Below are 70657 nucleotides of genomic sequence, written 5' to 3' on the forward strand. Positions count from 1 at the left end.
TTCACTGGGAAATCAATGTCAGTTCTGTGGCCAAGCCAGGCTTGTCTCTGCATAGTCTCCACCGTCTGGAGGGTGAAACCCGCATACAGCGAAACCCTCTTTACCCAGACTTTCCTTCTGCTTGAGAGATAAGCATGGTTGTGCTTATGGAAAGAGCAATAAGGAGAGGGACTCATCCGTTCACACGCTCCCAAGGAGAAGGTATGGGGAAGGCGCAATACCCGCTTCGGGAGTAGAGAGAATACGTTGGCTTTGGTGTTGGAAAACACAAGTGATGCTGGAACGTATGCGCTCTGAGGAACACCCCTTGTGGAAGACTAGTGTCATCGACTCCCTCTGAGGTGACACAGAACCCTGGCTTCTTAAGGGTCCAGGACGGGACAACTAGGACAAGGGTGCTGCTCCACTCTGAGAAAGGAGTCTAGGCACAAGGCTCTTGTGTTCTGTGTACACCTGAACGCCAGAGCAAAAGGACAGACCCTGGTTATGCCAGGTGTTGGTAGTCTACACAGAGTGCATTCCTGTGCGACGCACGCTGCTACAGGGTCGTGGCTGTGTCTGCTGTCATTTGAAAGGCACTGTGAACCCAGGACGCGAGTCTTGTGCCACGGAATGCAAGGCCCAAGAGGCAGCAACTCTCTTGCAAGTCTTCTTCCCTCATGCAGGAGAGCAAACTTCTAAAGCTTTGCTGTGGATGCAGCAGCAAAGTGATGTTCGCCCCAAGCAGAAAACCTCTGGAAAAGCTCAGCATTCACTGGGAAATCAATGTCAGTTCTGTGGCCAAGCCAGGCTTGTCTCAGCATAGTCTCCACAGTCTGGAGGGTGAAACCCGCATAGAGCGAAACCCTCTTTACCCAGACTTTCCTTCTGCTCGATAGATAAGCATGGTTGTGCTTATGGAAAGAGCAATAAGGAGAGGGACTCACCCGTTCACACGCTCCCAAGGAGAAGGTATGGGGAAGGCGCAATACCCGCTTCGGGAGTAGAGATGAGACTTTGGCTTTGGTGTTGGCTAACAGAAGTGATGCTGGAAAGTATGCGCTCTGAGGAACACCCCTTGTGGAAGACTAGTGTCAACGACTACCTCTGAGGTGACACAGAACCCTGGCTTCTAAAGGGTACAGGAGGGGACAACTAGGACAAGGGTGCTGCTCCACTCTGAGAAAGGAGTCTTGGCACAAGGCTCTTTTGTTCTGTGTACACCTGAACGCCAGAGCAAAAGCACAGACCCTGGTTATGCCAGGTGTTGGTAGTCTACACAGAGTGCATTCCTGTGCGACGCACGCTGCTACAGGGTCGTGGCTGTGTCTGCTGTCATTTGAAAGGCACTGTGAACCCAGGACGCGAGTCTTGTGCCCCGGAATGCAAGGCCCAAGAGGCAGCAACTCTCTTGCATGTCTTCTTCCCTCATGCAGGAGAGCAAACTTCTAAAGCTTTGCTGTGGATGCAGCAACAAAGTGCTGTTCGCCCCAAGCAGAAAACCTCTGGAAAAGCTCAGCATTCACAGGGAAATCAATGTCAGTTCTGTGGCCAAGCCAGGCTTGTCTCAGCATAGTCTCCACCGTCTGGAGGGTGAAACCCGCATACAGCGAAACCCTCTTTACCCAGACTTTCCTTCTGCTCGAGAGATAAGCATGGTTGTGCTTATGGAAAGAGCAATAAGGAGAGGGACTCACCCGTTCACACGCTCCACGGGAGAGAGTATGGGGAAGTCGCAATAACCGCTTCGGGAGTAGAGAGGAGACGGTGGCTTTGGTGTTGGCAAACAGAAGTTATGCGGGAAAGTATGCGCTCTGAGGAACACCCCTTGTGGAAGACTAGTGTCATCGACTCCCTCTGAGGTGACACAGAACCCTGGCTTCTAAAGGGTACATGACGAGACAACTAGGACAAGGGTGCTGCTCCACTCTGAGAAAGGTCTCTTGGCACAAGGCTCTTGTGTTCTGTGTACACCTGAACGCCAGAGCAAAAGGACAGACCCTGGTTATGCCAGGTGTTGGTAGTCTACACAGAGTGCATTCCTGTGCGACGCATGCTGCTTCAGGGTCGTGGCTGGGTCTGCTTTCATTTGAAAGGCACTGTGATCGCAGGACGCGAGTCTTGTGCCCCGGAATGCAAGGCCCAAGAGGCAGCAACTCTCTTGCAAGTCTTCTTCCCTCATGCAGGAGAGCAAACTTCTAAAGCTTTGCTGTGGATGCAGCAACAAAGTGCTGTTCGCCCCAAGCAGAAAACCTCTGGAAAAGCTCAGCATTCACTGGGAAATCAATGTCAGTTCTGTGGCCAAGCCAGGCTTGTCTCAGCATAGTCTCCACAGTCTGGAGGGTGAAACCCGCATACAGCGAAACCCTCTTTACCCAGACTTTCCTTCTGCTCGAGAGATAAGCATGGTTGTGCTTATGGAAAGAGCAATAAGGAGAGGGACTCATCCGTTCACACGCTCCCAAGGAGAAGGTATGGGGAAGGCGCAATACACGCTTCTGGAGTAGAGAGGAGACGGTGGCTTTGGTGTTGGCAAACAGAAGTGATGCTGGAAAGTATGCGCTCTGAGGAACACCCCTTGTGGAAGACTAGTGTCAACGACTCCCTCTGAGGTGACACAGAACCCTGGCTTCTAAAGGGTACAGGAGGGGACAACTAGGACAAGGGAGCTGCTCCACTATGAATAAGGTGTCTTCGCACAAGGCTCTTGTGTTCTGTGTGCACCTGAACGCCAGAGAAAAAGGACAGACCCTGGTTATGCCAGGTGTTGTTAGTCTACACAGAGTGCATTCTTGTGCGACGCACGCTGCTACAGGGTCGTGGCTGTGTCTGCTGTCATTTGAAAGGCACTGTGAACCCAGGACGCGTCTCTTCTGCCCCGGAATGCAAGGCCCAAGAGGCAGCAACTCTCTTGCAAGTCTTCTTCCCTCATGCAGGAGAGCAAACTTCTAAAGCTTTGCTGTGGATGCAGCAGCAAAGTGCTGTTCGCCCCAAGCAGAAAACCTCTGGAAAAGCTCAGCATTCACTGGGAAATCATGTCAGTTCTATGGCCAAGCCAGGCTTGTCTCAGCATAGTCTCCACAGGCTGGAGGGTGAAACCCGCACACAGCGAAACCCTCTTTACCCAGACTTTCCTTCTGCTCGAGAGATAAGCATGGTTGTGCTTATGGAAAGAGCAATAAGGAGAGGGACTCACCCGTTCACACGTTCCCAAGAAGAAGGTATGGGAAAGGCGCAATACCCGCATCGGGAGTAGAGAGGAGACGGTGGCTTTGGTGTTGGCAAACAGAAGTGAAGCTGGAAAGTATGCGCTCTGAGGAACACCCCTTGTGGAAGTCTAGTGTCAACGACTCCCTCTGAGGTGACACAGAACCCTGGCTTCTAAATGGTACAGGAGGGGACAACTAGGACAAGGGTGTTGCTCCACTCTGAGAAAGGAGTCTTGGCACAAGGCTCTTGTGTTCTGTGTACACCTGAACGCCAGAGGATAAGGAAAGTCCCTGGTTATGCCAGGTGTTGGTAGTCGACACAGAGTGCATTCCTGTGCGACGCACGCTGCTACAGGGTAGTGGCTCTGTCTGCTCTCATTTGAAAGGCACTGTGAACCCAGGACGCGAGTCTTGTGCCCCGGAATGCAAGGCCCAAGAGGCAGCAACTCTCTTGCAAGTCTTCTTCCCTCATGCAGGAGAGCAAACTTCTAAAGCTTTGCTGTGGATGCAGCAGCAAAGTGCTGTTCGCCCAAAGCAGAAAACCTCTGGAAAAGCTCAGCATTCACTGGGAAATCAAAGTCGGTTCGGTGGCCAAGCCAGGCTTGTCTCAGCATAGTCTCCACAGTCTGGAGGGTGAAACCCGCATACAGCGAAACCCTCTTTGCCCAGACATTCCTTCTGCTCGAGAGATAAGCATGGTTGTGCTTATGGAAAGAGCAATAACGAGAGGGACTCACCCGTTCACACGCTCCCAAGGAGAAGGTATGGGGAAGGCGCAATACCCACTTCGGGAGTAGAGAGGAGACGGTGGCTTTGGTGTTGGCAAACAGAAGTGATGCTGGAAAGTATGCGCTCTGAGGAACACCCCTTGTGGAAGACTAGTGTCAACGACTCCCTCTGAGGTGACACAGAACCCTGGCTTCTAAAGGGTACAGGAGGGGACAACTAGGACAAGGGGCTGCTCCACTCTGAGAAAGGTGTCTTGGCACAAGGCTCTTGTGTTCTGTGTACACCTGAACGCCAGAGCAAAAGGACAGACCCTGGTTATGCCAGGTGTTGGTAGTCTACACAGAGTGCATTCCTGTGCGACGCATGCTGCTACAGGGTCGTGGCTGTGTCTGCTGTCATTTGAAAGGCACTGTGAACCCAGGACGCGAGTCTTGTGCCCCGGAATGCAAGGCCCAAGAGGCAGCAACTCTCTTGCAAGTCTTCTTCCCTCATGCAGGAGAGCAAATCTAAAGCTTTGCTGTGGATGCAGCAGCAAAGTGCTGTTCGCCCCAAGTAGAAAACCTCTGGAAAAGCTCAGCATTCAATGGGAAATCAATGTCAGTTCTGTGGACAAGCCAGGCTTGTCTCAGCATAGTCTCCACAGTCTGGAGGGTGAAACCCGCATACAGCGAAACCCTCTTTACCCAGACTTTCCTTCTGCTCGAGAGATAAGCATGGTTGTGCTTATGGAAAGAGCAATAAGGAGAGGGACTCATCCGTTCACACGCTCCCAAGGAGAAGGTATGGGGAAGGCGCAATACACGCTTCTGGAGTAGAGAGGAGACGGTGGCTTTGGTGTTGGCAAACAGAAGTGATGCTGGAAAGTATGCGCTCTGAGGAACACCCCTTGTGGAAGACTAGTGTCAACGACTCCCTCTGAGGTGACACAGAACCCTGGCTTCTAAAGGGTACAGGAGGGGACAACTAGGACAAGGGAGCTGCTCCACTCTGAATAAGGTGTCTTCGCACAAGGCTCTTGTGTTCTGTGTGCACCTGAACGCCAGAGAAAAAGGACAGACCCTGGTTATGCCAGGTGTTGTTAGTCTACACAGAGTGCATTCTTGTGCGACGCACGCTGCTACAGGGTCGTGGCTGTGTCTGCTGTCATTTGAAAGGCACTGTGAACCCAGGACGCGTCTCTTCTGCCCCGGAATGCAAGGCCCAAGAGGCAGCAACTCTCTTGCAAGTCTTCTTCCCTCATGCAGGAGAGCAAACTTCTAAAGCTTTGCTGTGGATGCAGCAGCAAAGTGCTGTTCGCCCCAAGCAGAAAACCTCTGGAAAAGCTCAGCATTCACTGGGAAATCATTTCAGTTCTATGGCCAAGCCAGGCTTGTCTCAGCATAGTCTCCACAGTCTGGAGGGTGAAACCCGCACACAGCGAAACCCTCTTTACCCAGACTTTCCTTCTGCTCGAGAGATAAGCATGGTTGTGCTTATGGAAAGAGCAATAAGGAGAGGGACTCACCCGTTCACACGTTCCCAAGGAGAAGGTATGGGAAAGGCGCAATACCCGCATCGGGAGTAGAGAGGAGACGGTGGCTTTGGTGTTGGCAAACAGAAGTGAAGCTGGAAAGTATGCGCTCTGAGGAACACCCCTTGTGGAAGTCTAGTGTCAACGACTCCCTCTGAGGTGACACAGAACCCTGGCTTCTAAATGGTACAGGAGGGGACAACTAGGACAAGGGTGTTGCTCCACTCTGAGAAAGGAGTCTTGGCACAAGGCTCTTGTGTTCTGTGTACACCTGAACGCCAGAGGATAAGGAAAGTCCCTGGTTATGCCAGGTGTTGGTAGTCGACACAGAGTGCATTCCTGTGCGACGCACGCTGCTACAGGGTCGTGGCTCTGTCTGCTCTCATTTGAAAGGCACTGTGAACCCAGGACGCGAGTCTTGTGCCCCGGAATGCAAGGCCCAAGAGGCAGCAACTCTCTTGCAAGTCTTCTTCCCTCATGCAGGAGAGCAAACTTCTAAAGCTTTGCTGTGGATGCAGCAGCAAAGTGCTGTTCGCCCCAAGCAGAAAACCTCTGGAAAAGCTCAGCATTCACTGGGAAATCAAAGTCGGTTCGGTGGCCAAGCCAGGCTTGTCTCAGCATAGTCTCCACAGTCTGGAGGGTGAAACCCGCATACAGCGAAACCCTCTTTGCCCAGACATTCCTTCTGCTCGAGAGATAAGCATGGTTGTGCTTATGGAAAGAGCAATAACGAGAGGGACTCACCCGTTCACACGCTCCCAAGGAGAAGGTATGGGGAAGGCGCAATACCCGCTTCGGGAGTAGAGAGGAGACGGTGGCTTTGGTGTTGGCAAACAGAAGTGATGCTGGAAAGTATGCGCTCTGAGGAACACCCCTTGTGGAAGACTAGTGTCAACGACTCCCTCTGAGGTGACACAGAACCCTGGCTTCTAAAGGGTACAGGAGGGGACAACTAGGACAAGGGGCTGCTCCACTCTGAGAAAGGTGTCTTGGCACAAGGCTCTTGTGTTCTGTGTACACCTGAACGCCAGAGCAAAAGGACAGACCCTGGTTATGCCAGGTGTTGGTAGTCTACACAGAGTGCATTCCTGTGCGACGCATGCTGCTACAGGGTCGTGGCTGTGTCTGCTGTCATTTGAAAGGCACTGTGAACCCAGGACGCGAGTCTTGTGCCCCGGAATGCAAGGCCCAAGAGGCAGCAACTCTCTTGCAAGTCTTCTTCCCTCATGCAGGAGAGCAAATCTAAAGCTTTGCTGTGGATGCAGCAGCAAAGTGCTGTTCGCCCCAAGTAGAAAACCTCTGGAAAAGCTCAGCATTCACTGGGAAATCAATGTCAGTTCTGTGGACAAGCCCGGCTTGTCTCAGCATAGTCTCCACAGTCTGGAGGGTGAAACCCGCATACAGCGAAACCCTCTTTACCCAGACTTTCCTTCTGCTCGAGAGATAAGCATGGTTGTGCTTATGGAAAGAGCAATAAGGAGAGGGACTCACCCGTTCACACGCTCCCAAGGAGAAGGTATGGGGAAGGCGCAATACCCGCTTCGGGAGAAGAGAGGAGACGTTGGCTTTGGTGTTGGCAAACAGAAGTGATGCTGGAAAGTATGCGCTCTGAGGAACACCCCTTGTGGGAATACTAGTGTCATCGACTCCCTCTGAGGTGACACAGAACCCTGGCTTCTTAAGGGTACATGACGGGACAACTAGGACAAGGGTGCTGCTCCACTCTGAGAAAGGAGTCTTGGCACAAGGCTCTTGTGTTCTGTGTACACCTGAACGCCAGAGCAAAAGGACAGACCCTGGTTAAGCCAGGTGTTGGTAGTCTACACAGAGTGCATTCCTGTGCGACGCACGCTGCTACAGGGTCGTGGCTGTGTCTTCTGTCATTTGAAAGGCACTGTGAACCCAGGACGCGAGTCTTGTGCCCCGGAAAGCAGGGCCCAAGAGGCAGCAACTCTCTTGCAATTCTTCTTCCCTCATGCAGGAGAGCAAACTTCTAAAGCTTTGCTGTGGATGCAGCAGCAAAGTGCTGTTCGCCCCAAGCAGAAAACCTCTGGAAAAGCTCAGCATTCACTGGGAAATCAATGTCAGTTCTGTGTCCAAGCCAGGCTTGTCTCAGCATAGTCTCCACAGGCTGGAGGGTGAAACCCGCACACAGCGAAACCCTCTTTACCCAGACTTTCCTTCTGCTCGAGAGATAAGCATGGTTGTGCTTATGGAAAGAGCAATAAGGAGAGGGACTCACCCGTTCACACGTTCCCAAGGAGAAGGTATGGGAAAGGCGCAATACCCGCTTCGGGAGTAGAGAGGAGACGGTGGCTTTGGTGTTGGCAAACAGAAGTGATGCTGGAAAGTATGCGCTCTGAGGAACACCCCTTGTGGAAGTCTAGTGTCAACGACTCCCTCTGAGGTGACACAGAACCCTGGCTTCTAAATGGTACAGGAGGGGACAACTAGGACAAGGGTGTTGCTCCACTCTGAGAAAGGAGTCTTGGCACAAGGCTCTTGTGTTCTGTGTACACCTGAACGCCAGAGGATAAGGAAAGTCCCTGGTTATGCCAGGTGTTGGTAGTCGACACAGAGTGCATTCCTGTGCGACGCACGCTGCTACAGGGTCGTGGCTCTGTCTGCTCTCATTTGAAAGGCACTGTGAACCCAGGACGCGAGTCTTGTGCCCCGGAATGCAAGGCCCAAGAGGCAGCAACTCTCTTGCAAGTCTTCTTCCCTCATGCAGGAGAGCAAACTTCTAAAGCTTTGCTGTGGATGCAGCAGCAAAGTGCTGTTCGCCCCAAGCAGAAAACCTCTGGAAAAGCTCAGCATTCACTGGGAAATCAAAGTCGGTTCGGTGGCCAAGCCAGGCTTGTCTCAGCATAGTCTCCACAGTCTGGAGGGTGAAACCCGCATACAGCGAAACCCTCTTTGCCCAGACATTCCTTCTGCTCGAGAGATAAGCATGGTTGTGCTTATGGAAAGAGCAATAAGGAGAGGGACTCACCCGTTCACACGCTCCCAAGGAGAAGGTATGGGGAAGGCGCAATACCCGCTTCGCGAGTAGATTGGAGACGGTGGCTTTGGTGTTGGCAAACAGAAGTGATGCTGGAAAGTATGCGCTCTGAGGAACACCCCTTGTGGAAGACTAGTGTCAACGACTCCCTCTGAGGTGACACAGAACCCTGGCTTATAAAGGGTACAGGAGGGGACAACTAGGACAAGGGTGTTGCTCCACTCTGAGAAAGGAGTCTTGGCACAAGGCTCTTGTGTTCTGTGTACACCTGAACGCCAGAGCAAAAGGACAGACCCTGGTTATGCCAGGTGTTGGTAGTCTACACAGAGTGCATTCCTGTGCGACGCACGCTGCTACAGGGTCGTGGATGTGTCTGCTGTCATTTGAAAGGCACTCTGAACCCAGTACGCGAGTCTTGTGCCCCGGAATGCAAGGCCCAAGAGGCAGCAACTCTCTTGCAAGATTTCTTCCCTCATGCAGGAGAGCAAACTTCTAAAGCTTTGCTGTGGATGCAGCAACAAAGTGCTGTTCGCCCCAAGCAGAAAACCTCTGGAAAAGCTCAGCATTCACTGGGAAATCAATGTCAGTTCTGTGGCCAAGCCGGGCATGTCTCAGCATAGTCTCCACAGTCTGGAGGGTGAAACCCGCATACAGCGAAACCCTCTTTACCCAGACTTTCCTTCTGCTCGAGAGATAAGCATGGTTGAGCTTATGGAAAGAGCAATAAGGAGAGGGACTCACCCATTCACACGCTCCACGGGAGATGTATGGGGAATTCGCAATACCCGCTTCGGGAGTAGAGAGGAGACGGCTTTGGTGTTGGCAAAAACAAGTGATGCTGGAAAGTATGCGCTCTGAGGAACACCCCTTGTGGAAGACTAGTGTCATCGACTCCCTCTGAGGTGACACAGAACCCTGGCTTCTAAAGGGTACATGACGAGATAACTAGGACAAGGGTGCTACTCCACTCTGAGAAAGGTCTCTTGGCACAAGGCCCTTGTGTTCTCTGTACACCTGAACGCCAGAGCAAAAGGACAGACCCTTGTTATGCCAGGTGTTGGTAGTCTACACAGAGTGCATTCCTGTGCGACGCATGCTGCTACAGGGTCTTGGCTGGGTCTGCTGTCATTTGAAAGGCACTGTGAACCCAGGACGCGAGTCGTGTGCCCCGGAATGCAAGGCCCAAGAGGCAGCAACTCTCTTGCAAGGCTTCTTCCCTCATGCAGGAGAGCAAACTTCTAAAGCTTTGCTGTGGATGCAGCAGCAAAGTGCTGTTCGCCCCAAGCAGAAAACCTCTGGAAAAGCTCAGCATTCACTGGGAAATCAATGTCAGTTCTGTGGCCAAGCCAGGCTTGTCTCAGCATAGTCTCCACCGTCTGGAGGGTGAAACCCGCATACAGCGAAACCCTCTTTACCCAGACTTTCCTTCTGCTTGAGAGATAAGCATGGTTGTGCTTATGGAAAGAGCAATAAGGAGAGGGACTCATCCGTTCACACGCTCCCAAGGAGAAGGTATGGGGAAGGCGCAATACCCGCTTCGGGAGTAGAGAGAATACGTTGGCTTTGGTGTTGGAAAACAGAAGTGATGCTGGAAAGTATGCGCTCTGAGGAACACCCCTTGTGGAAGACTAGTGTCATCGACTCCCTCTGAGGTGACACAGAACCCTGGCTTCTTAAGGGTACAGGACGGGACAACTAGGACAAGGGTGCTGCTCCACTCTGAGAAAGGAGTCTAGGCACAAGGCTCTTGTGTTCTGTGTACACCTGAACGCCAGAGCAAAAGGACAGACCCTGGTTATGCCAGGTGTTGGTAGTCTACACAGAGTGCATTCCTGTGCTACGCACGCTGCTACAGGGTCGTGGCTGTGTCTGCTGTCATTTGAAAGGCACTGTGAACCCAGGACGCGAGTCTTGTGCCACGGAATGCAAGGCCCAAGAGGCAGCAACTCTCTTGCAAGTCTTCTTCCCTCATGCAGGAGAGCAAACTTCTAAAGCTTTGCTGTGGATGCAGCAGCAAAGTGATGTTCGCCCCAAGCAGAAAACCTCTGGAAAAGCTCAGCATTCACTGGGAAATCAATGTCAGTTCTGTGGCCAAGCCAGGCTTGTCTCAGCATAGTCTCCACAGTCTGGAGGGTGAAACCCGCATAGAGCGAAACCCTCTTTACCCAGACTTTCCTTCTGCTCGATAGATAAGCATGGTTGTGCTTATGGAAAGAGCAATAAGGAGAGGGACTCACCCGTTCACACGCTCCCAAGGAGAAGGTATGGGGAAGGCGCAATACCCGCTTCGGGAGTAGAGATGAGACTTTGGCTTTGGTGTTGGCTAACAGAAGTGATGCTGGAAAGTATGCGCTCTGAGGAACACACCTTGTGGAAGACTAGTGTCAACGACTACCTCTGAGGTGACACAGAACCCTGGCTTCTAAAGGGTACAGGAGGGGACAACTAGGACAAGGGTGCTGCTCCACTCTGAGAAAGGAGTCTTGGCACAAGGCTCTTGTGTTCTGTGTACACCTGAACGCCAGAGCAAAAGCACAGACCCTGGTTATGCCAGGTGTTGGTAGTCTACACAGAGTGCATTCCTGTGCGACGCACGCTGCTACAGGGTCGTGGCTGTGTCTGCTGTCATTTGAAAGGCACTGTGAACCCAGGACGCGAGTCTTGTGCCCCGGAATGCAAGGCCCAAGAGGCAGCAACTCTCTTGCATGTCTTCTTCCCTCATGCAGGAGAGCAAACTTCTAAAGCTTTGCTGTGGATGCAGCAACAAAGTGCTGTTCGCCCCAAGCAGAAAACCTCTGGAAAAGCTCAGCATTCACAGGGAAATCAATGTCAGTTCTGTGGCCAAGCCAGGCTTGTCTCAGCATAGTCTCCACAGTCTGGAGGGTGAAACCCGCATACAGCGAAACCCTCTTTACCCAGACTTTCCTTCTGCTCGAGAGATAAGCATGGTTGTGCTTATGGAAAGAGCAATAAGGAGAGGGACTCACCCGTTCACACGCTCCACGGGAGAGAGTATGGGGAAGTCGCAATAACCGCTTCGGGAGTAGAGAGGAGACGGTGGCTTTGGTGTTGGCAAACAGAAGTTATGCGGGAAAGTATGCGCTCTGAGGAACACCCCTTGTGGAAGACTAGTGTCATCGACTCCCTCTGAGGTGACACAGAACCCTGGCTTCTAAAGGGTACATGACGAGACAACTAGGACAAGGGTGCTGCTCCACTCTGAGAAAGGTCTCTTGGCACAAGGCTCTTGTGTTCTGTGTACACCTGAACGCCAGAGCAAAAGGACAGACCCTGGTTATGCCAGGTGTTGGTAGTCTACACAGAGTGCATTCCTGTGCGACGCATGCTGCTTCAGGGTCGTGGCTGGGTCTGCTTTCATTTGAAAGGCACTGTGATCGCAGGACGCGAGTCTTGTGCCCCGGAATGCAAGGCCCAAGAGGCAGCAACTCTCTTGCAAGTCTTCTTCCCTCATGCAGGAGAGCAAACTTCTAAAGCTTTGCTGTGGATGCAGCAACAAAGTGCTGTTCGCCCCAAGCAGAAAACCTCTGGAAAAGCTCAGCATTCACTGGGAAATCAATGTCAGTTCTGTGGCCAAGCCAGGCTTGTCTCAGCATAGTCTCCACAGTCTGGAGGGTGAAACCCGCATACAGCGAAACCCTCTTTACCCAGACTTTCCTTCTGCTCGAGAGATAAGCATGGTTGTGCTTATGGAAAGAGCAATAAGGAGAGGGACTCATCCGTTCACACGCTCCCAAGGAGAAGGTATGGGGAAGGCGCAATACACGCTTCTGGAGTAGAGAGGAGACGGTGGCTTTGGTGTTGGCAAACAGAAGTGATGCTGGAAAGTATGCGCTCTGAGGAACACCCCTTGTGGAAGACTAGTGTCAACGACTCCCTCTGAGGTGACACAGAACCCTGGCTTCTAAAGGGTACAGGAGGGGACAACTAGGACAAGGGAGCTGCTCCACTCTGAATAAGGTGTCTTCGCACAAGGCTCTTGTGTTCTGTGTGCACCTGAACGCCAGAGAAAAAGGACAGACCCTGGTTATGCCAGGTGTTGTTAGTCTACACAGAGTGCATTCTTGTGCGACGCACGCTGCTACAGGGTCGTGGCTGTGTCTGCTGTCATTTGAAAGGCACTGTGAACCCAGGACGCGTCTCTTCTGCCCCGGAATGCAAGGCCCAAGAGGCAGCAACTCTCTTGCAAGTCTTCTTCCCTCATGCAGGAGAGCAAACTTCTAAAGCTTTGCTGTGGATGCAGCAGCAAAGTGCTGTTCGCCCCAAGCAGAAAACCTCTGGAAAAGCTCAGCATTCACTGGGAAATCATGTCAGTTCTATGGCCAAGCCAGGCTTGTCTCAGCATAGTCTCCACAGGCTGGAGGGTGAAACCCGCACACAGCGAAACCCTCTTTACCCAGACTTTCCTTCTGCTCGAGAGATAAGCATGGTTGTGCTTATGGAAAGAGCAATAAGGAGAGGGACTCACCCGTTCACACGTTCCCAAGAAGAAGGTATGGGAAAGGCGCAATACCCGCATCGGGAGTAGAGAGGAGACGGTGGCTTTGGTGTTGGAAAACAGAAGTGAAGCTGGAAAGTATGCGCTCTGAGGAACACCCCTTGTGGAAGTCTAGTGTCAACGACTCCCTCTGAGGTGACACAGAACCCTGGCTTCTAAATGGTACAGGAGGGGACAACTAGGACAAGGGTGTTGCTCCACTCTGAGAAAGGAGTCTTGGCACAAGGCTCTTGTGTTCTGTGTACACCTGAACGCCAGAGGATAAGGAAAGTCCCTGGTTATGCCAGGTGTTGGTAGTCGACACAGAGTGCATTCCTGTGCGACGCACGCTGCTACAGGGTCGTGGCTCTGTCTGCTCTCATTTGAAAGGCACTGTGAACCCAGGACGCGAGTCTTGTGCCCCGGAATGCAAGGCCCAAGAGGCAGCAACTCTCTTGCAAGTCTTCTTCCCTCATGCAGGAGAGCAAACTTCTAAAGCTTTGCTGTGGATGCAGCAGCAAAGTGCTGTTCGCCCCAAGCAGAAAACCTCTGGAAAAGCTCAGCATTCACTGGGAAATCAAAGTCGGTTCGGTGGCCAAGCCAGGCTTGTCTCAGCATAGTCTCCACAGTCTGGAGGGTGAAACCCGCATACAGCGAAACCCTCTTTGCCCAGACATTCCTTCTGCTCGAGAGATAAGCATGGTTGTGCTTATGGAAAGAGCAATAACGAGAGGGACTCACCCGTTCACACGCTCCCAAGGAGAAGGTATGGGGAAGGCGCAATACCCGCTTCGGGAGTAGAGAGGAGACGGTGGCTTTGGTGTTGGCAAACAGAAGTGATGCTGGAAAGGATGCGCTCGGAGGAACACCCCTTGTGGAAGACTAGTGTCAACGACTCCCTCTGAGGTGACACAGAACCCTGGCTTCTAAAGGGTACAGGAGGGTACAACTAGGACAAGGGGCTGCTCCACTCTGAGAAAGGTGTCTTGGCACAAGGCTCTTGTGTTCTGTGTACACCTGAACGCCAGAGCAAAAGGACAGACCCTGGTTATGCCAGGTGTTGGTAGTCTACACAGAGTGCATTCCTGTGCGACGCATGCTGCTACAGGGTCGTGGCTGTGTCTGCTGTCATTTGAAAGGCACTGTGAACCCAGGACGCGAGTCTTGTGCCCCGGAATGCAAGGCCCAAGAGGCAGCAACTCTCTTGCAAGTCTTCTTCCCTTATGCAGGAGAGCAAATCTAAAGCTTTGCTGTGGATGCAGCAGCAAAGTGCTGTTCGCCCCAAGTAGAAAACCTCTGGAAAAGCTCAGCATTCACTGGGAAATCAATGTCAGTTCTGTGGACAAGCCAGGCTTGTCTCAGCATAGTCTCCACAGTCTGGAGGGTGAAACCCGAATACAGCGAAACCCTCTTTACCCAGACTTTCCTTCTGCTCGAGAGATAAGCATGGTTGTGCTTATGGAAAGAGCAATAAGGAGAGGGACTCACCCGTTCACACGCTCCCAAGGAGAAGGTATGGGGAAGGCGCAATACCCGCTTCGGGAGAAGAGAGGAGACGTTGGCTTTGGTGTTGGCAAACAGAAGTGATGCTGGAAAGTATGCGCTCTGAGCAACACCCCTTGTGGGAATACTAGTGTCATCGACTCCCTCTGAGGTGACACAGAACCCTGGCTTCTTAAGGGTACATGACGGGACAACTAGGACAAGGGTGCTGCTCCACTCTGAGAAAGGAGTCTTGGCACAAGGCTCTTGTGTTCTGTGTACACCTGAACGCCAGAGCAAAAGGACAGACCCTGGTTAAGCCAGGTGTTGGTAGTCTACACAGAGTGCATTCCTGTGCGACGCACGCTGCTACAGGGTCGTGGCTGTGTCTGCTGTCATTTGAAAGGCACTGTGAACCCAGGACGCGAGTCTTGTGCCCCGGAAAGCAGGGCCCAAGAGGCAGCAACTCTCTTGCAATTCTTCTTCCCTCATGCAGGAGAGCAAACTTCTAAAGCTTTGCTGTGGATGCAGCAGCAAAGTGCTGTTCGCCCCAAGCAGAAAACCTCTGGAAAAGCTCAGCATTCACTGGGAAATCAATGTCAGTTCTGTGTCCAAGCCAGGCTTGTCTCAGCATAGTCTCCACAGGCTGGAGGGTGAAACCCGCACACAGCGAAACCCTCTTTACCCAGACTTTCCTTCTGCTCGAGAGATAAGCATGGTTGTGCTTATGGAAAGAGCAATAAGGAGAGGGACTCACCCGTTCACACGTTCCCAAGGAGAAGGTATGGGAAAGGCGCAATACCCGCTTCGGGAGTAGAGAGGAGACGGTGGCTTTGGTGTTGGCAAACAGAAGTGATGCTGGAAAGTATGCGCTCTGAGGAACACCCCTTGTGGAAGTCTAGTGTCAACGACTCCCTCTGAGGTGACACAGAACCTTGGCTTCTAAATGGTACAGGAGGGGACAACTAGGACAAGGGTGTTGCTCCACTCTGAGAAAGGAGTCTTGGCACAAGGCTCTTGTGTTCTGTGTACACCTGAACGCCAGAGGATAAGGAAAGTCCCTGGTTATGCCAGGTGTTGGTAGTCGACACAGAGTGCATTCCTGTGCGACGCACGCTGCTACAGGGTCGTGGCTCTGTCTGCTCTCATTTGAAAGGCACTGTGAAGCCAGGACGCGAGTCTTGTGCCCCGGAATGCAAGACCCAAGAGGCAGCAACTCTCTTGCAAGTCTTCTTCCCTCATGCAGGAGAGCAAACTTCTAAAGCTTTGCTGTAGATGCAGCAGCAAAGTGCTGTTCGCCCCAAGCAGAAAACCTCTGGAAAAGCTCAGCATTCACTGGGAAATCAAAGTCGGTTCGGTGGCCAAGCCAGGCTTGTCTCAGCATAGTCTCCACAGTCTGGAGGGTGAAACCCGCATACAGCGAAACCCTCTTTGCCCAGACATTCCTTCTGCTCGAGAGATAAGCATGGTTGTGCTTATGGAAAGAGCAATAAGGAGAGGGACTCACCCGTTCACACGCTCCCAAGGAGAAGGTATGGGGAAGGCGCAATACCCGCTTCGCGAGTAGATTGGAGACGGTGGCTTTGGTGTTGGCAAACAGAAGTGATGCTGGAAAGTATGCGCTCTGAGGAACACCCCTTGTGGAAGACTAGTGTCAACGACTCCCTCTGAGGTGACACAGAACCCTGGCTTATAAAGGGTACAGGAGGGGACAACTAGGACAAGGGTGTTGCTCCACTCTGAGAAAGGAGTCTTGGCACAAGGCTCTTGTGTTCTGTGTACACCTGAACGCCAGAGCAAAAGGACAGACCCTGGTTATGCCAGGTGTTGGTAGTCTACACAGAGTGCATTCCTGTGCGACGCACGCTGCTACAGGGTCGTGGATGTGTCTGCTGTCATTTGAAAGGCACTCTGAACCCAGTACGCGAGTCTTGTGCCCCGGAATGCAAGGCCCAAGAGGCAGCAACTCTCTTGCAAGATTTCTTCCCTCATGCAGGAGAGCAAACTTCTAAAGCTTTGCTGTGGATGCAGCAACAAAGTGCTGTTCGCCCCAAGCAGAAAACCTCTGGAAAAGCTCAGCATTCACTGGGAAATCAATGTCAGTTCTGTGGCCAAGCCGGGCATGTCTCAGCATAGTCTCCACAGTCTGGAGGGTGAAACCCGCATACAGCGAAACCCTCTTTACCCAGACTTTCCTTCTGCTCGAGAGATAAGCATGGTTGAGCTTATGGAAAGAGCAATAAGGAGAGGGACTCACCCATTCACACGCTCCACGGGAGATGTATGGGGAATTCGCAATACCCGCTTCGGGAGTAGAGAGGAGACGGCTTTGGTGTTGGCAAAAACAAGTGATGCTGGAAAGTATGCGCTCTGAGGAACACCCCTTGTGGAAGACTAGTGTCATCGACTCCCTCTGAGGTGACACAGAACCCTGGCTTCTAAAGGGTACATGACGAGATAACTAGGACAAGGGTGCTGCTCCACTCTGAGAAAGGTCTCTTGGCACAAGGCCCTTGTGTTCTCTGTACACCTGAACGCCAGAGCAAAAGGACAGACCCTTGTTATGCCAGGTGTTGGTAGTCTACACAGAGTGCATTCCTGTGCGACGCATGCTGCTACAGGGTCTTGGCTGGGTCTGCTGTCATTTGAAAGGCACTGTGAACCCAGGACGCGAGTCGTGTGCCCCGGAATGCAAGGCCCAAGAGGCAGCAACTCTCTTGCAAGGCTTCTTCCCTCATGCAGGAGAGCAAACTTCTAAAGCTTTGCTGTGGATGCAGCAGCAAAGTGCTGTTCGCCCCAAGCAGAAAACCTCTGGAAAAGCTCAGCATTCACTGGGAAATCAATGTCAGTTCTGTGGCCAAGCCAGGCTTGTCTCAGCATAGTCTCCACCGTCTGGAGGGTGAAACCCGCATACAGCGAAACCCTCTTTACCCAGACTTTCCTTCTGCTCGAGAGATAAGCATGGTTGTGCTTATGGAAAGAGCAATAAGGAGAGGGACTCATCCGTTCACACGCTCCCAAGGAGAAGGTATGGGGAAGGCGCAATACCCGCTTCGGGAGTAGAGAGAATACGTTGGCTTTGGTGTTGGAAAACACAAGTGATGCTGGAACGTATGCGCTCTGAGGAACACCCCTTGTGGAAGACTAGTGTCATCGACTCCCTCTGAGGTGACACAGAACCCTGGCTTCTTAAGGGTACAGGACGGGACAACTAGGACAAGGGTGCTGCTCCACTCTGAGAAAGGAGTCTAGGCACAAGGCTCTTGTGTTCTGTGTACACCTGAACGCCAGAGCAAAAGGACAGACCCTGGTTATGCCAGGTGTTGGTAGTCTACACAGAGTGCATTCCTGTGCGACGCACGCTGCTACAGGGTCGTGGCTGTGTCTGCTGTCATTTGAAAGGCACTGTGAACCCAGGACGAGAGTCTTGTGCCACGGAATGCAAGGCCCAAGAGGCAGCAACTCTCTTGCAAGTCTTCTTCCCTCATGCAGGGAGGAAACTTCTAAAGCTTTGCTGTGGATGCAGCAGCAAAGTGATGTTCGCCCCAAGCAGAAAACCTCTGGAAAAGCTCAGCATTCACTGGGAAATCAATGTCAGTTCTGTGGCCAAGCCAGGCTTGTCTCAGCATAGTCTCCACAGTCTGGAGGGTGAAACCCGCATAGAGCGAAACCCTCTTTACCCAGACTTTCCTTCTGCTCGATAGATAAGCATGGTTGTGCTTATGGAAAGAGCAATAAGGAGAGGGACTCACCCGTTCACACGCTCCCAAGGAGAAGGTATGGGGAAGGCGCAATACCCGCTTCGGGAGTAGAGATGAGACTTTGGCTTTGGTGTTGGCTAACAGAAGTGATGCTGGAAAGTATGCGCTCTGAGGAACACCCCTTGTGGAAGACTAGTGTCAACGACTACCTCTGAGGTGACACAGAACCCTGGCTTCTAAAGGGTACAGGAGGGGACAACTAGGACAAGGGTGCTGCTCCACTCTGAGAAAGGAGTCTTGGCACAAGGCTCTTGTGTTCTGTGTACACCTGAACGCCAGAGCAAAAGCACAGACCCTGGTTATGCCAGGTGTTGGTAGTCTACACAGAGTGCATTCCTGTGCGACGCACGCTGCTACAGGGTCGTGGCTGTGTCTGCTGTCATTTGAAAGGCACTGTGAACCCAGGACGCGAGTCTTGTGCCCCGGAATGCAAGGCCCAAGAGGCAGCAACTCTCTTGCATGTCTTCTTCCCTCATGCAGGAGAGCAAACTTCTAAAGCTTTGCTGTGGATGCAGCAACAAAGTGCTGTTCGCCCCAAGCAGAAAACCTCTGGAAAAGCTCAGCATTCACAGGGAAATCAATGTCAGTTCTGTGGCCAAGCCAGGCTTGTCTCAGCATAGTCTCCACAGTCTGGAGGGTGAAACCCGCATACAGCGAAACCCTCTTTACCCGGACTTTCCTTCTGCTCGAGAGATAAGCATGGTTGTGCTTATGGAAAGAGCAATAAGGAGAGGGACTCACCCGTTCACACGCTCCACGGGAGAGAGTATGGGGAAGTCGCAATAACCGCTTCGGGAGTAGAGAGGAGACGGTGGCTTTGGTGTTGGCAAACAGAAGTTATGCGGGAAAGTATGCGCTCTGAGGAACACCCCTTGTGGAAGACTAGTGTCATCGACTCCCTCTGAGGTGACACAGAACCCTGGCTTCTAAAGGGTACATGACGAGACAACTAGGACAAGGGTGCTGCTCCACTCTGAGAAAGGTCTCTTGGCACAAGGCTCTTGTGTTCTGTGTACACCTGAACGCCAGAGCAAAAGGACAGACCCTGGTTATGCCAGGTGTTGGTAGTCTACACAGAGTGCATTCCTGTGCGACGCATGCTGCTTCAGGGTCGTGGCTGGGTCTGCTTTCATTTGAAAGGCACTGTGATCGCAGGACGCGAGTCTTGTGCCCCGGAATGCAAGGCCCAAGAGGCAGCAACTCTCTTGCAAGTCTTCTTCCCTCATGCAGGAGAGCAAACTTCTAAAGCTTTGCTGTGGATGCAGCAACAAAGTGCTGTTCGCCCCAAGCAGAAAACCTCTGGAAAAGCTCAGCATTCACTGGGAAATCAATGTCAGTTCTGTGGCCAAGCCAGGCTTGTCTCAGCATAGTCTCCACAGTCTGGAGGGTGAAACCCGCATACAGCGAAACCCTCTTTACCCAGACTTTCCTTCTGCTCGAGAGATAAGCATGGTTGTGCTTATGGAAAGAGCAATAAGGAGAGGGACTCATCCGTTCACACGCTCCCAAGGAGAAGGTATGGGGAAGGCGCAATACACGCTTCTGGAGTAGAGAGGAGACGGTGGCTTTGGTGTTGGCAAACAGAAGTGATGCTGGAAAGTATGCGCTCTGAGGAACACCCCTTGTGGAAGACTAGTGTCAACGACTCCCTCTGAGGTGACACAGAACCCTGGCTTCTAAAGGGTACAGGAGGGGACAACTAGGACAAGGGAGCTGCTCCACTCTGAATAAGGTGTCTTCGCACAAGGCTCTTGTGTTCTGTGTGCACCTGAACGCCAGAGAAAAAGGACAGACCCTGGTTATGCCAGGTGTTGTTAGTCTACACAGAGTGCATTCTTGTGCGACGCACGCTGCTACAGGGTCGTGGCTGTGTCTGCTGTCATTTGAAAGGCACTGTGAACCCAGGACGCGTCTCTTCTGCCCCGGAATGCAAGGCCCAAGAGGCAGCAACTCTCTTGCAAGTCTTCTTCCCTCATGCAGGAGAGCAAACTTCTAAAGCTTTGCTGTGGATGCAGCAACAAAGTGCTGTTCGCCCCAAGCAGAAAACCTCTGGAAAAGCTCAGCATTCACTGGGAAATCAATGTCAGTTCTGTGGCCAAGCCAGGCTTGTCTCAGCATAGTCTCCACAGTCTGGAGGGTGAAACCCGCATACAGCGAAACCCTCTTTACCCAGACTTTCCTTCTGCTCGAGAGATAAGCATGGTTGTGCTTATGGAAAGAGCAATAAGGAGAGGGACTCATCCGTTCACACGCTCCCAAGGAGAAGGTATGGGGAAGGCGCAATACACGCTTCTGGAGTAGAGAGGAGACGGTGGCTTTGGTGTTGGCAAACAGAAGTGATGCTGGAAAGTATGCGCTCTGAGGAACACCCCTTGTGGAAGACTAGTGTCAACGACTCCCTCTGAGGTGACACAGAACCCTGGCTTCTAAAGGGTACAGGAGGGGACAACTAGGACAAGGGAGCTGCTCCACTATGAATAAGGTGTCTTCGCACAAGGCTCTTGTGTTCTGTGTGCACCTGAACGCCAGAGAAAAAGGACAGACCCTGGTTATGCCAGGTGTTGTTAGTCTACACAGAGTGCATTCTTGTGCGACGCACGCTGCTACAGGGTCGTGGCTGTGTCTGCTGTCATTTGAAAGGCACTGTGAACCCAGGACGCGTCTCTTCTGCCCCGGAATGCAAGGCCCAAGAGGCAGCAACTCTCTTGCAAGTCTTCTTCCCTCATGCAGGAGAGCAAACTTCTAAAGCTTTGCTGTGGATGCAGCAGCAAAGTGCTGTTCGCCCCAAGCAGAAAACCTCTGGAAAAGCTCAGCATTCACTGGGAAATCATGTCAGTTCTATGGCCAAGCCAGGCTTGTCTCAGCATAGTCTCCACAGGCTGGAGGGTGAAACCCGCACACAGCGAAACCCTCTTTACCCAGACTTTCCTTCTGCTCGAGAGATAAGCATGGTTGTGCTTATGGAAAGAGCAATAAGGAGAGGGACTCACCCGTTCACACGTTCCCAAGAAGAAGGTATGGGAAAGGCGCAATACCCGCATCGGGAGTAGAGAGGAGACGGTGGCTTTGGTGTTGGCAAACAGAAGTGAAGCTGGAAAGTATGCGCTCTGAGGAACACCCCTTGTGGAAGTCTAGTGTCAACGACTCCCTCTGAGGTGACACAGAACCCTGGCTTCTAAATGGTACAGGAGGGGACAACTAGGACAAGGGTGTTGCTCCACTCTGAGAAAGGAGTCTTGGCACAAGGCTCTTGTGTTCTGTGTACACCTGAACGCCAGAGGATAAGGAAAGTCCCTGGTTATGCCAGGTGTTGGTAGTCGACACAGAGTGCATTCCTGTGCGACGCACGCTGCTACAGGGTCGTGGCTCTGTCTGCTCTCATTTGAAAGGCACTGTGAACCCAGGACGCGAGTCTTGTGCCCCGGAATGCAAGGCCCAATAGGCAGCAACTCTCTTGCAAGTCTTCTTCCCTCATGCAGGAGAGCAAACTTCTAAAGCTTTGCTGTGGATGCAGCAGCAAAGTGCTGTTCGCCCCAAGCAGAAAACCTCTGGAAAAGCTCAGCATTCACTGGGAAATCAAAGTCGGTTCGGTGGCCAAGCCAGGCTTGTCTCAGCATAGTCTCCACAGTCTGGAGGGTGAAACCCGCATACAGCGAAACCCTCTTTGCCCAGATATTCCTTCTGCTCGAGAGATAAGCATGGTTGTGCTTATGGAAAGAGCAATAACGAGAGGGACTCACCCGTTCACACGCTCCCAAGGAGAAGGTATGGGGAAGGCGCAATACCCGCTTCGGGAGTAGAGAGGAGACGGTGGCTTTGGTGTTGGCAAACAGAAGTGATGCTGGAAAGGATGCGCTCTGAGGAACACCCCTTGTGGAAGACTAGTGTCAACGACTCCCTCTGAGGTGACACAGAACCCTGGCTTCTAAAGGGTACAGGAGGGGACAACTAGGACAAGGGGCTGCTCCACTCTGAGAAAGGTGTCTTGGCACAAGGCTCTTGTGTTCTGTGTACACCTGAACGCCAGAGCAAAAGGACAGACCCTGGTTATGCCAGGTGTTGGTAGTCTACACAGAGTGCATTCCTGTGCGACGCATGCTGCTACAGGGTCGTGGCTGTGTCTGCTGTCATTTGAAAGGCACTGTGAACACAGGACGCGAGTCTTGTGCCCCGGAATGCAAGGCCCAAGAGGCAGCAACTCTCTTGCAAGTCTTCTTCCCTCATGCAGGAGAGCAAATCTAAAGCTTTGCTGTGGATGCAGCAGCAAAGTGCTGTTCGCCCCAAGTAGAAAACCTCTGGAAAAGCTCAGCATTCACTGGGAAATCAATGTCAGTTCTGTGGACAAGCCAGGCTTGTCTCAGCATAGTCTCCACAGTCTGGAGGGTGAAACCCGCATACAGCGAAACCCTCTTTACCCAGACTTTCCTTCTGCTCGAGAGATAAGCATGGTTGTGCTTATGGAAAGAGCAATAAGGAGAGGGACTCACCCGTTCACACGCTCCCAAGGAGAAGGTATGGGGAAGGCGCAATACCCGCTTCGGGAGAAGAGAGGAGACGTTGGCTTTGGTGTTGGCAAACAGAAGTGATGCTGGAAAGTATGCGCTCTGAGGAACACCCCTTGTGGGAATACTAGTGTCATCGACTCCCTCTGAGGTGACACAGAACCCTGGCTTCTTAAGGGTACATGACGGGACAACTAGGACAAGGGTGCTGCTCCACTCTGAGAAAGGAGTCTTGGCACAAGGCTCTTGTGTTCTGTGTACACCTGAACGCCAGAGCAAAAGGACAGACCCTGGTTAAGCCAGGTGTTGGTAGTCTACACAGAGTGCATTCCTGTGCGACGCACGCTGCTACAGGGTCGTGGCTGTGTCTGCTGTCATTTGAAAGGCACTGTGAACCCAGGACGCGAGTCTTGTGCCCCGGAAAGCAGGGCCCAAGAGGCAGCAACTCTCTTGCAATTCTTCTTCCCTCATGCAGGAGAGCAAACTTCTAAAGCTTTGCTGTGGATGCAGCAGCAAAGTGCTGTTCGCCCCAAGCAGAAAACCTCTGGAAAAGCTCAGCATTCACTGGGAAATCAATGTTAGTTCTGTGTCCAAGCCAGGCTTGTCTCAGCATAGTCTCCACAGGCTGGAGGGTGAAACCCGCACACAGCGAAACCCTCTTTACCCAGACTTTCCTTCTGCTCGAGAGATAAGCATGGTTGTGCTTATGGAAAGAGCAATAAGGAGAGGGACTCACCCGTTCACACGTTCCCAAGGAGAAGGTATGGGAAAGGCGCAATACCCGCTTCGGGAGTAGAGAGGAGACGGTGGCTTTGGTGTTGGCAAACAGAAGTGATGCTGGAAAGTATGCGCTCTGAGGAACACCCCTTGTGGAAGTCTAGTGTCAACGACTCCCTCTGAGGTGACACAGAACCCTGGCTTCTAAATGGTACAGGAGGGGACAACTAGGACAAGGGTGTTGCTCCACTCTGAGAAAGGAGTCTTGGCACAAGGCTCTTGTGTTCTGTGTACACCTGAACGCCAGAGGATAAGGAAAGTCCCTGGTTATGCCAGGTGTTGGTAGTCGACACAGAGTGCACTCCTGTGCGACGCACGCTGCTACAGGGTCGTGGCTCTGTCTGCTCTCATTTGAAAGGCACTGTGAACCCAGGACGCGAGTCTTGTGCCCCGGAATGCAAGGCCCAAGAGGCAGCAACTCTCTTGCAAGTCTTCTTCCCTCATGCAGGAGAGCAAACTTCTAAAGCTTTGATGTGGATGCAGCAGCAAAGTGCTGTTCGCCCCAAGCAGAAAACCTCTGGAAAAGCTCAGCATTCACTGGGAAATCAAAGTCGGTTCGGTGGCCAAGCCAGGCTTGTCTCAGCATAGTCTCCACAGTCTGGAGGGTGAAACCCGCATACAGCGAAACCCTCTTTGCCCAGACATTCCTTCTGCTCGAGAGATAAGCATGGTTGTGCTTATGGAAAGAGCAATAAGGAGAGGGACTCACCCGTTCACACGCTCCCAAGGAGAAGGTATGGGGAAGGCGCAATACCCGCTTCGCGAGTAGAGAGGAGACGGTGGCTTTGGTGTTGGCAAACAGAAGTGATGCTGGAAAGTATGCGCTCTGAGGAACACCCCTTGTGGAAGACTAGTGTCAACGACTCCCTCTGAGGTGACACAGAACCCTGGCTTCTAAAGGGTACAGGAGGGGACAACTAGGACAAGGGGCTGCTCCACTCTGAGAAAGGTGTCTTGGCACAAGGCTCTTGTGTTCTGTGTACACCTGAACGCCAGAGCAAAAGGACAGACCCTGGTTATGCCAGGTGTTGGTAGTCTACACAGAGTGCATTCCTGTGCGACGCACGCTCCTACAGGGTCGTGGCTGTGTCTGCTGTCATTTGAAAGGCACTGTGAACCCAGGACGCGAGTCTAGTGCCCCGGAATGCAGGGCCCAAGAGGCAGCAACTCTCTTGCAAGTCTCCTTCCCCCATGCAGGAGAGCAAACTTCTAAATCTTTGCTGTGGATGCAGCAGCAAAGTGCTGTTCGCCCCAAGCAGAAAACCTCTGGAAAAGCTCAGCATTCACTGGGAAATCAAAGTCACTTCTGTGGCCAAGCCAGGCTTGTCTCAGCATAGTCTCCACAGTCTGGAGGGTGAAACCCGCATACAGCGAAACCCTCTTTACCCAGACTTTCCTTCTGCTAGAGAGATAAGCATGGTTGTGCTTATGGAAAGGGCTATAAGGAGAGGGACTCACCCGTTCACACGTTCCCAAGGAGAATGTATGAGGAAGGCGCAATACCCGCTTCGGGAGTAGAGAGGAGACGGTGGCTTTGGTGTTGGCAAACAGAAGTGATGCTGGAAAGTATGCGCTCTGAGGAACACCCCTTGTGGAAGACTAGTGTCAACGACTCCCTCTGAGGTGACACAGAACCCTGGCTTCTAAAGGGTACAGGAGGGGACAACTAGGACAAGGGTGCTGCTCCACTCTGAGAAAGGAGTCTTGGCACAAGGCTCTTGTGTTCTGTGTACACCTGAACGCCAGAGCAAAAGGACAGACCCTTGTTATGCCAGGTGTTGGTAGTCTACACAGAGTGCATTCCTGTGCGACGCACGCTGCTACAGGGTCGTGGCTGTGTCTGCTGTCATTTGAAAGGCACTGTGAACCCAGGACGCGAGTCTTGTGCCCCGGAATGCAGGGCCCAAGAGGCAGCAACTCTCTTGCAAGTCTTCTTCCCTCATGCAGGAGAGCAAACTTCTAAAGCTTTGCTGTGGATGCAGCAACAAAGTGCTGTTCGCCCCAAGCAGAAAACCTCTGGAAAAGCTCAGCATTCACTGGGAAATCAATGTCAGTTCTGTGGCCAAGCCAGGCTTGTCTCAGCATAGTCTCCACAGTCTGGAGGGTGAAACCCGCATACAGCGAAACCCTCTTTACCCAGACTTTCCTTCTGCTCGAGAGATAAGCATGGTTGTGCTTATGGAAAGAGCAATAAGGAGAGGGACTCACCCGTTCACACGCTACAAGGAGAAGGTATGGGGAAGGCGCAATACCCGCTTCGGGAGAAGAGAGGAGACGTTGGCTTTGGTGTTGGCAAACAGAAGTGATGCTGGAACGTATACGCTCTGAGGAACACCCCTTGTGGGAAAACTAGTGTCATCGACTCCCTCTGAGGTGACACAGAACCCTGGCTTCTAAAGGGTACATGACGGGACAACTAGGACAAGGGTGCTGCTCCACTCTGAGAAAGGAGTCTTGGCACAAGGCTCTTGTGTTCTGTGTACACCTGAACGCTAGAGCAAAAGGACAGACCCTGGTTATGCCAGGTGTTGGTAGTCTACACAGAGTGCATTCCTGTGCGACGCACGCTGCTACAGGGTCGTGGCTGTGTCTGCTGTCATTTGAAAGGCACTGTGAACCCAGGACGCGAGTCTTGGGCCCCGGAATGCAGGGCCCAAGAGGCAGCAACTCTCTTGCAAGTCTCCTTCCCTCATGCAGGAGAGCAAACTTCTAAAGCTTTGCTGTGGATGCAGCAGCAAAGTGCTGTTCGCCCCAAGCAGAAAACCTCTGGAAAACTCAGCATTCACTGGGAAATCAATGTCAGTTCTGTGGCCAAGCCAGGCTTGTCTCAGCATAGTCTCCACAGTCTGGAGGGTGAAACCCGCATACAGCGAAACCCTCTTTACCCAGACTTTCCTTCTGCTCGAGAGATAAGCATGGTTGTGCTTATGGAAAGAGCAATAAGGAGAGGGACTCACCCGTTCACACGCTCCACGGGAGAAAGTATGGGGAAGTCGCAATAACCGCTTTGGGAGTAGAGAGGAGACTGCTGGTGTTGGCAAACAGAAGTGATGCTGGAAAGTATGCGCTCTGAGGAAAACCCCTTGTGGAAGACTAGTGTCAACGACTCCCTCTGAGGTGACACAGAACCCTGGCTTCTAAAGGGTACAGGAGGGGCCAACTAGGACAAGGGTGCTGCTCCACTCTGAGAAAGGAGTCTTGGCACAAGGCTCTTGTGTTCTGTGTACACCTGAACGCCAGAGCAAAAGAACAGACCCTGGTTATGCCAGTTGTTGGTAGTCTACACAGAGTGCATTCCTGTGCGACGCATGCTGCTACAGGGTCGTGGCTGTGTCTACTGTCATTTTAAAGGCACTGTGAACCCAGGACGCGAGTCTTGTGCCCCGGAATGCAAGGCCCAAGAGGCAGCAACTCTCTTGCAAGTCTTCTTCCCTCATGCAGGAGAGCAAACTTCTAAAGCTTTGCTGTGGATGCAGCAGCAAAGTGCTGTTCGCCCCAAGCAGAAAACCTCTGGAAAAGCTCAGCATTCACTGGGAAATCAATGTCAGTTCTGTGGCCAATCCAGGCTTGTCTCAGCATAGTCTCCGCAGTCTGGAGGGTGAAACCCGCATACAGCGAAACCCTCTTTACCCAGAATTTCCTTCTACTCGAGAGATAAGCATGATTGTGCTTATGGAAAGAGCAATAAGGAGAGGGACTCACCCGTTCACACGCTCCGAAGGAGAAGGTATGGGGAAGGCGCAATAACCGCTTCGGGAGTAGAGAGGAGACGGTGGCTTTGGTGTTGGCAAACAGAAGTGATGCTGGAAAGTATGCGCTCTGAGGAACACCCCTTGTGGAAGACTAGTGTCAACGACTCCCTCTGAGGTGACACAGAACCCTGGCTTCTAAAGGGTACAGGAGGGGACAACTAGGACAAGGGAGCTGCTCCACACTGAGTAAGGTGTCTTGGCACAAGGCTCTTGTGTTCTGTGTACACCTGAACGCCAGAGTAAAAGGACCGACCCTGGTTATGCCAGGTGTTGGTAGTCTACACAGAGTGCATTCCTGTGCGACGCACGCTGCTACAGGGTCGTGGCTGTGTCTGCTGTCATTTGAAAGGCACTGTGAACCCAGGACGCGAGTCGTGTGCCCCGGAATGCAAGGCCCAAGAGGCAGCAACTCTCTTGAAAGTCTTCTTCCCTCATGCAGGAGAGCAAACTTCTAAAGCTTTGCTGTGGATGCAGCAGCAAAGTGCTGTTCACCCCAAGCAGAAAACCTCTGGAAAAGCTCAGCATTCACTGGGATATCAAAGTCAGTTCTGTGGCCAAGCCAGGCTTGTCTCAGCATAGTCTCCACAGTCTGGAGGGTGAAACCCGCATACAGGGAAACCCTCTTTGCCCAGACATTCCTTCTGCTCGAGAGATAAGCATGGTTGTGCTTATGGAAAGAGCAATAAGGAGAGGGACTCACCCATTCACACGCTCCCAAGGAGAAGGTATGGGGAAGGCGCAATACCCGCTTCGGGAGTAGAGAGGAGACGGTGGCTTTGGTGTTGGCAAACAGAAGTGATGCTGGAAAGTATGCGCTCTGAGGAACACCCCTTGTGGAAGACTAGTGACAACGACTCCCTCTGAGGTGACACAGAACCTTGGCTTCTAAAGGGTACAGGAGGGGACAACTAGGACAAGGGAGCTGCTCCACTCTGAGAAAGGTGTCTTGGCACAAGGCTCTTGTGTTCTGTGTACACCTGAACGCCAGAGCAAAAGAACAGTCCCTGGTTATGCCAGGTGTTGGTAGTCTACACAGAGTGCATTCCTGTGCGACGCACGCTGCTACAGGGTCGTGGCTGTGTCTGCTCTCATTTGAAAGGCACTGTGAACCCAGGACGCGAGTCTTGTGCCCCGGAATGCAGGGCCCATGAGGCAGCAACTCTCTTGCAAGTCTTCTTCATGCAGGAGAGCAAACTCCTAAAGCTTTGCTGTGGATGCAGCAGCAAAGTGCTGTTCGCCCCAAGCAGAAAACCTCTGGAAAAGCTCAGCATTCACTGGGAAATCAATGTCAGTTCTGTGGCCAAGCCAGGCTTGTCTCAGCATAGTCTCCACAGTCTGGAGCGTGAAACCCGCATACAGCGAAACCCTCTTTACCCCGACTTTCCTTCTGCTTCTGAGACAATTATGGTTGTGCTTATGGAAAGGGCAATAAGGAGAGGGACTCACCCGTCCACACGTTCCCAAGGAGAAGGTATGAGGAAGGTGCAATACCCGCTTCGGGAGTAGAGAGGAGACGGTGGCTTTGGTGTGGGCAAACAGAAGTGATGCTGGAAAGTATGCGCTCTGAGGAACACCCCTTGTGGAAGACTAGTGTCAACGACTCCCTCTGAGGTGACACAGAACCCTGGCTTCTAAAGGGTACAGGAGGGGACAACTAGGACAAGGGAGCTGCTCCACTCTGAGAAAGGTGTCTTGGCACAAGGCTCTTGTGTCCTGTGTACACCTGAACGCCAGAGCAAAAGAACAGACCCTGGTTATGCCAGGAGTTGGTAGTCTACACAGAGTGCATTCCTGTGCGACGCATGCTGCTACAGGGTCGTGGCTGTGTCTGCTGTCATTTGAAAGGCACTGTGAAACCAGGACGCGAGTCTTGTGCCCCGGAATGCAGGGCCCAAGAGGCAGCAACTCTCTTGCAAGTCTTCTTCCCTCATGCAGGAGAGCAAACTTCTAAAGCTTTGCTGTGGATGCAGCAGCAAAGTGCTGTTCGCCCCAAGCAGAAAACCTCTGGAAAAGCTCAGCATTCACCGGGAAATCAATGTCAGTTCTGTGGCCAAGCCAGGCTTGTCTCAGCATAGTCTCCACAGTCTGGAGTGTGAAACCCGCATACAGCGAAACCCTCTTTACCCAGACTTTCCTTCCGCTCGAGAGATAAGCATGGTTGTGCTTATGGAAAGAGCAATAAGGAGAGGGACTCACCCGTTCACACGCTCCCAAGGAGAAGGTATGGGGAAGGCGCAATACCCGCTTCGGGAGAAGAGAGGAGACGTTGGCTTTGGTGTTGGCAAACAGAAGTGATGCTGGAAATTATGCGCTCTGAGGAACACCCCTTGTGGGCAAACGAGTGTCATTGACTCCCTCTGAGGTGACACAGAACCCTGGCTTCTAAAGGGTACAGGAGGGGACAACTAGGACAAGGATGCTGATCCACACTGAGAAAGGAGTCTTGGCACAAGGCTCTTGTGTTCTGTGTACACCTGAACGCCAGAGCAAAAGGAAAGTCCCTGGTTATGCCAGGTGTTGGTAGTCTACACAGAGTGCATTCCTGTGCGACGCACGCTGCTACAGGGTCGTGGCTGTGTCTGCTGTCATTTGAAAGGCACTGTGAACCCAGGACGCGAGTCTTGTGCCCCGGAATGCAAGGCCCAAGAGGCAGCAACTCTCTTGCAAGTCTTCTTCCCTCATGCAGGAGAGCAAACTTCTAAAGCTTTGATGTGGATGCAACAGCAAAGTGCTGTTCGCCCCAAGCAGAAAACCTCTGGAAAAGCTCAGCATTCACTGGGAAATCAAAGTCAGTTCTGTGGCCAAGCCAGGCTTGTCTCAGAATAGTCTCCACAGTCTGGTGGGTGAAACCCGCATACAGCGAAACCCTCTTTACCCAGACTTTCCTTCTGCTCGAGAGATAAGCATGGTTGTGCTTATGGAAAGAGCAATAAGGAGAGGGACTCACCCGTTCACACGTTCCCAAGGAGAAGGTATGAGGAAGGTGCAATACCCGCTTCGGGAGTAGAGAGGAGACGGTGGCTTTGGTGTGGGCAAACAGAAGTGATGCTGGAAAGTATGCGCTCTGAGGAACACCCCTTGTGGAAGACTAGTGTCAACGACTCCCTCTGAGGTGACACAGAACCCTGGCTTCTTAAGGGTACAGGAGGGGACAACTAGGACAAGGGAGCTGCTCCACTCTGAGAAAGGTGTCTTGGCACAAGGCTCTTGTGTCCTGTGTACACCTGAACGCCAGAGCAAAAGAACAGACCCTGTTTTTGCCAGGTGTTGGTAGTCTACACAGAGTGCATTCCTGTGCGACGCACGCTGCTACAGGGTCGTGGCTGTGTCTGCTGTCATTTGAAAGGCACTGTGAACCCAGGACGCCAGTCTTGTGCCCCGGAATGCAAGGCCCAAGAGGCAGCAACTCTCTTGCAAGTCTTCTTCCCTCATGCAGGAGAGCAAACTTCTAAAGCTTTGCTGTGGATGCAGCAGCAAAGTGCTGTTCGCCCCAAGCAGAAAACCTCTGGAAAAGCTCAGCATTCACTGGGAAATCAATGTCAGTTCTGTGGCCAAGCCAGGCTTGTCTCAGCATAGTCTCCACAGGCTGGAGGGTGAAACCCGCATACAGCGAAACCCTCTTTACACAGACTTTCCTTCTGCTCGAGAGATAAGCATGGTTTTGCTTATGGAAAGAGCAATAAGGAGAGGGACTCATCCGTTCACACGCTCCCAAGGAGATGGTATGGGGAAGGCGCAATACCCGCTTCGGGAGTAGAGAGAAGACGTTGGCTTTGGTGTTGGCAAACACAAGTGATGCTGGAAAGTATGTGCTCTGAGGAACACCCCTTGTGGGAAAACTAGTGTCATCGACTCCCTCTGAGGTGACACAGAACCCTGGCTTCTTAAGGGTATAGGACGGGACAACTAGGACAAGGGTGCTGCTCCACTCTGAGAAAGGAGTCTAGGCACAAGGTTCTTGTGTTCTGTGTACACCTGAACGCCAGAGCAAAAGGACAGACCCTGGTTATGCCAGGTGTTGGTAGTCTACACAGAGTGCATTCCTGTGCGACGCACGCTGCTACAGGGTCGTGGCTGTGTCTGCTGTCATTTGAAAGGCACTGTGAACCCAGGACGCGAGTCTTGTGCCCCGGAATGGAAGGCCCAAGAGGCAGCAACTCTCTTGCAAGTCTTCTTCCCTCATGCAGGAGAGCAAACTTATAAAGCTTTGCTGTGGATGCAGCAGCAAAGTGCTGTTCGCCCCAAGCAGAAAACCTCTGGAAAAGCTCAGCATTCACCGGGAAATCAATGTCAGTTCTGTGGCCAAGCCAGGCTTGTCTCAGCATAGTCTCCACAGTCTGGAGGGTGAAACCCGCATACAGCGAAACCCTCTTTACCCAGACTTTCTTTCTGCTCGAGAGATAAGCATGGTTGTGCTTATGGAAAGAGCAATAAGGAGAGGGACTCACCCGTTCACACGCTCCCAAGGAGAAGGTATGGGGAAGGCGCAATACCCGCTTCGGGAGAAGAGAGGAGACGTTGGCTTTGGTGTTGGCAAACAGAAGTGATGCTGGAAAGTATGTGCTCTGAGGAACACCCCTTGTGGGAAAACTAGTGTCATCGACTCCCTCTGAGGTGACACAGAACCCTGGCTTCTTAAGGGTACATGACGGGACAACTAGGACAAGGGTGCTGCTCCACTCTGAGAAAGGAGTCTTGGCACAAGGCTCTTGTGTTCTGTGTACACCTGAACGCCAGAGCAAAAGGACAGACCCTGGTTATGCCAGGTGTTGGTAGTCTACACAGAGTGCATTCCTGTGCGACGCACGTTGCTACAGGGTCGTGGCTGTGTCTGCTGTCATTTGAAAGGCACTGTGAACCCAGCACGCGAGTCTTGTGCCCCGGAATGCAGGGCCCAAGAGGCAGCAACTCTCTTGCAAGTCTTCTTCCCTCATGCAGGAGAGCAAACTTCTAAAGCTTTGCTGTGGATGCAGCAGCAAAGTGCTGTTCGCCCCAAGCAGAAAACCTCTGGAAAAGCTCAGCATTCACTGGGAAATCAAAGTCAGTTCTGTGGCCAAGCCAGGCTTGTCTCAGCATAGTCTCCACAGTCTGGAGGGTGAAACCCGCATACGGCGAAACCCTCTTTACCCAGACTTTCCTTCTGCTCGAGAGATAAGCATGGTTGTGCTTATGGAAAGAGCAATAAGGAGAGGGACTCACCCGTTCACACGTTCCCAAGGAGAAGGTATGAGGAAGGTGCAATACCCGCTTCGGGAGTAGAGAGGAGATGGTGGCTTTGGTGTGGGCAAACAGAAGTGATGCTGGAAAGTATGCGCTCTGAGGAACACCCCTTGTGGAAGACTAGTGTCAACGACTCCCTCTGAGGTGACACAGAACCCTGGCTTCTTAAGGGTACAGGAGGGGACAACTAGGACAAGGGAGCTGCTCCACTCTGAGAAAGGTGTCTTGGCACAAGGCTCTTGTGTTCTGTGTACACCTGAACGCCAGAGCAAAAGAACAGACCCTGGTTATGCCAGGTGTTGGTAGTCTACACAGAGTGCATTCCTGTGCGACGCATGCTGCTACAGGGTCGTGGCTGTGTCTGCTGTCATTTGAAAGGCACTGTGAACCCAGGACGCGAGTCTTGTGCCCCGGAACAGGGCCCAAGAGGCAGCAACTCTCTTGCAAGTCTTCTTCCCTCATGCAGGAGAGCAAACTTCTAAAGCTTTGCTGTGGATGCAGCAGCAAAGTACTGTTCGCCCCAAGCAGAAAACCTCTGGAAAAGCTCAGCATTCACCGGGAAATCAATGTCAGTTCTGTGGCCAAGCCAGGCTTGTCTCAGCAGAGTCTCCACAGTCTGGAGGGTGCAAACCGCATACAGCGAAACCCTCTTTACCCAGACTTTCCTTCTGCTCGAGAGATAAGCATGGTTGTGCTTATGGAAAGAGCAATAAGGAGAGGGACTCACCCGTTCACACGCTCCCTAGGAGAAGGTATGGGGAAGGCGCAATACCCGCTTCGGGAGAAGAGAGGAGACGGTGACTTTGGTGTTGGCAAACAGAAGTGATGCTGGAAAGTATGCGCTCTGAGGAACACCCCTTGTGGGAAAACTAGTGTCATCGACTCCCTCTGAGGTGACACAGAACCCTGGCTTCTTAAGGGTACATGACGGGACAACTAGGACAAGGGTGCTGCTCCACTCTGAGAAAGGAGTCTTGGCACAAGGCTCTTGTGTTCTGTGTACACCTGAACGCCAGAGCAAAAGGACAGACCCTGGTTATGCCAGGTGTTGGTAGTCTACACAGAGTGCATTCCTGTGCGACGCACGCTGCTACAGGGTCGTGGCTGTGTCTGCTGTCATTTGAAAGGCACTGTGAACCCAGGACGCGAGTCTTGTGCCCCGGAATGCAGGGCCCAAGAGGCAGCAACTCTCTTGCAAGTCTTCTTCCCTCATGCAGGAGAGCAAACTACTAAAGCTTTGCTGTGGATGCAGCAGCAAAGTGCTGTTCGCCCCAAGCAGAAAACCTCTGGAAAAGCTCAGCATTCACTGGGAAATCAAAGTCAGTTCTGTGGCCAAGCCAGGCTTGTCTCAGCATAGTCTCCACAGTCTGGTGGGTGAAACCCGCATACAGCGAAACCCTCTTTACCCAGACTTTCCTTCTGCTCGAGAGATAAGCATGGTTGTGCTTATGGAAAGGGCTATAAGGAGAGGGACTCACCCGTTCACACGTTCCCAAGGAGAATGTATGAGGAAGGCGCAATACCCTCTTCGGGAGTAGAGAGGAGACGGTGGCTTTGGTGTTGGCAAACAGAAGTGATGCTGTAAAGTATGCGCTCTGAGGAACACCCCTTGTGGAAGACTAGTGTCAACGACTCCCTCTGAGGTGACACAGAACCCTGGCTTCTAAAGGGTACAGGAGGGGACAACTAGGACAAGGGTGCTGCTCCACTCTGAGAAAGGAGTCTTGGCACAAGGCTCTTGTGTTCTGTGTACACCTGAACGCCAGAGCAAAAGGACAGACCCTGGTTATGCCAGGTGTTGGTAGTCTACACAGAGAGCATTCCTGTGCAACGCACGCTGCTACAGGGTCGTGGCTGTGTCTGCTGTCATTTGAAAGGCACTGTGAACCCAGGACACGAGTCTTGTGCCCCGGAATGCAAGGCCCAAGAGGCAGCAACTCTCTTGCAAGTCTTCTTCCCTCATGCAGGAGAGCAAACTTCTAAAGCTTTGCTGTGGATACAGCAGCAAAGTGCTGTTCGCCCCAAGCAGAAAACCTCTGGAAAAGCTCAGCATTCACTGGGAAATCAATGTCAGTTCTGTGGCCAAGCCAGGCTTGTCTCAGCATAGTCTCCACAGTCTGGAGGGTGAAAACCGCATACAGCAAAACCCTCTTTACCCAGACATTCCTTCTGCTCGAGAGATAAGCATGGTTTTGCTTATGGAAAGAGCAAAAAGGAGAGGGACTCACCCGTTCACACGTTCCCAAGGAGAAGGTATGGGGAAGGCGCAATACCCGCTTCGGGAGTAGAGAGGTAACGGTGGCTTTGGTGTTGGAAAACAGAAGTGATGCTGGAAATTTTGCGCTCTGAGGAACACCCCTTGTGGAAGTCTAGTGTCAACGACTCCCTTTGAGGTGACACAGAACCCTGGCTTCTAAAGGGTACAGGAGGGGACAACTAGGACAGGGGTGCTTCTCCACTCTGAGAAAGGAGTCTTGGCACAAGGCTCTTGTGTTCTGTGTACACCTGAACGCCAGAGCAAAAGGAAAGTCCCTGGTTATGCCAGGTGTTGGTAGTCTACACAGAGTGCATTCCTGTGCGACGCACGCTGCTACAGGGTCGTGGCTGTGTCTGCTGTCATTTGAAAGGCACTGTGAACCCAGGACGCGAGTCTTGTGCCCCGGAATGCAAGGCCCAAGAGACAGCAACTCTCTTGCAAGTCTTCTTCCCTCATGCAGGAGAGCAAACTTCTAAAGCTTTGATGTGGATGCAGCAGCAAAGTGCTGTTCGCCCCAAGCAGAAAACCTCTGGAAAAGCTCAGCATTCACTGGGAAATCAAAGTCAGTTCTGTGGCCAAGCCAGGCTTGTCTCAGCATAGTCTCCACAGTCTGGAGGGTGAAACCCGCATACAGCGAAACCCTCTTTACCCAGACTTTCCTTCTGCTCGAGAGATAAGCATGGTTGTGCTTATGGAAAGAGCAATAAGGAGAGGGACTCACCCGTTCACACGTTCCCAAGGAGAAGGTATGAGGAAGGTGCAATACCCGCTTAGGGAGTAGAGAGGAGACGGTGGCTTTGGTGTGGGCAAACAGAAGTGATGCTGGAAAGTATGCACTCTGAGGAACACCCCTTGTGGAAGACTAGTGTCAACGACTCCCTCTGAGGTGACACAGAACCCTGGCTTCTTAAGGGTACAGGAGGGGACAATTAGGATAAGGGAGCTGCTCCACTCTGAGAAAGGTGTCTTGGCACAAGGCTCTTGTGTCCTGTGTACACCTGAACGCCAGAGCAAAAGAACAGACCCTGGTTATGCCAGGTGTTGGTAGTCTACACAGAGTGCATTCCTGTGCGACGCATGCTGCTACAGGGTCGTGGCTGTGTCTGCTCTCATTTGAAAGGCACTGTGAACCCAGGACGCGAGTCTTGTGCCCCGGAATGCAAGGCCCAAGAGGCAGCAACTCTCTTGCAAGTCTTCTTCCCTCATGCAGGAGAGCAAACTTCTAAAGCTTTGCTGTGGATGCAGCAGCAAAGTGCTGTTCGCCCCAAGCAGAAAACCTCTGGAAAAGCTCAGCATTCACTGGGAAATCAATGTCAGTTCTGTGGCCAATCCAGGCTTGTCTCAGCATAGTCTCCGCAGTCTGGAGGGTGAAACCCGCATACAGCGAAACCCTCTTTACCCAGACTTTCCTTCTGCTCGAGAGATAAGCATGGTTGTGCTTATGGAAAGAGCAATAACGAGAGGGACTCACCCGTTCACACGCTCCCAAGGAGAAGGTATGGGGAAGGCGCAATACCCGCTTCGGGAGTAGAGAGGAGACGTTGGCTTTGGTGTTGGCAAACAGAAGTGATGCTGGAAAGGATGCGCTCTGAGGAACACCCCTTGTGGAAGACTAGTGTCAACGACTCCCTCTGAGGTGACACAGAACCCTGGCTTCTAAAGGGTACAGGAGGGGACAACTAGGACAAGGGGCTGCTCCACTCTGAGAAAGGTGTCTTGGCACAAGGCTCTTGTGTTCTGTGTACACCTGAACGCCAGAGCAAAAGGACAGACCCTGGTTATGCCAGGTGTTGGTAGTCTACACAGAGTGCATTCCTGTGCGACGCATGCTGCTACAGGGTCGTGGCTGTGTCTGCTGTCATTTGAAAGGCACTGTGAACCCAGGACGCGAGTCTTGTGCCCCGGAATGCAAGGCCCAAGAGGCAGCAACTCTCTTGCAAGTCTTCTTCCCTCATGCAGGAGAGCAAATCTAAAGCTTTGCTGTGGATGCTGCAGCAAAGTGCTGTTCGCCCCAAGTAGAAAACCTCTGGAAAAGCTCAGCATTCACTGGGAAATCAATGTCAGTTCTGTGGACAAGCCAGGCTTGTCTCAGCATAGTCTCCACAGTCTGGAGGGTGAAACCCGCATACAGCGAAACCCTCTTTACCCAGACTTTCCTTCTGCTCGAGAGATAAGCATGGTTGTGCTTATGGAAAGAGCAATAAGGAGAGGGACTCACCCGTTCACACGCTCCCAAGGAGAAGGTATGGGGAAGGCGCAATACCCGCTTCGGGAGAAGAGAGGAGACGTTGGCTTTGGTGTTGGCAAACAGAAGTGATGCTGGAAAGTATGCGCTCTGAGGAACACCCCTTGTGGGAATACTAGTGTCATCGACTCCCTCTGAGGTGACACAGAACCCTGGCTTCTTAAGGGTACATGACGGGACAACTAGGACAAGGGTGCTGCTCCACTCTGAGAAAGGAGTCTTGGCACAAGGCTCTTGTGTTCTGTGTACACCTGAACGCCAGAGCAAAAGGACAGACCCTGGTTAAGCCAGGTGTTGGTAGTCTACACAGAGTGCATTCCTGTGCGACGCACGCTGCTACAGGGTCGTGGCTGTGTCTGCTGTCATTTGAAAGGCACTGTGAACCCAGGACGCGAGTCTTGTGCCCCGGAACGCAGGGCCCAAGAGGCAGCAACTCTCTTGCAATTCTTCTTCCCTCATGCAGGAGAGCAAACTTCTAAAGCTTTGCTGTGGATGCAGCAGCAAAGTGCTGTTCGCCCCAAGCAGAAAACCTCTGGAAAAGCTCAGCATTCACTGGGAAATCAAAGTCGGTTCGGTGGCCAAGCCAGGCTTGTCTCAGCATAGTCTCCACAGTCTGGAGGGTGAAACCCGCATACAGCGAAACCCTCTTTGCCCAGACATTCCTTCTGCTCGAGAGATAAGCATGGTTGTGCTTATGGAAAGAGCAATAAGGAGAGGGACTCACCCGTTCACACGCTCCCAAGGAGAAGGTATGGGGAAGGCGCAATACCCGCTTCGCGAGTAGAGAGGAGACGGTGGCTTTGGTGTTGGCAAACAGAAGTGATGCTGGAAAGTATGCGCTCTGAGGAACACCCCTTGTGGAAGACTAGTGTCAACGACTCCCTCTGAGGTGACACAGAACCCTGGCTTCTAAAGGGTACAGGAGGGGACAACTAGGACAAGGGGCTGCTCCACTCTGAGAAAGGTGTCTTGGCACAAGGCTCTTGTGTTCTGTGTACACCTGAACGCCAGAGCAAAAGGACAGACCCTGGTTATGCCAGGTGTTGGTAGTCTACACAGAGTGCATTCCTGTGCGACGCACGCTCCTACAGGGTCGTGGCTGTGTCTGCTGTCATTTGAAAGGCACTGTGAACCCAGGACGCGAGTCTAGTGCCCCGGAATGCAGGGCCCAAGAGGCAGCAACTCTCTTGCAAGTCTCCTTCCCCCATGCAGGAGAGCAAACTTCTAAATCTTTGCTGTGGATGCAGCAGCAAAGTGCTGTTCGCCCCAAGCAGAAAACCTCTGGAAAAGCTCAGCATTCACTGGGAAATCAAAGTCACTTCTGTGGCCAAGCCAGGCTTGTCTCAGCATAGTCTCCACAGTCTGGAGGGTGAAACCCGCATACAGCGAAACCCTCTTTACCCAGACTTTCCTTCTGCTAGAGAGATAAGCATGGTTGTGCTTATGGAAAGGGCTATAAGGAGAGGGACTCACCCGTTCACACGTTCCCAAGGAGAATGTATGAGGAAGGCGCAATACCCGCTTCGGGAGTAGAGAGGAGACGGTGGCTTTGGTGTTGGCAAACAGAAGTGATGCTGGAAAGTATGCGCTCTGAGGAACACCCCTTGTGGAAGACTAGTGTCAACGACTCCCTCTGAGGTGACACAGAACCCTGGCTTCTAAAGGGTACAGGAGGGGACAACTAGGACAAGGGTGCTGCTCCACTCTGAGAAAGGAGTCTTGGCACAAGGCTCTTGTGTTCTGTGTACACCTGAACGCCAGAGCAAAAGGACAGACCCTTGTTATGCCAGGTGTTGGTAGTCTACACAGAGTGCATTCCTGTGCGACGCACGCTGCTACAGGGTCGTGGCTGTGTCTGCTGACATTTGAAAGGCACTGTGAACCCAGGACGCGAGTCTTGTGCCCCGGAATGCAGGGCCCAAGAGGCAGCAACTCTCTTGCAAGTCTTCTTCCCTCATGCAGGAGAGCAAACTTCTAAAGCTTTGCTGTGGATGCAGCAACAAAGTGCTGTTCGCCCCAAGCAGAAAACCTCTGGAAAAGCTCAGCATTCACTGGGAAATCAATGTCAGTTCTGTGGCCAAGCCAGGCTTGTCTCAGCATAGTCTCCACAGTCTGGAGGGTGAAACCCGCATACAGCGAAACCCTCTTTACCCAGACTTTCCTTCTGCTCGAGAGATAAGCATGGTTGTGCTTATGGAAAGAGCAATAAGGAGAGGGACTCACCCGTTCACACGCTACAAGGAGAAGGTATGGGGAAGGCGCAATACCCGCTTCGGGAGAAGAGAGGAGACGTTGGCTTTGGTGTTGGCAAACAGAAGTGATGCTGGAAAGTATACGCTCTGAGGAACACCCCTTGTGGGAAAACTAGTGTCATCGACTCCCTCTGAGGTGACACAGAACCCTGGCTTCTAAAGGGTACATGACGGGACAACTAGGACAAGGGTGCTGCTCCACTCTGAGAAAGGAGTCTTGGCACAAGGCTCTTGTGTTCTGTGTACACCTGAACGCTAGAGCAAAAGGACAGACCCTGGTTATGCCAGGTGTTGGTAGTCTACACAGAGTGCATTCCTGTGCGACGCACGCTGCTACAGGGTCGTGGCTGTGTCTGCTGTCATTTGAAAGGCACTGTGAACCCAGGACGCGAGTCTTGGGCCCCGGAATGCAGGGCCCAAGAGGCAGCAACTCTCTTGCAAGTCTCCTTCCCTCATGCAGGAGAGCAAACTTCTAAAGCTTTGCTGTGGATGCAGCAGCAAAGTGCTGTTCGCCCCAAGCAGAAAACCTCTGGAAAACTCAGCATTCACTGGGAAATCAATGTCAGTTCTGTGGCCAAGCCAGGCTTGTCTCAGCATAGTCTCCACAGTCTGGAGGGTGAAACCCGCATACAGCGAAACCCTCTTTACCCAGACTTTCCTTCTGCTCGAGAGATAAGCATGGTTGTGCTTATGGAAAGAGCAATAAGGAGAGGGACTCACCCGTTCACACGCTCCACGGGAGAAAGTATGGGGAAGTCGCAATAACCGCTTTGGGAGTAGAGAGGAGACTGCTGGTGTTGGCAAACAGAAGTGATGCTGGAAAGTATGCGCTCTGAGGAAAACCCCTTGTGGAAGACTAGTGTCAACGACTCCCTCTGAGGTGACACAGAACCCTGGCTTCTAAAGGGTACAGGAGGGGCCAACTAGGACAAGGGTGCTGCTCCACTCTGAGAAAGGAGTCTTGGCACAAGGCTCTTGTGTTCTGTGTACACCTGAACGCCAGAGCAAAAGAACAGACCCTGGTTATGCCAGTTGTTGGTAGTCTACACAGAGTGCATTCCTGTGCGACGCATGCTGCTACAGGGTCGTGGCTGTGTCTACTGTCATTTTAAAGGCACTGTGAACCCAGGACGCGAGTCTTGTGCCCCGGAATGCAAGGCCCAAGAGGCAGCAACTCTCTTGCAAGTCTTCTTCCCTCATGCAGGAGAGCAAACTTCTAAAGCTTTGCTGTGGATGCAGCAGCAAAGTGCTGTTCGCCCCAAGCAGAAAACCTCTGGAAAAGCTCAGCATTCACTGGGAAATCAATGTCAGTTCTGTGGCCAATCCAGGCTTGTCTCAGCATAGTCTCCGCAGTCTGGAGGGTGAAACCCGCATACAGCGAAACCCTCTTTACCCAGAATTTCCTTCTACTCGAGAGATAAGCATGATTGTGCTTATGGAAAGAGCAATAAGGAGAGGGACTCACCCGTTCACACGCTCCGAAGGAGAAGGTATGGGGAAGGCGCAATACCCGCTTCGGGAGTAGAGAGGAGACGGTGGCTTTGGTGTTGGCAAACAGAAGTGATGCTGGAAAGTATGCGCTCTGAGGAACACCCCTTGTGGAAGACTAGTGTCAACGACTCCCTCTGAGGTGACACAGAACCCTGGCTTCTAAAGGGTACAGGAGGGGACAACTAGGACAAGGGAGCTGCTCCACACTGAGTAAGGTGTCTTGGCACAAGGCTCTTGTGTTCTGTGTACACCTGAACGCCAGAGTAAAAGGACCGACCCTGGTTATGCCAGGTGTTGGTAGTCTACACAGAGTGCATTCCTGTGCGACGCACGCTGCTACAGGGTCGTGGCTGTGTCTGCTGTCATTTGAAAGGCACTGTGAACCCAGGACGCGAGTCGTGTGCCCCGGAATGCAAGGCCCAAGAGGCAGCAACTCTCTTGAAAGTCTTCTTCCCTCATGCAGGAGAGCAAACTTCTAAAGCTTTGCTGTGGATGCAGCAGCAAAGTGCTGTTCACCCCAAGCAGAAAACCTCTGGAAAAGCTCAGCATTCACTGGGATATCAAAGTCAGTTCTGTGGCCAAGCCAGGCTTTTCTCAGCATAGTCTCCACAGTCTGGAGGGTGAAACCCGCATACAGGGAAACCCTCTTTGCCCATACATTCCTTCTGCTCGAGAGATAAGCATGGTTGTGCTTATGGAAAGAGCAATAAGGAGAGGGACTCACCCATTCACACGCTCCCAAGGAGAAGGTATGGGGAAGGCGCAATACCCGCTTCGGGAGTAGAGAGGAGACGGTGGCTTTGGTGTTGGCAAAAAGAAGTGATGCTGGAAAGTATGCGCTCTGAGGAACACCCCTTGTGGAAGACTAGTGTCAACGACTCCCTCTGAGGTGACACAGAACCTTGGCTTCTAAAGGGTACAGGAGGGGACAACTAGGACAAGGGAGCTGCTCCACTCTGAGAAAGGTGTCTTGGCACAAGGCTCTTGTGTTCTGTGTACACCTGAACGCCAGAGCAAAAGAACAGTCCCTGGTTATGCCAGGTGTTGGTAGTCTACACAGAGTGCATTCCTGTGCGACGCACGCTGCTACAGGGTCGTGGCTGTGTCTGCTCTCATTTGAAAGGCACTGTGAACCCAGGACGCGAGTCTTGTGCCCCGGAATGCAGGGCCCATGAGGCAGCAACTCTCTTGCAAGTCTTCTTCCTCATGCAGGAGAGCAAACTCCTAAAGCTTTGCTGTGGATGCAGCAGCAAAGTGCTGTTCGCCCCAAGCAGAAAACCTCTGGAAAAGCTCAGCATTCACTGGGAAATCAATGTCAGTTCTGTGGCCAAGCCAGGCTTGTCTCAGCATAGTCTCCACAGTCTGGAGCGTGAAACCCGCATACAGCGAAACCCTCTTTACCCCGACTTTCCTTCTGCTTCTGAGACAATTATGGTTGTGCTTATGGAAAGGGCAATAAGGAGAGGGACTCACCCGTCCACACGTTCCCAAGGAGAAGGTATGAGGAAGGTGCAATACCCGCTTCGGGAGTAGAGAGGAGACGGTGGCTTTGGTGTGGGCAAACAGAAGTGATGCTGGAAAGTATGCGCTCTGAGGAACACCCCTTGTGGAAGACTAGTGTCAACGACTCCCTCTGAGGTGACACAGAACCCTGGCTTCTAAAGGGTACAGGAGGGGACAACTAGGACAAGGGAGCTGCTCCACTCTGAGAAAGGTGTCTTGGCACAAGGCTCTTGTGTCCTGTGTACACCTGAACGCCAGAGCAAAAGAACAGACCCTGGTTATGCCAGGAGTTGGTAGTCTACACAGAGTGCATTCCTGTGCGACGCATGCTGCTACAGGGTCGTGGCTGTGTCTGCTGTCATTTGAAAGGCACTGTGAAACCAGGACGCGAGTCTTGTGCCCCGGAATGCAGGGCCCAAGAGGCAGCAACTCTCTTGCAAGTCTTCTTCCCTCATGCAGGAGAGCAAACTTCTAAAGCTTTGCTGTGGATGCAGCAGCAAAGTGCTGTTCGCCCCAAGCAGAAAACCTCTGGAAAAGCTCAGCATTCACCGGGAAATCAATGTCAGTTCTGTGGCCAAGCCAGGCTTGTCTCAGCATAGTCTCCACAGTCTGGAGTGTGAAACCCGCATACAGCGAAACCCTCTTTACCCAGACTTTCCTTCCGCTCGAGAGATAAGCATGGTTGTGCTTATGGAAAGAGCAATAAGGAGAGGGACTCACCCGTTCACACGCTCCCAAGGAGAAGGTATGGGGAAGGCGCAATACCCGCTTCGGGAGAAGAGAGGAGACGTTGGCTTTGGTGTTGGCAAACAGAAGTGATGCTGGAAATTATGCGCTCTGAGGAACACCCCTTGTGGGCAAACGAGTGTCATTGTCTCCCTCTGAGGTGACACAGAACCCTGGCTTCTAAAGGGTACAGGAGGGGACAACTAGGACAAGGATGCTGATCCACACTGAGAAAGGAGTCTTGGCACAAGGCTCTTGTGTTCTGTGTACACCTGAACGCCAGAGCAAAAGGAAAGTCCCTGGTTATGCCAGGTGTTGGTAGTCTACACAGAGTGCATTCCTGTGCGACGCACGCTGCTACAGGGTCGTGGCTGTGTCTGCTGTCATTTGAAAGGCACTGTGAACCCAGGACGCGAGTCTTGTGCCCCGGAATGCAAGGCCCAAGAGGCAGCAACTCTCTTGCAAGTCTTCTTCCCTCATGCAGGAGAGCAAACTTCTAAAGCTTTGATGTGGATGCAACAGCAAAGTGCTGTTCGCCCCAAGCAGAAAACCTCTGGAAAAGCTCAGCATTCACTGGGAAATCAAAGTCAGTTCTGTGGCCAAGCCAGGCTTGTCTCAGAATAGTCTCCACAGTCTGGTGGGTGAAACCCGCATACAGCGAAACCCTCTTTACCCAGACTTTCCTTCTGCTCGAGAGATAAGCATGGTTGTGCTTATGGAAAGAGCAATAAGGAGAGGGACTCACCCGTTCACACGTTCCCAAGGAGAAGGTATGAGGAAGGTGCAATACCCGCTTCGGGAGTAGAGAGGAGACGGTGGCTTTGGTGTGGGCAAACAGAAGTGATGCTGGAAAGTATGCGCTCTGAGGAACACCCCTTGTGGAAGACTAGTGTCAACGACTCCCTCTGAGGTGACACAGAACCCTGGCTTCTTAAGGGTACAGGAGGGGACAACTAGGACAAGGGAGCTGCTCCACTCTGAGAAAGGTGTCTTGGCACAAGGCTCTTGTGTCCTGTGTACACCTGAACGCCAGAGCAAAAGAACAGACCCTGTTTTTGCCAGGTGTTGGTAGTCTACACAGAGTGCATTCCTGTGCGACGCACGCTGCTACAGGGTCGTGGCTGTGTCTGCTGTCATTTGAAAGGCACTGTGAACCCAGGACGCCAGTCTTGTGCCCCGGAATGCAAGGCCCAAGAGGCAGCAACTCTCTTGCAAGTCTTCTTCCCTCATGCAGGAGAGCAAACTTCTAAAGCTTTGCTGTGGATGCAGCAGCAAAGTGCTGTTCGCCCCAAGCAGAAAACCTCTGGAAAAGCTCAGCATTCACTGGGAAATCAATGTCAGTTCTGTGGCCAAGCCAGGCTTGTCTCAGCATAGTCTCCACAGGCTGGAGGGTGAAACCCGCATACAGCGAAACCCTCTTTACCCAGACTTTCCTTCTGCTCGAGAGATAAGCATGGTTTTGCTTATGGAAAGAGCAATAAGGAGAGGGACTCATCCGTTCACACGCTCCCAAGGAGATGGTATGGGGAAGGCGCAATACCCGCTTCGGGAGTAGAGAGAAGACGTTGGCTTTGGTGTTGGCAAACACAAGTGATGCTGGAAAGTATGTGCTCTGAGGAACACCCCTTGTGGGAAAACTAGTGTCATCGACTCCCTCTGAGGTGACACAGAACCCTGGCTTCTTAAGGGTATAGGACGGGACAACTAGGACAAGGGTGCTGCTCCACTCTGAGAAAGGAGTCTAGGCACAAGGTTCTTGTGTTCTGTGTACACCTGAACGCCAGAGCAAAAGGACAGACCCTGGTTATGCCAGGTGTTGGTAGTCTACACAGAGTGCATTCCTGTGCGACGCACGCTGCTACAGGGTCGTGGCTGTGTCTGCTCTCATTTGAAAGGCACTGTGAACCCAGGACGTGAGTCTTGTGCCCCGGAATGCAAGGCCCAAGAGGCAGCAACTCTCTTGCAAGTCTTCTTCCCTCATGCAGGAGAGCAAACTTCTAAAGCTTTGCTGTGGATGCTGCAGCAAAGTGCTGTTCGCCCCAAGCAGAAAACCTCTGGAAAAGCTCAGCATTCACTGGGAAATCAATGTCAGTTCTGTGGCCAATCCAGGCTTGTCTCAGCATAGTCTCCACAGTCTGGAGGGTGAAACCCGCATACAGCGAAACCCTCTTTACCGAGAATTTCCTTCTACTCGAGAGATAAGCATGATTGTGCTTATGGAAAGAGCAATAAGGAGAGGGACTCACCCGTTCACACGCTCCGAAGGAGAAGGTATGGGGAAGGCGCAATACCCGCTTCGGGAGTAGAGAGGAGACGGTGGCTTTGGTGTTGGCAAACAGAAGTGATGCTGGAAAGTATGCGCTCTGAGGAACACCCCTTGTGGAAGACTAGTGTCAACGACTCCCTCTGAGGTGACACAGAACCCTGGCTTCTAAAGGGTACAGGAGGGGACAACTAGGACAAGGGAGCTGATCCACTCTGAGTAAGGTGTCTTGGCACAAGGCTCTTGTGTTCTGTGTACACCTGAACGCCAGAGTAAAAGGACAGACCCTGGTTATGCCAGGTGTTGGTAGTCTACACAGAGTGCATTCCTGTGCGACGCACGCTGCTACAGGGTCGTGGCTGTGTCTGCTGTCATTAGAAAGGCACTGTGAACCCAGGACGCGAGTCTTGTGCCCCGGAATGGAAGGCCCAAGAGGCAGCAACTCTCTTGCAAGTCTTCTTCCCTCATGCAGGAGAGCAAACTTATAAAGCTTTGCTGTGGATGCAGCAGCAAAGTGCTGTTCGCCCCAAGCAGAAAACCTCTGGAAAAGCTCAGCATTCACCGGGAAATCAATGTCAGTTCTGTGGCCAAGCCAGGCTTGTCTCAGCATAGTCTCCACAGTCTGGAGGGTGAAACCCGCATACAGCGAAACCCTCTTTACCCAGACTTTCTTTCTGCTCGAGAGATAAGCATGGTTGTGCTTATGGAAAGAGCAATAAGGAGAGGGACTCACCCGTTCACACGCTCCCAAGGAGAAGGTATGGGGAAGGCGCAATACCCGCTTCGGGAGAAGAGAGGAGACGTTGGCTTTGGTGTTGGCAAACAGAAGTGATGCTGGAAAGTATGTGCTCTGAGGAACACCCCTTGTGGGAAAACTAGTGTCATCGACTCCCTCTGAGGTGACACAGAACCCTGGCTTCTTAAGGGTACATGACGGGACAACTAGGACAAGGGTGCTGCTCCACTCTGAGAAAGGAGTCTTGGCACAAGGCTCTTGTGTTCTGTGTACACCTGAACGCCAGAGCAAAAGGACAGACCCTGGTTATGCCAGGTGTTGGTAGTCTACACAGAGTGCATTCCTGTGCGACGCACGTTGCTACAGGGTCGTGGCTGTGTCTGCTGTCATTTGAAAGGCACTGTGAACCCAGCACGCGAGTCTTGTGCCCCGGAATGCAGGGCCCAAGAGGCAGCAACTCTCTTGCAAGTCTTCTTCCCTCATGCAGGAGAGCAAACTTCTAAAGCTTTGCTGTGGATGCAGCAGCAAAGTGCTGTTCGCCCCAAGCAGAAAACCTCTGGAAAAGCTCAGCATTCACTGGGAAATCAAAGTCAGTTCTGTGGCCAAGCCAGGCTTGTCTCAGCATAGTCTCCACAGTCTGGAGGGTGAAACCCGCATACGGCGAAACCCTCTTTACCCAGACTTTCCTTCTGCTCGAGAGATAAGCATGGTTGTGCTTATGGAAAGAGCAATAAGGAGAGGGACTCACCCGTTCACACGTTCCCAAGGAGAAGGTATGAGGAAGGTGCAATACCCGCTTCGGGAGTAGAGAGGAGATGGTGGCTTTGGTGTGGGCAAACAGAAGTGATGCTGGAAAGTATGCGCTCTGAGGAACACCCCTTGTGGAAGACTAGTGTCAACGACTCCCTCTGAGGTGACACAGAACCCTGGCTTCTTAAGGGTACAGGAGGGGAAACTAGGACAAGGGAGCTGCTCCACTCTGAGAAAGGTGTCTTGGCACAAGGCTCTTGTGTCCTGTGTACACCTGAACGCCAGAGCAAAAGAACAGACCCTGGTTATGCCAGGTGTTGGTAGTCTACACAGAGTGCATTCCTGTGCGACGCATGCTGCTACAGGGTCGTGGCTGTGTCTGCTGTCATTTGAAAGGCACTGTGAACCCAGGACGCGAGTCTTGTGCCCCGGAACAGGGCCCAAGAGGCAGCAACTCTCTTGCAAGTCTTCTTCCCTCATGCAGGAGAGCAAACTTCTAAAGCTTTGCTGTGGATGCAGCAGCAAAGTACTGTTCGCCCCAAGCAGAAAACCTCTGGAAAAGCTCAGCATTCACCGGGAAATCAATGTCAGTTCTGTGGCCAAGCCAGGCTTGTCTCAGCAGAGTCTCCACAGTCTGGAGGGTGCAACCCGCATACAGCGAAACCCTCTTTACCCAGACTTTCCTTCTGCTCGAGAGATAAGCATGGTTGTGCTTATGGAAAGAGCAATAAGGAGAGGGACTCACCCGTTCACACGCTCCCTAGGAGAAGGTATGGGGAAGGCGCAATACCCGCTTCGGGAGAAGAGAGGAGACGGTGACTTTGGTGTTGGCAAACAGAAGTGATGCTGGAAAGTATGCGCTCTGAGGAACACCCCTTGTGGGAAAACTAGTGTCATCGACTCCCTCTGAGGTGACACAGAACCCTGGCTTCTTAAGGGTACATGACGGGACAACTAGGACAAGGGTGCTGCTCCACTCTGAGAAAGGAGTCTTGGCACAAGGCTCTTGTGTTCTGTGTACACCTGAACGCCAGAGCAAAAGGACAGACCCTGGTTATGCCAGGTGTTGGTAGTCTACACAGAGTGCATTCCTGTGCGACGCACGCTGCTACAGGGTCGTGGCTGTGTCTGCTGTCATTTGAAAGGCACTGTGAACCCAGGACGCGAGTCTTGTGCCCCGGAATGCAGGGCCCAAGAGGCAGCAACTCTCTTGCAAGTCTTCTTCCCTCATGCAGGAGAGCAAACTTCTAAAGCTTTGCTGTGGATGCAGCAGCAAAGTGCTGTTCGCCCCAAGCAGAAAACCTCTGGAAAAGCTCAGCATTCACTGGGAAATCAAAGTCAGTTCTGTGGCCAAGCCAGGCTTGTCTCAGCATAGTCTCCACAGTCTGGTGGGTGAAACCCGCATACAGCGAAACCCTCTTTACCCAGACTTTCCTTCTGCTCGAGAGATAAGCATGGTTGTGCTTATGGAAAGGGCTATAAGGAGAGGGACTCACCCGTTCACACGTTCCCAAGGAGAATGTATGAGGAAGGCGCAATACCCTCTTCGGGAGTAGAGAGGAGACGGTGGCTTTGGTGTTGGCAAACAGAAGTGATGCTGTAAAGTATGCGCTCTGAGGAACACCCCTTGTGGAAGACTAGTGTCAACGACTCCCTCTGAGGTGACACAGAACCCTGGCTTCTAAAGGGTACAGGAGGGGACAACTAGGACAAGGGTGCTGCTCCACTCTGAGAAAGGAGTCTTGGCACAAGGCTCTTGTGTTCTGTGTACACCTGAACGCCAGAGCAAAAGGACAGACCCTGGTTATGCCAGGTGTTGGTAGTCTACACAGAGAGCATTCCTGTGCAACGCACGCTGCTACAGGGTCGTGGCTGTGTCTGCTGTCATTTGAAAGGCACTGTGAACCCAGGACACGAGTCTTGTGCCCCGGAATGCAAGGCCCAAGAGGCAGCAACTCTCTTGCAAGTCTTCTTCCCTCATGCACGAGAGCAAACTTCTAAAGCTTTGCTGTGGATACAGCAGCAAAGTGCTGTTCGCCCCAAGCAGAAAACCTCTGGAAAAGCTCAGCATTCACTGGGAAATCAATGTCAGTTCTGTGGCCAAGCCAGGCTTGTCTCAGCATAGTCTCCACAGTCTGGAGGGTGAAACCCGCATACAGCAAAACCCTCTTTACCCAGACATTCCTTCTGCTCGAGAGATAAGCATGGTTTTGCTTATGGAAAGAGCAAAAAGGAGAGGGACTCACCCGTTCACACGTTCCCAAGGAGAAGGTACGGGGAAGGCGCAATACCCGCTTCGGGAGTAGAGAGGTAACGGTGGCTTTGGTGTTGGAAAACAGAAGTGATGCTGGAAATTATGCGCTCTGAGGAACACCCCTTGTGGAAGTCTAGTGTCAACGACTCCCTTTGAGGTGACACAGAACCCTGGCTTCTAAAGGGTACAGGAGGGGACAACTAGGACAGGGGTGCTTCTCCACTCTGAGAAAGGAGTCTTGGCACAAGGCTCTTGTGTTCTGTGTACACCTGAACGCCAGAGCAAAAGGAAAGTCCCTGGTTATGCCAGGTGTTGGTAGTCTACACAGAGTGCATTCCTGTGCGACGCACGCTGCTACAGGGTCGTGGCTGTGTCTGCTGTCATTTGAAAGGCACTGTGAACCCAGGACGCGAGTCTTGTGCCCCGGAATGCAAGGCCCAAGAGACAGCAACTCTCTTGCAAGTCTTCTTCCCTCATGCAGGAGAGCAAACTTCTAAAGCTTTGATGTGGATGCAGCAGCAAAGTGCTGTTCGCCCCAAGCAGAAAACCTCTGGAAAAGCTCAGCATTCACTGGGAAATCAAAGTCAGTTCTGTGGCCAAGCCAGGCTTGTCTCAGCATAGTCTCCACAGTCTGGAGGGTGAAACCCGCATACAGCGAAACCCTCTTTACCCAGACTTTCCTTCTGCTCGAGAGATAAGCATGGTTGTGCTTATGGAAAGAGCAATAAGGAGAGGGACTCACCCGTTCACACGTTCCCAAGGAGAAGGTATGAGGAAGGTGCAATACCCGCTTAGGGAGTAGAGAGGAGACGGTGGCTTTGGTGTGGGCAAACAGAAGTGATGCTGGAAAGTATGCACTCTGAGGAACACCCCTTGTGGAAGACTAGTGTCAACGACTCCCTCTGAGGTGACACAGAACCCTGGCTTCTTAAGGGTACAGGAGGGGACAATTAGGACAAGGGAGCTGCTCCATCTGAGAAAGGTGTCTTGGCACAAGGCTCTTGTGTCCTGTGTACACCTGAACGCCAGAGCAAAAGAACAGACCCTGGTTATGCCAGGTGTTGGTAGTCTACACAGAGTGCATTCCTGTGCGACGCATGCTGCTACAGGGTCGTGGCTGTGTCTACTGTCATTTTAAAGGCACTGTGAACCCAGGACGCGAGTCTTGTGCCCCGGAATGCAAGGCCCAAGAGGCAGCAACTCTCTTGCAAGTCTTCTTCCCTCATGCAGGAGAGCAAACTTCTAAAGCTTTGCTGTGGATGCAGCAGCAAAGTGCTGTTCGCCCCAAGCAGAAAACCTCTGGAAAAGCTCAGCATTCACTGGGAAATCAATGTCAGTTCTGTGGCCAATCCAGGCTTGTCTCAGCATAGTCTCCGCAGTCTGGAGGGTGAAACCCGCATACAGCGAAACCCTCTTTACCCAGAATTTCCTTCTACTCGAGAGATAAGCATGATTGTGCTTATGGAAAGAGCAATAAGGAGAGGGACTCACCCGTTCACACGCTCCGAAGGAGAAGGTATGGGGAAGGCGCAATACCCGCTTCGGGAGTAGAGAGGAGACGGTGGCTTTGGTGTTGGCAAACAGAACTGATGCTGGAAAGTATGCGCTCTGAGGAACACCCCTTGTGGAAGACTAGTGTCAACGACTCCCTCTGAGGTGACACAGAACCCTGGCTTCTAAAGGGTACAGGAGGGGACAACTAAGACAAGGGAGCTGCTCCACACTGAGTAAGGTGTCTTGGCACAAGGCTCTTGTGTTCTGTGTACACCTGAACGCCAGAGTAAAAGGACCGACCCTGGTTATGCCAGGTGTTGGTAGTCTACACAGAGTGCATTCCTGTGCGACGCACGCTGCTACAGGGTCGTGGCTGTGTCTGCTGTCATTTGAAAGGCACTGTGAACCCAGGACGCGAGTCTTGTGCCCCGGAATGCAAGGCCCAAGAGGCAGCAACTCTCTTGCAAGTCTTCTTCCCTCATGCAGGAGAGCAAACTTCTAAAGCTTTGATGTGGATGCAACAGCAAAGTGCTGTTCGCCCCAAGCAGAAAACCTCTGGAAAAGCTCAGCATTCACTGGGAAATCAATGTCAGTTCTGTGGCCAAGCCAGGCTTGTCTCAGAATAGTCTCCACAGTCTGGTGGGTGAAACCCGCATACAGCGAAACCCTCTTTACCCAGACTTTCCTTCTGCTCGAGAGATAAGCATGGTTGTGCTTATGGAAAGAGCAATAAGGAGAGGGACTCACCCGTTCACACGTTCCCAAGGAGAAGGTATGAGGAAGGTGCAATACCCGCTTCGGGAGTAGAGAGGAGACGGTGGCTTTGGTGTGGGCAAACAGAAGTGATGCTGGAAAGTATGCGCTCTGAGGAACACCCCTTGTGGAAGACTAGTGTCAACGACTCCCTCTGAGGTGACACAGAACCCTGGCTTCTTAAGGGTACAGGAGGGGACAACTAGGACAAGGGAGCTGCTCCACTCTGAGAAAGGTGTCTTGGCACAAGGCTCTTGTGTTCTGTGTACACCTGAACGCCAGAGCAAAAGAACAGACCCTGTTTTTGCCAGGTGTTGGTAGTCTACACAGAGTGCATTCCTGTGCGACGCACGCTGCTACAGGGTCGTGGCTGTGTCTGCTGTCATTTGAAAGGCACTGTGAACCCAGGACGCCAGTCTTGTGCCCCGGAATGCAAGGCCCAAGAGGCAGCAACTCTCTTGCAAGTCTTCTTCCCTCATGCAGGAGAGCAAACTTCTAAAGCTTTGCTGTGGATGCAGCAGCAAAGTGCTGTTCGCCCCAAGCAGAAAACCTCTGGAAAAGCTCAGCATTCACTGGGAAATCAATGTCAGTTCTGTGGCCAAGCCAGGCTTGTCTCAGCATAGTCTCCACAGGCTGGAGGGTGAAACCCGCATACAGCGAAACCCTCTTTACCCAGACTTTCCTTCTGCTCGAGAGATAAGCATGGTTTTGCTTATGGAAAGAGCAATAAGGAGAGGGACTCATCCGTTCACACGCTCCCAAGGAGATGGTATGGGGAAGGCGCAATACCCGCTTCGGGAGTAGAGAGAAGACGTTGGCTTTGGTGTTGGCAAACACAAGTGATGCTGGAAAGTATGTGCTCTGAGGAACACCCCTTGTGGGAAAACTAGTGTCATCGACTCCCTCTGAGGTGACACAGAACCCTGGCTTCTTAAGGGTATAGGACGGGACAACTAGGACAAGGGTGCTGCTCCACTCTGAGAAAGGAGTCTAGGCACAAGGTTCTTGTGTTCTGTGTACAACTGAACGCCAGAGCAAAAGGACAGACCCTGGTTATGCCAGGTGTTGGTAGTCTACACAGAGTGCATTCCTGTGCGACGCACGCTGCTACAGGGTCGTGGCTGTGTCTGCTCTCATTTGAAAGGCACTGTGAACCCAGGACGTGAGTCTTGTGCCCCGGAATGCAAGGCCCAAGAGGCAGCAACTCTCTTGCAAGTCTTCTTCCCTCATGCAGGAGAGCAAACTTCTAAAGCTTTGCTGTGGATGCAGCAGCAAAGTGCTGTTCGCCCCAAGCAGAAAACCTCTGGAAAAGCTCAGCATTCACTGGGAAATCAATGTCAGTTCTGTGGCCAATCCAGGCTTGTCTCAGGATAGTCTCCACAGTCTGGAGGGTGAAACCCGCATACAGCGAAACCCTCTTTACCGAGAATTTCCTTCTACTCGAGAGATAAGCATGATTGTGCTTATGGAAAGAGCAATAAGGAGAGGGACTCACCCGTTCACACGCTCCGAAGGAGAAGGTATGGGGAAGGCGCAATACCCGCTTCGGGAGTAGAGAGGAGACGGTGGCTTTGGTGTTGGCAAACAGAAGTGATGCTGGAAAGTATGCGCTCTGAGGAACACCCCTTGTGGAAGACTAGTGTCAACGACTCCCTCTGAGGTGACACAGAACCCTGGCTTCTAAAGGGTACAGGAGGGGACAACTAGGACAAGGGAGCTGATCCACTCTGAGTAAGGTGTCTTGGCACAAGGCTCTTGTGTTCTGTGTACACCTGAACGCCAGAGTAAAAGGACAGACCCTGGTTATGCCAGGTGTTGGTAGTCTACACAGAGTGCATTCCTGTGCGACGCACGCTGCTACAGGGTCGTGGCTGTGTCTGCTGTCATTAGAAAGGCACTGTGAACCCAGGACGCGAGTCTTGTGCCCCGGAATGGAAGGCCCAAGAGGCAGCAACTCTCTTGCAAGTCTTCTTCCCTCATGCAGGAGAACAAACTTATAAAGCTTTGCTGTGGATGCAGCAGCAAAGTGCTGTTCGCCCCAAGCAGAAAACCTCTGGAAAAGCTCAGCATTCACCGGGAAATCAATGTCAGTTCTGTGGCCAAGCCAGGCTTGTCTCAGCATAGTCTCCACAGTCTGGAGGGTGAAACCCGCATACAGCGAAACCCTCTTTACCCAGACTTTCTTTCTGCTCGAGAGATAAGCATGGTTGTGCTTATCGAAAGAGCAATAAGGAGAGGGACTCACCCGTTCACACGCTCCCAAGGAGAAGGTATGGGGAAGGCGCAATACCCGCTTCGGGAGAAGAGAGGAGACGTTGGCTTTGGTGTTGGCAAACAGAAGTGATGCTGGAAAGTATGTGCTCTGAGGAACACCCCTTGTGGGAAAACTAGTGTCATCGACTCCCTCTGAGGTGACACAGAACCCTGGCTTCTTAAGGGTACATGACGGGACAACTAGGACAAGGGTGCTGCTCCACTCTGAGAAAGGAGTCTTGGCACAAGGCTCTTGTGTTCTGTGTACACCTGAACGCCAGAGCAAAAGGACAGACCCTGGTTATGCCAGGTGTTGGTAGTCTACACAGAGTGCATTCCTGTGCGACGCACGTTGCTACAGGGTCGTGGCTGTGTCTGCTGTCATTTGAAAGGCACTGTGAACCCAGCACGCGAGTCTTGTGCCCCGGAATGCAGGGCCCAAGAGGCAGCAACTCTCTTGCAAGTCTTCTTCCCTCATGCAGGAGAGCAAACTTCTAAAGCTTTGCTGTGGATGCAGCAGCAAAGTGCTGTTCGCCCCAAGCAGAAAACCTCTGGAAAAGCTCAGCATTCACTGGGAAATCAAAGTCAGTTCTGTGGCCAAGCCAGGCTTGTCTCAGCATAGTCTCCACAGTCTGGAGGGTGAAACCCGCATACGGCGAAACCCTCTTTACCCAGACTTTCCTTCTGCTCGAGAGATAAGCATGGTTGTGCTTATGGAAAGAGCAATAAGGAGAGGGACTCACCCGTTCACACGTTCCCAAGGAGAAGGTATGAGGAAGGTGCAATACCCGCTTCGGGAGTAGAGAGGAGATGGTGGCTTTGGTGTGGGCAAACAGAAGTGATGCTGGAAAGTATGCGCTCTGAGGAACACCCCTTGTGGAAGACTAGTGTCAACGACTCCCTCTGAGGTGACACAGAACCCTGGCTTCCTAAGGGTACAGGAGGGGACAACTAGGACAAGGGAGCTGCTCCACTCTGAGAAAGGTGTCTTGGCACAAGGCTCTTGTGTCCTGTGTACACCTGAACGCCAGAGCAAAAGAACAGACCCTGGTTATGCCAGGTGTTGGTAGTCTACACAGAGTGCATTCCTGTGCGACGCATGCTGCTACAGGGTCGTGGCTGTGTCTGCTGTCATTTGAAAGGCACTGTGAACCCAGGACGCGAGTCTTGTGCCCCGGAACAGGGCCCAAGAGGCAGCAACTCTCTTGCAAGTCTTCTTCCCTCATGCAGGAGAGCAAACTTCTAAAGCTTTGCTGTGGATGCAGCAGCAAAGTACTGTTCGCCCCAAGCAGAAAACCTCTGGAAAAGCTCAGCATTCACCGGGAAATCAATGTCAGTTCTGTGGCCAAGCCAGGCTTGTCTCAGCAGAGTCTCCACAGTCTGGAGGGTGCAACCCGCATACAGCGAAACCCTCTTTACCCAGACTTTCCTTCTGCTCGAGAGATAAGCATGGTTGTGCTTATGGAAAGAGCAATAAGGAGAGGGACTCACCCGTTCACACGCTCCCTAGGAGAAGGTATGGGGAAGGCGCAATACCCGCTTCGGGAGAAGAGAGGAGACGGTGACTTTGGTGTTGGCAAACAGAAGTGATGCTGGAAAGTATGCGCTCTGAGGAACACCCCTTGTGGGAAAACTAGTGTCATCGACTCCCTCTGAGGTGACACAGAACCCTGGCTTCTTAAGGGTACATGACGGGACAACTAGGACAAGGGTGCTGCTCCACTCTGAGAAAGGAGTCTTGGCACAAGGCTCTTGTGTTCTGTGTACACCTGAACGCCAGAGCAAAAGGACAGACCCTGGTTATGCCAGGTGTTGGTAGTCTACACAGAGTGCATTCCTGTGCGACGCACGCTGCTACAGGGTCGTGGCTGTGTCTGCTGTCATTTGAAAGGCACTGTGAACCCAGGACGCGAGTCTTGTGCCCCGGAATGCAGGGCCCAAGAGGCAGCAACTCTCTTGCAAGTCTTCTTCCCTCATGCAGGAGAGCAAACTTCTAAAGCTTTGCTGTGGATGCAGCAGCAAAGTGCTGTTCGCCCCAAGCAGAAAACCTCTGGAAAAGCTCAGCATTCACTGGGAAATCAAAGTCAGTTCTGTGGCCAAGCCAGGCTTGTCTCAGCATAGTCTCCACAGTCTGGTGGGTGAAACCCGCATACAGCGAAACCCTCTTTACCCAGACTTTCCTTCTGCTCGAGAGATAAGCATGGTTGTGCTTATGGAAAGGGCTATAAGGAGAGGGACTCACCCGTTCACACGTTCCCAAGGAGAATGTATGAGGAAGGCGCAATACCCTCTTCGGGAGTAGAGAGGAGACGGTGGCTTTGGTGTTGGCAAACAGAAGTGATGCTGTAAAGTATGCGCTCTGAGGAACACCCCTTGTGGAAGACTAGTGTCAACGACTCCCTCTGAGGTGACACAGAACCCTGGCTTCTAAAGGGTACAGGAGGGGACAACTAGGACAAGGGTGCTGCTCCACTCTGAGAAAGGAGTCTTGGCACAAGGCTCTTGTGTTCTGTGTACACCTGAACGCCAGAGCAAAAGGACAGACCCTGGTTATGCCAGGTGTTGGTAGTCTACACAGAGAGCATTCCTGTGCAACGCACGCTGCTACAGGGTCGTGGCTGTGTCTGCTGTCATTTGAAAGGCACTGTGAACCCAGGACGCGAGTCTTGTGCCCCGGAATGCAAGGCCCAAGAGGCAGCAACTCTCTTGCAAGTCTTCTTCCCTCATGCAGGAGAGCAAACTTCTAAAGCTTTGCTGTGGATACAGCAGCAAAGTGCTGTTCGCCCCAAGCAGAAAACCTCTGGAAAAGCTCAGCATTCACTGGGAAATCAATGTCAGTTCTGTGGCCAAGCCAGGCTTGTCTCAGCATAGTCTCCACAGTCTGGAGGGTGAAACCCGCATACAGCAAAACCCTCTTTACCCAGACATTCCTTCTGCTCGAGAGATAAGCATGGTTTTGCTTATGGAAAGAGCAAAAAGGAGAGGGACTCACCCGTTCACACGTTCCCAAGGAGAAGGTATGGGGAAGGCGCAATACCCGCTTCGGGAGTAGAGAGGTAACGGTGGCTTTGGTGTTGGAAAACAGAAGTGATGCTGGAAATTATGCGCTCTGAGGAACACCCCTTGTGGAAGTCTAGTGTCAACGACTCCCTTTGAGGTGACACAGAACCCTGGCTTCTAAAGGGTACAGGAGGGGACAACTAGGACAAGGGTGCTGCTCCACTCTGAGAAAGGAGTCTTGGCACAAGGCTCTTGTGTTCTGTGTACACCTGAACGCCAGAGCAAAAGGAAAGTCCCTGGTTATGCCAGGTGTTGGTAGTCTACACAGAGTGCATTCCTGTGCGACGCACGCTGCTACAGGGTCGTGGCTGTGTCTGCTGTCATTTGAAAGGCACTGTGAACCCAGGACGCGAGTCTTGTGCCCCGGAATGCAAGGCCCAAGAGGCAGCAACTCTCTTGCAAGTCTTCTTCCCTCATGCAGGAGAGCAAACTTCTAAAGCTTTGATGTGGATTTAGCAGCAAAGTGCTGTTCGCCCCAAGCAGAAAACCTCTGGAAAAGCTCAGCATTCACTGGGAAATCAAAGTCAGTTCTGTGGCCAAGCCAGGCTTGTCTCAGCATAGTCTCCACAGTCTGGAGGGTGAAACCCGCATACAGCGAAACCCTCTTTACCCAGACTTTCCTTCTGCTCGAGAGATAAGCATGGTTGTGCTTATGGAAAGGGCTATAAGGAGAGGGACTCACCCGTTCACACGTTCCCAAGGAGAATGTATGAGGAAGGCGCAATACCCGCTTCGGGAGTAGAGAGGAGACGGTGGCTTTGGTGTTGGCAAACAGAAGTGATGCTGGAATGTATGCGCTCTGAGGAACACCCCTTGTGGAAGACTAGTGTCAACGACTCCCTCTGAGGTGACACAGAACCCTGGCTTCTTAAGGGTACAGGAGGGGACAATTAGGACAAGGGAGCTGCTCCACTCTGAGAAAGGTGTCTTGGCACAAGGCTCTTGTGTCCTGTGTACACCTGAACGCCAGAGCAAAAGAACAGACCCTGGTTATGCCAGGTGTTGGTAGTCTACACAGAGTGCATTCCTGTGCGACGCATGCTGCTACAGGGTCGTGGCTGTGTCTACTGTCATTTTAAAGGCACTGTGAACCCAGGACGCGAGTCTTGTGCCCCGGAATGCAAGGCCCAAGAGGCAGCAACTCTCTTGCAAGTCTTCTTCCCTCATGCAGGAGAGCAAACTTCTAAAGCTTTGCTGTGGATGCAGCAGCAAAGTGCTGTTCGCCCCAAGCAGAAAACCTCTGGAAAAGCTCAGCATTCACTGGGAAATCAATGTCAGTTCTGTGGCCAATCCAGGCTTGTCTCAGCATAGTCTCCGCAGTCTGGAGGGTGAAACCCGCATACAGCGAAACCCTCTTTACCCAGAATTTCCTTCTACTCGAGAGATAAGCATGATTGTGCTTATGGAAAGAGCAATAAGGAGAGGGACTCACCCGTTCACACGCTCCGAAGGAGAAGGTATGGGGAAGGCGCAATACCCGCTTCGGGAGTAGAGAGGAGACGGTGGCTTTGGTGTTGGCAAACAGAACTGATGCTGGAAAGTATGCGCTCTGAGGAACACCCCTTGTGGAAGACTAGTGTCAACGACTCCCTCTGAGGTGACACAGAACCCTGGCTTCTAAAGGGTACAGGAGGGGACAACTAGGAAAAGGGAGCTGCTCCACACTGAGTAAGGTGTCTTGGCACAAGGCTCTTGTGTTCTGTGTACACCTGAACGCCAGAGTAAAAGGACCGACCCTGGTTATGCCAGGTGTTGGTAGTCTACACAGAGTGCATTCCTGTGCGACGCACGCTGCTACAGGGTCGTGGCTGTGTCTGCTGTCATTTGAAAGGCACTGTGAACCCAGGACGCGAGTCGTGTGCCCCGGAATGCATGGCCCAAGAGGCAGCAACTCTCTTGAAAGTCTTCTTCCCTCATGCAGGAGAGCAAACTTCTAAAGCTTTGCTGTGGATGCAGCAGCAAAGTGCTGTTCACCCCAAGCAGAAAACCTCTGGAAAAGCTCAGCATTCACTGGGAAATCAAAGTCAGTTCTGTGGCCAAGCCAGGCTTGTCTCAGCATAGTCTCCACAGTCTGGAGGGTGAAACCCGCATACAGGGAAACCCTCTCTGCCCAGACATTCCTTCTGCTCGAGAGATAAGCATGGTTGTGCTTATGGAAAGAGCAATAAGGAGAGGGACTCACCCATTCACACGCTCCCAAGGAGAAAGTATGGGGAAGGCGCAATACCCGCTTCGGGAGTAGAGAGGAGACGGTGGCTTTGGTGTTGGCAAACAGAAGTGATGCTGGAAAGTATGCGCTCTGAGGAACACCCCTTGTGGAAGACTAGTGTCAACGACTCCCTCTGAGGTGACACAGAACCTTGGCTTCTAAACGGTACAGGAGGGGACAACTAGGAGAAGGGAGCTGCTCCACTCTGAGAAAGGTGTCTTGGCACAAGGCTCTTGTGTTCTGTGTACACCTGAACGCCAGAGCAAAAGAACAGTCCCTGGTTATGCCAGGTGTTGGTAGTCTACACAGAGTGCATTCCTGTGCGACGCACGCTGCTACAGGGTCGTGGCTGTGTCTGCTCTCATTTGAAAGGCACTGTGAACCCAGGACGCGAGTCTTGTGCCCCGGAATGCAGGGCCCATGAGGCAGCAACTCTCTTGCAAGTCTTCTTCCTCATGCAGGAGAGCAAACTCCTAAAGCTTTGCTGTGGATGCAGCAGCAAAGTGCTGTTCGCCCCAAGCAGAAAACCTCTGGAAAAGCTCAGCATTCACTGGGAAATCAATGTCAGTTCTGTGGCCAAGCCAGGCTTGTCTCAGCATAGTCTCCACAGTCTGGAGCGTGAAACCCGCATACAGCGAAACCCTCTTTACCCCGACTTTCCTTCTGCTTCTGAGACAATTATGGTTGTGCTTATGGAAAGGGCAATAAGGAGAGGGACTCACCCGTTCACACGTTCCCAAGGAGAAGGTATGAGGAAGGTGCAATACCCGCTTCGGGAGTAGAGAGGAGACGGTGGCTTTGGTGTGGGCAAACAGAAGTGATGCTGGAAAGTATGCGCTCGGAGGAACACCCCTTGTGGAAGACTAGTGTCAACGACTCCCTCTGAGGTGACACAGAACCCTGGCTTCTTAAGGGTACAGGAGGGGACAACTAGGACAAGGGAGCTGCTCCACTCTGAGAAAGGTGTCTTGGCACAAGGCTCTTGTGTCCTGTGTACACCTGAACGCCAGAGCAAAAGAACAGACCCTGGTTATGCCAGGTGTTGGTAGTCTACACAGAGTGCATTCCTGTGCGACGCATGCTGCTACAGGGTCGTGGCTGTGTCTGCTGTCATTTGAAAGGCACTGTGAAACCAGGACGCGAGTCTTGTGCCCAGGAATGCAGGGCCCAAGAGGCAGCAACTCTCTTGCAAGTCTTCTTCCCTCATGCAGGAGAGCAAACTTCTAAAGCTTTGCTGTGGATGCAGCAGCAAAGTGCTGTTCGCCCCAAGCAGAAAACCTCTGGAAAAGCTCAGCATTCACCGGGAAATCAATGTCAGTTCTGTGGCCAAGCCAGGCTTGTCTAAGCATAGTCTCCACAGTCTGGAGGGTGAAACCCGCATACAGCGAAACCCTCTTTACCCAGACTTTCCTTCCGCTCGAGAGATAAGCATGGTTGTGCTTATGGAAGGAGCAATAAGGAGAGGGACTCACCCGTTCACACGCTCCCAAGGAGAAGGTATGGGGAAGGCGCAATACCCGCTTCGGGAGAAGAGAGGAGACGTTGGCTTTGGTGTTGGTAAACAGAAGTGATGCTGGAAATTATGCGCTCTGAGGAACACCCCTTGTGGGAAAACGAGTGTCATCGACTCCCTCTGAGGTGACACAGAACCCTGGCTTCTAAAGGGTACAGGAGGGGACAACTAGGACAAGGATGCTGATCCACACTGAGAAAGGAGTCTTGGCACAAGGCTCTTGTGTTCTGTGTACACCTGAACGCCAGAGCAAAAGGAAAGTCCCTGGTTATGCCAGGTGTTGGTAGTCTACACAGAGTGCATTCCTGTGCGACGCACGCTGCTACAGGGTCGTGGCTGTGTCTGCTGTCATTTGAAAGGCACTGTGAACCCAGGACGCGAGTCTTGTGCCCCGGAATGCAAGGCCCAAGAGGCAGCAACTCTCTTGCAAGTCTTCTTCCCTCATGCAGGAGAGCAAACTTCTAAAGCTTTGATGTGGATGCAACAGCAAAGTGCTGTTCGCCCCAAGCAGAAAACCTCTGGAAAAGCTCAGCATTCACTGGGAAATCAAAGTCAGTTCTGTGGCCAAGCCAGGCTTGTCTCAGAATAGTCTCCACAGTCTGGTGGGTGAAACCCGCATACAGCGAAACCCTCTTTACCCAGACTTTCCTTCTGCTCGAGAGATAAGCATGGTTGTGCTTATGGAAAGAGCAATAAGGAGAGGAACTCACCCGTTCACACGTTCCCAAGGAGAAGGTATGAGGAAGGTGCAATACCCGCTTCGGGAGTAGAGAGGAGACGGTGGCTTTGGTGTGGGCAAACAGAAGTGATGCTGGAAAGTATGCACTCTGAGGAACACCCCTTGTGGAAGACTAGTGTCAACGACTCCCTCTGAGGTGACACAGAACCCTGGCTTCTTAAGGGTACAGGAGGGGACAATTAGGACAAGGGAACTGCTCCACTCTGAGAAAGGTGTCTTGTTACAAGGCTCTTGTGTTCTGTGTACACCTGAACGCCAGAGCAAAAGAACAGACCCTGGTTATGCCAGGTGTTGGTAGCCTACACAGAGTGCATTCCTGTGCGACGCATGCTGCTACAGGGTCGTGGCTGTGTCTACTGTCATTTTAAAGGCACTGTGAACCCAGGACGCGAGTCTTGTGCCCCGGAATGCAAGGCCCAAGAGGCAGCAACTCTCTTGCAAGTCTTCTTCCCTCATGCAGGAGAGCAAACTTCTAAAGCTTTGCTGTGGATGCAGCAGCAAAGTGCTGTTCGCCCCAAGCAGAAAACCTCTGGAAAAGCTCAGCATTCACTGGGAAATCAATGTCAGTTCTGTGGCCAATCCAGGCTTGTCTCAGCATAGTCTCCGCAGTCTGGAGGTTGAAACCCGCATACAGCGAAACCCTCTTTACCCAGAATTTCCTTCTACTCGAGAGATAAGCATGATTGTGCTTATGGAAAGAGCAATAAGGAGAGGGACTCACCCGTTCACACGCTCCGAAGGAGAAGGTATGGGGAAGGCGCAATACCCGCTTCGGGAGTAGAGAGGAGACGGTGGCTTTGGTGTTGGCAAACAGAACTGATGCTGGAAATTATGCGCTCTGAGGAACACCCCTTGTGGAAGACTAGTGTCAACGACTCCCTCTGAGGTGACACAGAACCCTGGCTTCTAAAGGGTACAGGAGGGGACAACTAGGACAAGGGAGCTGCTCCACACTGAGTAAGGTGTCTTGGCACAAGGCTCTTGTGTTCTGTGTACACCTGAACGCCAGAGTAAAAGGACCGACCCTGGTTATGCCAGGTGTTGGTAGTCTACACAGAGTGCATTCCTGTGCGACGCACGCTGCTACAGGGTCGTGGCTGTGTCTGCTGTCATTTGAAAGGCACTGTGAACCCAGGACGCGAGTCGTGTGCCCCGGAATGCATGGCCCAAGAGGCAGCAACTCTCTTGAAAGTCTTCTTCCCTCATGCAGGAGAGCAAACTTCTAAAGCTTTGCTGTGGATGCAGCAGCAAAGTGCTGTTCACCCCAAGCAGAAAACCTCTGGAAAAGCTCAGCATTCACTGGGAAATCAAAGTCAGTTCTGTGGCCAAGCCAGGCTTGTCTCAGCATAGTCTCCACAGTCTGGAGGGTGAAACCCACATACAGGGAAACCCTCTTTGCCCAGACATTCCTTCTGCTCGAGAGATAAGCATGGTTGTGCTTATGGAAAGAGCAATAAGGAGAGGGACTCACCCATTCACACGCTCCCAAGGAGAAGGTATGGGGAAGGCGCAATACCCGCTTCGGGAGTAGAGAGGAGACGGTGGCTTTGGTGTTGGCAAACAGAAGTGATGCTGGAAAGTATGCGCTCTGAGGAACACCCCTTGTGGAAGACTAGTGTCAACGACTCCCTCTGAGGTGACACAGAACCTTGGCTTCTAAAGGGTACAGGAGGGGACAACTAGGACAAGGGAGCTGCTCCACTCTGAGAAAGGTGTCTTGGCACAAGGCTCTTGTGTTCTGTGTACACCTGAACGCCAGAGCAAAAGAACAGTCCCTGGTTATGCCAGGTGTTGGTAGTCTACACAGAGTGCATTCCTGTGCGACGCACGCTGCTACAGGGTCGTGGCTGTGTCTGCTCTCATTTGAAAGGCACTGTGAACCCAGGACGCGAGTCTTGTGCCCCGGAATGCAGGGCCCATGAGGCAGCAACTCTCTTGCAAGTCTTCTTCCTCATGCAGGAGAGCAAACTCCTAAAGCTTTGCTGTGGATGCAGCAGCAAAGTGCTGTTCGCCCCAAGCAGAAAACCTCTGGAAAAGCTCAGCATTCACTGGGAAATCAATGTCAGTTCTGTGGCCAAGCCAGGCTTGTCTCAGCATAGTCTCCACAGTCTGGAGCGTGAAACCCGCATACAGCGAAACCCTCTTTACCCCGACTTTCCTTCTGCTTCTGAGACAATTATGGTTGTGCTTATGGAAAGGGCAATAAGGAGAGGGACTCACCCGTTCACACGTTCCCAAGGAGAAGGTATGAGGAAGGTGCAATACCCGCTTCGGGAGTAGAGAGGAGACGGTGGCTTTGGTGTGGGCAAACAGAAGTGATGCTGGAAAGTATGCGCTCTGAGGAACACCCCTTGTGGAAGACTAGTGTCAACGACTCCCTCTGAGGTGACACAGAACCCTGGCTTCTTAAGGGTACAGGAGGGGACAACTAGGACAAGGGTGCTGCTCCACTCTGAGAAAGGTGTCTTGGCACAATGCTCTTGTGTCCTGTGTACACCTGAACGCCAGAGCAAAAGAACAGACCCTGGTTATGCCAGGTGTTGGTAGTCTACACAGAGTGCATTCCTGTGCGACGCACGCTGCTACAGGGTCGTGGCTGTGTCTGCTGTCATTTGAAAGGCACTGTGAAACCAGGACGCGAGTCTTGTGCCCAGGAATGCAGGGCCCAAGAGGCAGCAACTCTCTTGCAAGTCTTCTTCCCTCATGCAGGAGAGCAAACTTCTAAAGCTTTGCTGTGGATGCAGCAGCAAAGTGCTGTTCGCCCCAAGCAGAAAACCTCTGGAAAAGCTCAGCATTCACCGGGAAATCAATGTCAGTTCTGTGGCCAAGCCAGGCTTGTCTCAGCATAGTCTCCACAGTCTGGAGGGTGAAACCCGCATACAGCGAAACCCTCTTTACCCAGACTTTCCTTCCGCTCGAGAGATAAGCATGGTTGTGCTTATGGAAAGAGCAATAAGGAGAGGGACTCACCCGTTCACACGCTCCCAAGGAGAAGGTATGGGGAAGGCGCAATACCCGCTTCGGGAGAAGAGAGGAGACGGTGGCTTTGGTGTTGGTAAACAGAAGTGATGCTGGAAATTATGCGCTCTGAGGAACACCCCTTGTGGGAAAACGAGTGTCATCGACTCCCTCTGAGGTGACACAGAACCCTGGCTTCTAAAGGGTACAGGAGGGGACAACTAGGACAAGGATGCTGATCCACACTGAGAAAGGAGTCTTGGCACAAGGCTCTTGTGTTCTGTGTACACCTGTACGCCAGAGCAAAAGGAAAGTCCCTGGTTATGCCAGGTGTTGGTAGTCTACACAGAGTGCATTCCTGTGCGACGCACGCTGCTACAGGGTCGTGGCTGTGTCTGCTGTCATTTGAAAGGCACTGTGAACCCAGCACGCGAGTCTTGTGCCCCGGAATGCAGGGCCCAAGAGGCAGCAACTCTCTTGCAAGTCTTCTTCCCTCATGCAGGAGAGCAAACTTCTAAAGCTTTGCTGTGGATGCAGCAGCAAAGTGCTGTTCGCCCCAAGCAGAAAACCTCTGGAAAAGCTCAGCATTCACTGGGAAATCAAAGTCAGTTCTGTGGCCAAGCCAGGCTTGTCTCAGCATAGTCTCCACAGTCTGGAGGGTGAAACCCGCATACGGCGAAACCCTCTTTACCCAGACTTTCCTTCTGCTCGAGAGATAAGCATGGTTGTGCTTATGGAAAGAGCAATAAGGAGAGGGACTCACCCGTTCACACGTTCCCAAGGAGAAGGTATGAGGAAGGTGCAATACCCGCTTCGGGAGTAGAGAGGAGACGGTGGCTTTGGTGTGGGCAAACAGAAGTGATGCTGGAAAGTATGCGCTCTGAGGAACACCCCTTGTGGAAGACTAGTGTCAACGACTCCCTCTGAGGTGACACAGAACCCTGGCTTCTTAAGGGTACAGGAGGGGACAACTAGGACAAGGGAGCTGCTCCACTCTGAGAAAGGTGTCTTGGCACAAGGCTCTTGTGTCCTGTGTACACCTGAACGCCAGAGCAAAAGAACAGACCCTGGTTATGCCAGGTGTTGGTAGTCTACACAGAGTGCATTCTTGTGCGACGCACGCTGCTACAGGGTCGTGGCTGTGTCTGCTGTCATTTGAAAGGCACTGTGAACCCAGGACGCGAGTCTTGTGCCCCGGAATGCAGGGCCCAAGAGGCAGCAACTCTCTTGCAAGTCTTCTTCCCTCATGCAGGAGAGCAAACTTCTAAAGCTTTGCTGTGGATGCAGCAGCAAAGTGCTGTTCGCCCCAAGCAGAAAACCTCTGGAAAAGCTCAGCATTCACCGGGAAATCAATGTCAGTTCTGTGGCCAAGCCAGGCTTGTCTCAGCAGAGTCTCCACAGTCTGGAGGGTGCAACCCGCATACAGCGAAACCCTCTTTACCCAGACTTTCCTTCTGCTCGAGAGATAAGCATGGTTGTGCTTATGGAAAGAGCAATAAGGAGAGGGACTCACCCGTTCACACGCTCCCTAGGAGAAGGTATGGGGAAGGCGCAATACCCGCTTCGGGAGAAGAGAGGAGACGGTGACTTTGGTGTTGGCAAACAGAAGTGATGCTGGAAAGTATGCGCTCTGAGGAACACCCCTTGTGGGAAAACTAGTGTCATCGACTCCCTCTGAGGTGACACAGAACCCTGGCTTCTTAAGGGTACATGACGGGACAACTAGGACAAGGGTGCTGCTCCACTCTGAGAAAGGAGTCTTGGCACAAGGCTCTTGTGTTCTGTGTACACCTGAACGCCAGAGCAAAAGGACAGACCCTGGTTATGCCAGGTGTTGGTAGTCTACACAGAGTGCATTCCTGTGCGACGCACGCTGCTACAGGGTCGTGGCTGTGTCTGCTGTCATTTGAAAGGCACTGTGAACCCAGGACGCGAGTCTTGTGCCCCGGAATGCAGGGCCAAAGAGGCAGCAACTCTCTTGCAAGTCTTCTTCCCTCATGCAGGAGAGCAAACTTCTAAAGCTTTGCTGTGGATGCAGCAGCAAAGTGCTGTTCGCCCCAAGCAGAAAACCTCTGGAAAAGCTCAGCATTCACTGGGAAATCAAAGTCAGTTCTGTGGCCAAGCCAGGCTTGTCTCAGCATAGTCTCCACAGTCTGGTGGGTGAAACCCGCATACAGCGAAACCCTCTTTACCCAGACTTTCCTACTGCTCGAGAGATAAGCATGGTTGTGCTTATGGAAAGGGCTATAAGGAGAGGGACTCACCCGTTCACACGTTCCCAAGGAGAATGTATGAGGAAGGCGCAATACCCTCTTCGGGAGTAGAGAGGAGACGGTGGCTTTGGTGTTGGCAAACAGAAGTGATGCTGGAAAGTATGCGCTCTGAGGAACACCCCTTGTGGAAGACTAGTGTCAACGACTCCCTCTGAGGTGACACAGAACCCTGGCTTCTAAAGGGTACAGGAGGGGACAACTAGGACAAGGGTGCTGCTCCACTCTGAGAAAGGAGTCTTGGCACAAGGCTCTTGTGTTCTGTGTACACCTGAACGCCAGAGCAAAAGGACAGACCCTGGTTATGCCAGGTGTTGGTAGTCTACACAGAGAGCATTCCTGTGCAACGCACGCTGCTACAGGGTCGTGGCTGTGTCTGCTGTCATTTGAAAGGCACTGTGAACCCAGGACGCGAGTCTTGTGCCCCGGAATGCAAGGCCCAAGAGGCAGCAACTCTCTTGCAAGTCTTCTTCCCTCATGCAGGAGAGCAAACTTCTAAAGCTTTGCTGTGGATGCAGCAGCAAAGTGCTGTTCGCCCCAAGCAGAAAACCTCTGGAAAAGCTCAGCATTCACTGGGAAATCAATGTCAGTTCTGTGGCCAAGCCAGGCTTGTCTCAGCATAGTCTCCACAGTCTGGAGGGTGAAACCCGCATACAGCAAAACCCTCTTTACCCAGACATTCCTTCTGCTCGAGAGATAAGCATGGTTTTGCTTATGGAAAGAGCAAAAAGGAGAGGGACTCACCCGTTCACACGTTCCCAAGGAGAAGGTATGGGGAAGGCGCAATACCCGCTTCGGGAGTAGAGAGGTAACGGTGGCTTTGGTGTTGGAAAACAGAAGTGATGCTGGAAATTATGCGCTCTGAGGAACACCCCTTGTGGAAGTCTAGTGTCAACAACTCCCTTTGAGGTGACACAGAACCCTGGCTTCTAAAGGGTACAGGAGGGGGACAACTAGGACAAGGGTGCTGCTCCACTCTGAGAAAGGAGTCTTGGCACAAGGCTCTTGTGTTCTGTGTACACCTGAACGCCAGAGCAAAAGGACAGACCCTGGTTATGCCAGGGGTTGTTAGTCTACACAGAGGCATTCCTGTGCGACGCACGCTGCTACAGGGTCGTGGCTGTGTCTACTGTCATTTTAAAGGCACTGTGATCCCAGGACGCGAGTCGTGTGCCCCGGAATGGAAGGCCCAAGAGGCAGCAACTCTCTTGCAAGTCTTCTTCCCTCATGCAGGAGAGCAAACTTCTAAAGCTTTGCTGTGGATGCAGCAGCAAAGTGCTGTTCGCCCCAAGCAGAAAACCTCTGGAAAAGCTCAGCATTCACTGGGAAATCAAAGTCAGTTCTGTGGCCAAGCCAGGCTTGTCTCAGCATAGTCTCCACAGTCTGGTGGGTGAAACCCGCATAGAGCGAAACCCTCTTTACCCAGACTTTCCTTCTGCTCGAGAGATAAGCATGGTTGTGCTTATGGAAAGGGCTATAAGGAGAGGGACTCACCCGTTCACACGTTCCCAAGGAGAATGTATGAGGAAGGCGCAATACCCGCTTCGGGAGTAGAGAGGAGACGGTGGCTTTGGTGTTGGCAAACAGAAGTGATGCTGGAAAGTATGCGCTCTGAGGAACACCCCTTGTGGAAGACTAGTGTCAACGACTCCCTCTGAGGTGACACAGAACCCTGGCTTCTAAAGGGTACAGGAGGGGACAACTAGGACAAGGGTGCTGCTCCACTCTGAGAAAGGAGTCTTGGCACAAGGCTCTTGTGTTCTGTGTACACCTGAACGCCAGAGCAAAAGGACAGACCCTGGTTATGCCAGGTGTTGGTAGTCTACACAGAGAGCATTCCTGTGCGACGCACGCTGCTACAGGGTCGTGGCTGTGTCTGCTGTCATTTGAAAGGCACTGTGAACCCAGGACGCGAGTCTTGTGCCCCGGAATGCAAGGCCCAAGAGGCAGCAACTCTCTTGCAAGTCTTCTTCCCTCATGCAGGAGAGCAAACTTCTAAAGCTTTGCTGTGGATGCAGCAGCAAAGTGCTGTTCGCCCCAAGCAGAAAACCTCTGGAAAAGCTCAGAATTCACTGGGAAATCAAAGTCAGTTCTGTGGCCAAGCCAGGCTTGTCTCAGCATAGTCTCCACAGTCTGGAGGGTGAAACCCGCATACAGCGAACCCTCTTTACCCAGAATTTCCTTCTGCTCCAGAGATAAGCATGGTGTGCTTATGGAAAGAGCAATAAGGAGAGGTACTCTCCCGTTCACACGCTCCCAAGGAGAAGGTATGGGGAAGGCGCAATATCCGCTTCGGGAGTAGAGATGAGACTTTGGCTTTGGTGTTGGCAAACAGAAGTGATGCTGGAAAGTATGCGCTCTGAGGAACACCCCTTGTGGAAGACTAGTGTCAACGACTCCCTCTGAGGTGACACAGAACCCTGGCTTCTTAAGGGTACAGGAGGGGACAACTAGGACAAGGGAGCTGCTCCACTCTGAGAAAGGTGTCTTGGCACAAGGCTCTTGTGTCCTGTGTACACCTGAACGCCAGAGCAAAAGAACAGACCCTGTTTTTGCCAGGTGTTGGTAGTCTACACAGAGTGCATTCCTGTGCGACGCATGCTGCTACAGGGTCGTGGCTGTGTCTGCTGTCATTTGAAAGGCACTGTGAACCCAGTACGCGAGTCTTGTGCCCCGGAATGCAGGGCCCATGAGGCAGCAACTCTCTTGCAATTCTTCTTCCCTCATGCAGGAGAGCAAACTTCTAAAGCTTTGCTGTGGTTGCAGCAGCAAAGTGCTGTTCGCCCCAAGCAGAAAACCTCTGGAAAAGCTCAGCATTCACCGGGAAATCAATGTCAGTTCTGTGGCCAAGCCAGGCTTGTCTCAGCATAGTCTCCACAGTCTGGAGGGTGAAACCCGCATACAGCGAAACCCTCTTTACCCAGACTTTCCTTCTGCTCGAGAGATAAGCATGGTTGTGCTTATGGAAAGAGCAATAAGGAGAGGGACTCACCCGTTCACACGCTCCCAAGGAGAAGGTATGGGGAAGGCGCAATACCCGCTTCGGGAGAAGAGAGGAGACGTTGGCTTTGGTGTTGGCAAACAGAAGTGATGCTGGAAAGTATGCGCTCTGAGGAACCCCTTGTGGGAAAACTAGTGTCATCGACTCCCTCTGAGGTGACACAGAACCCTGGCTTCTTAAGGGTACATGACGGGACAACTAGGACAAGGGTGCTGCTCCACTCTGAGAAAGGAGTCTTGGCACAAGGCTCTTGTGTTCTGTGTACACCTGAACGCCAGAGCAAAAGGACAGACCCTGGTTATGCCAGGTGTTGGTAGTCTACACAGAGTGCATTCCTGTGCGACGCACGCTGCTACAGGGTCGTGGCTGTGTCTGCTGTCATTTGAAAGGCACTGTGAACCCAGGACGCGAGTCTTGTGCCCCGGAATGCAGGGCCCAAGAGGCAGCAACTCTCTTGCAAGTCTTCTTCCCTCATGCAGGAGAGCAAACTTCTAAAGCTTTGCTGTGGATGCAGCAGCAAAGTGCTGTTCGCCCCAAGCAGAAAACCTCTGGAAAAGCTCAGCATTCACTGGGAAATCAAAGTCAGTTCGGTGGCGAAGCAAGGCTTGTCTCAGCATAGTCTCCACAGTCTGGTGGGTGAAACCCGCATACAGCGAAACCCTCTTTACCCAGACTTTCCTTCTGCTCGAGAGATAAGCATGGTTGTGCTTATGGAAAGGGCTATAAGGAGAGGGACTCACCCGTTCACACGTTCCCAAGGAGAATGTATGAGGAAGGCGCAATACCCACTTCGGGAGTAGAGAGGAGACGGTGGCTTTGGTGTTGGCAAACAGAAGTGATGCTGGAAAGTATGCGCTCTGAGGAACACCCCTTGTGGAAGACTAGTGTCAACGACTCCCTCTGAGGTGACACAGAACCCTGGCTTCTAAAGGGTACAGGAGGGGACAACTAGGACAAGGGTGCTGCTCCACTCTGAGAAAGGAGTCTTGGCACAAGGCTCTTGTGTTCTGTGTACACCTGAACGCCAGAGCAAAAGGACAGACCCTGGTTATGCCAGGTGTTGGTAGTCTACACAGAGAGCATTCCTGTGCGACGCACGCTGCTACAGGGTCGTGGCTGTGTCTGCTGTCATTTGAAAGGCACTGTGAACCCAGGACGCGAGTCTTGTGCCCCGGAATGCAAGGCCCAAGAGGCAGCAACTCTCTTGCAAGTCTTCTTCCCTCATGCAGGAGAGCAAACTTCTAAAGCTTTGCTGTGGATGCAGCAGCAAAGTGCTGTTCGCCCCAAGCAGAAAACCTCTGGAAAAGCTCAGAATTCACTGGGAAATCAATGTCAGTTCTGTGGCCAAGCCAGGCTTGTCTCAGCATAGTCTCCACAGTCTGGAGGGTGAAACCCGCATACAGCGAAACCCTCTTTACCCAGAATTTCCTTCTGCTCCAGAGATAAGCATGGTGTGCTTATGGAAAGAGCAATAAGGAGAGGTACTCTCCCGTTCACACGCTCCCAAGGAGAA

Source organism: Neovison vison, chromosome 9 (assembly GCF_020171115.1).
Source record: "Neovison vison isolate M4711 chromosome 9, ASM_NN_V1, whole genome shotgun sequence".
In the NCBI taxonomy this organism is placed as follows: Eukaryota; Metazoa; Chordata; class Mammalia; order Carnivora; family Mustelidae; genus Neogale; species Neogale vison.